Below are 57,526 nucleotides of genomic sequence, written 5' to 3'. Positions count from 1 at the left end.
GAGTGAAGAGGAAGGACGTGAAGGCCGTGGGAAGAGGGGAGAGCGGGGCTGGAAGGGAGAAGGCGGTTGGCAGCAGTAGCTGAACTGCACCCCTATCTCTGCCCTCCAGACCTCACGCCAACCGAACCCCCTGCGCCCCGCCCGCCGCCACCCGCGGCTCCTGATGGCGCTCCGATACAGGGCCGTGTGCACGCGTCTCCCCGCACACCGGGCGCAGTCAGGCCTGGGCCCGCGGGTGGATCCGGCCGCCGTGGCACCTGTTGGACCCCCTCCCAGGATTTGGCGAGTTGGCGAAGGGTAAGGTCAGGGCCTGGGAGGCAGAGGGGCCGGACTCGCGGGATGGGGGCGGGGAGGAGGGTGAGTCTGGTCGCTCCAGAACCCTTCACCTGCCCCTCGGGAGCGCGGAGAGGCTCTGTCTGGGCCGGGCCGGGCCGGACCGGGCCAGGAATGACTAGGATGAGCGGTATTCCCGGTCCCTCACCGGCAGGGGGCAGGGGGAGGGCGGGGCAGGATGGGGAAGGAAGGGAGAAGCCTGGCTGCTTTCCCCGCTGCAGCCGGGGCGCCTCGGAGACCCGAGTTCTGGGCTGGACTCGACCTTCCCGCCGCGTTTCTCCCCGAGGCGGCTCGGGTCCCTGCGCCCTTCCTGCCCTTTGATGCTGGGCTCGGAGGGACCCGCTGTGCGTCCGTCCGGGCAGACCGGACGGGATGCCGGAGGGCGGCCGGGGACACACCTCTACGTGAAGGTTTTCGTTTGAAAGAAAAAAGGCTTCCGCACGCCCAGGCTGCAGCTCGGCAGCGCTGCCCTCCGTGCCCCCCTCTCCCCGCCCGTGGAGCCCTCTCCCCACCGCCCTCGCAGCTGGGGTCCGCCTCCCGACCCCTGCTCCTCCCGATGCCCCGGCCGCCGGAGCGCGCGACCTGGCCGGGAGTCACCGGGAGGTCCCCGCGGCCGCAGCTGTTCGCAGCCGGAGGGGGCCGGGGACGCGGGCGGCGGCAGCCGGGGAGCGGGGCGTGGAGGCGGCACCGCCGGTCCGGTCCGGGCGCCCGGGCTCGCGCCGCCGGGGCGGGGAGGGAGGGGGAGGGAGGGGCGGCCGCACGGAGCCCCGCCCCGGGCGCCTATAAGGTCGGGCCGGGCCGGGCGGCGGCGGTGGCGCGCGGGGCAGCGATCGATCGGCTCGCGCGGTGGGGCAGCAGCTCCGGCGCGTCCATAAGGCTTTGCCTTCCGACTTCAGCTACAGTGATAGCTAAGTTAGGAAGGGACCCCGGACCCCCAGACCCGTCTCTGCCCCGCAGCTGCCGTCGCTCCGGGCTGGGCTGCTGCGTTCCCGGAGGCGCTCCCGCCGTTCCTCGCACTCCCGTCCCGAGCACCTGAGCCAGGGCGCCGGCCATGACCCGGCCACGCGAGCAGGACCGCCCGGGAGGATGCTGCGGTGAGTGGCGGGGCAGGTGCCGGGCTCGCGGGCCCCGGGGACTGTGGCTGAAGGGCGAGCAGAGCGCCTGGTAGCTCCTCTGACTCCTGTTTTGGAGGGGCCTGAGGGAGCCATGGGTGTCCAGGGGGGAAGAGGGGCTTGCGGGCCGACGGGACGAGTGGGCTGGGCAGCCGGGCTCCCTCGGTGGAGACCTGGAGCCCAGGAAGGCTGGCCCGCGCTCTCCCGCTGCCGGGGAAGGCGCGCAGCCCACTGGCCGTGGTCCTGCTGAATGCGAGCGCGCGGGCCTGCTAACATGACCGTGGCTAACCCCACCACCTCGTTCCTGATCGTCCTGCTTCACGGTCCTTCAAAATGGACACACATTCCAACCTCCTCTAACTCCAGGGACAAAACATGCTTTTGATCTCCTGCCCTGTGTGTGTCTTTGCAGGATCCTTAACAAACTACCTGACCTCGGCCAAGTTCCTTCTCTACGTGGGCCATTTCTTATCCACTTGGGTAAGTGAGCCTGTGCAGTCACTCTTACGGCACGCTTGCACAATCCGGGTTTCCTCTGACTGGGGCCAGCTGTTTTAAGCCACCCTCCTGTTGGTCGTGCAGCGAGAGACATAACATTATCCAAACACATGCTTTTGTGAAAAAGTGTTTTTCCCCCCCAGGGTATTTTCCCATAGGGTTAGTAAATACTATTTAATTATCAGGTTATTACACTTTATGTAGGTTGAACAAGTAGCGAAGGACAGCTTTAACCACAGCAGTAGTATTTGCATTGTTTGTCAATGGTTTGTTTTTTTCATTATCAGGCTTAGTAAGTGGTCATATCTGCTGCTAAGAATGAACGGCTGTCTCAGATACCTTCTATTCTTTCCTTCGTGTTCTGTTTTGAAATTTTCTTTCGTTAAATTTTTGTTTCGGCATACTGCACTATGAAATCACGGGAGAATTGCAGAGTGACGGACTTAGGCTAAACACAGCATCCTGAGGTTAATGTAAATAAAATGGACCCCCACCACGAATGTCTGAGTGACGAAAAGCCTGGTCTTTAAAAATGTTACCTGTAGGCAGGTATGGGTGGGGCCCCTCAGGCTATGTTGAAACCATCATGCACTGAAAGTCATCACCTGACCCAGTCTTGCCTCTGACTTCCTCTGTGGTGTTGTAAGGGGCCCTGTGTTTCTGTGGGCCTGGGTTCTGTCCTCACCGCCCCAAGAAAGACTAATCCCAGAAGGGTGTTGGATGTGTATTTAACTCATCATTAGACTCTTTAAAATTAAGCAATTGTTCTTCTGGTTTAGAAGCAGTGAGTCTGAGTATATTCTCTTCACACCTTGTGTATGTTTAAGAAGAACCGTAGGTAAGGAGAAAGAGTTTTGAGAGGACCTTTGGTGACGGCTGCTTTCCTTTTAAGTTGGAAACGTCTCATAAATGGTCCTGAAGACGTGCATGCCCACTATCGTAGGAGGAAATCTGCGCCCCGGGCCCTGGGGGAATGCTCAGCCGGGTTATCAGCTCCTGAAGAAACAGCAGCAGAGCCCGCCTCGCGGGAGGCAGGCGCCTCTCTTCCGAGGCCTAGACAGGGGCCCCGCAGGCACATGTGAGCACGGAGGAATCCCGCAGATTTCACTTCCAGTAGCTGCCGGTTCTGGGTGGAAGCCTAGTGAGAGTACTCTCCATTAATCTGACTCAGTGGTTTGGTGTTCCAGTTTAACTCAGTAAGTATGAAGTATTGAAAAAACACACAAAACAATCACAAGAGATGGAGAGGATCTGAAATTCTCACCTGTGGTCTGGGCCTGTCCATGAGGGCAGCGATGTGCCTCACTTCCAAGGCCGGTACGTTTAGGGTTTGTGTGACCTTCTGTCCATGGGTGGGGAGGGCAGATTTGCCAAAAGAGCGGGACTGTGGTTCCAGGAGAGTTGTTTGGTCACAGTGTACATTCCACAGCAAAGTGACAAGCTTATGGCAATTTTACAAGTAAGTTGAGCAAAGGGAGTTCTTGTGGGAAAGTTGTATTTAAAGCAAGCCCCCCGCAAAACAAACAAACAAAAAACCAGCAACTACAATCATAGCTGATGCATCTACATCTATCTATCTATTCCCTGCCAACTCTGCCAAACCATGGCTTCCTGTACACTGAATATGGAGGTGTTACCATAGAAGGTTATACGAGCTTAAATTTGTGTAGGGTTGAAAGCTTTTATTTCTGACTTCATTTCTACCTGCCAGTGGATCCATACATTTTCCTCTAGAGCAGTGGTTCTCAACCTTCTGGCCCTTTAAATACCGTTCCTCATGTTGTGACCCAACCATAAAATTATTTTCGTTGCTACTTCCTAACTGTAATGTTGCTACTGTGATGAATCGTCATGTAAATATCTGATATACAAGATGGTCTTAGGCGACCCCTGTGAAAGGGTCGTTCGACTGCCAAAGGGGTCGCGACCCACAGGTTGAGAACCACTGCTCTAGACACTATATCAAGTACAAAGTAGTGTAAGATGTGGATTCTATCAGAGAGCTTTTTAATATAGGTTAGTATGGGCTTTAACAACTATATCTAATCACAGAAAGAGAACCGGTAGTGAAAGGCATTGAAAGGGGTGCCAGTTGCTTCCATCTTATGTCACCATCCTATGACCTGTCTCCCTTTATACCCCAGATGTCTGCATGGCCCAGCCCTCCCTTCCTTCTGGTCCCTGCTCATAGAGGTCTCTGTCACGGCCTCATGTGAAATGCCAACTTCCAACCCCATCCTACCTTTATTTTTTGTCATGCATTTACACTGCTTGACCTATTCTAGATGTATTTTTGGTCTTTGTTCACTGGGATGCAAGCTGCATGGGACCATGGACCTTGATTTTCATGCACTTGTATCTCTGGTGCCTCCATAGTCCCTCTCAACAAGAGAGGAACTTACTGAGGAATAACTGTGAGTGTTCACATACTGATATTCAGTGGGTCTTCAGCTCTTAGTCCACTAGGTGTAGATGGACATGTAAGCAAGTACGGCCGGAGCTTATGGGAAGGCAGGGAGTGGACGTAAGGAAGGGATGGGTGGGCTTGCAGTTGCACTTGGTCAACATTTACTTAGAGTTTACCCGATTTGGGGGTTTTGTGAGCATAGAAGCTGTTGCTTCTTAAAATGAAGAGGCTTTGGAAATTGGGGTAACTGGAGCAATTTTATTCCCCTCTATCAAGGAAGGGCCATGCCATACGGGGATAAGCAAGACAGAAATTGCCTCTGAATAGCACCCGTTTTGATGCTCTGGAGGAATCTAAAACAAATTCCGTTGGAAAAAAGATAGGAATAGAAAAACAAAAGAAAAAAAGGAGAAAGAAGCAATAGTAGTGGAATAATATTTCTTACTCTTTAGGTTAAAAAAGAGAAAATTCACTTGTTGAGGCAACCTCTCATTTGGCGCATTTATGTGTTTTAGTCTTTTCCTTGGGAGCTGTTCAGAGGAATGGAGGTCAGAATCAAGTACCTCCTCTCTCCCATCCCATAAGAATCTAGCCTGGAAATGTGTCCTGTAGTGATTTCCAGGGGTAGGTTATGATAGAACAGTGTTGTCCTGTTTTATGTTAACCTGTTAGGAATGGAGCCTAAAACATAACAAGGTCCATTATAGATTTCTTATACATTAATTTAACTGATTCATTGAAAAGTCTGTCATGCCACATTTTGCAGTGGTGAATCCCCAAATTCCCTGTATACTCTGGAATCCTATATAATAAAAGGCTAATATGCAAATAGACCTAACAGTGGAACGACTGGTTGCTATGACGTGCTCTGACCACCAGGGGGCAGACGCTCAATGCAGGAGCTGCCCCCTGGTGGTCAGTGTATTCCCACAGGGGGAGCGCTGCTCAGCTAGAAGCCGGGCTCATAGCTGGTGAGCATAGCGGTGGTGGCGGGAGCCTCTCCTGCCTCCGCAGCAGCACTAAGGATGTCTGACTGATGGGAGGCGGACCTAAGCCATCAGTCGGACATCCCCTAAGGGCTCCTGGACTGTGAGAGGGCGCAGACTGGGCTGAGGGACCCCCCCCTACCCTCAGTGCACGAATTTTGTGCACCGGGCCTCTAGTGAAGAAATAAGTAGTTTCTTTCCGCTTTCAAAACCCACCTTTGTTCAAGTGTAAAAATGGCTGCTTGCTATGCATTTATTTCTGATGTCTTCTTTTATGTGGTGCCAGAATTGGCCCATCCTAATTTTATCTTTCTGATTGCCCCGCTGTTTCATGACTGAAATTTATTTTTGAAGTGGAGCATAGATTTTAGAACATTGGAGGTACAAAAGGCTTTAGAGATAGTTCATTCTTATCATTTTACAAATTAGGAAACTGGTGGGGTTTTTTTTTTTTTTTTTTGGCATTCAAGGCACCCTACTGTTCGTGAGCTCTGCTCTAGGTTCATGCTGATTCAGAGGTAAACTACCTCAGGACAGGCCCTTCCAGGCTCGGAACCTGACACACTAGGCATTGGCTTTTGTCTTAAAACACCTTCTTAGGTCCGGAAACGTGTTCTTTCTGGAATGGAAAGGATTATGTGTGTTTCATTAATAGCATGTTCTTTCCGGTTTGCTTAGCCCTTGAGCCAGAGCAGCCTCCACGTGGCAGGATGGACAGTCTTGCCTGTGGCCAGTGTTCCATCCATAGAGGAGCCGACCTTGAAAACCTCCTGAGGGGCCGGAAAGTGCCCTCAGAGAAGCAAGCCGCTTCCTGAGAATAACTGACCAGAAACGCAAACGGTTCGGCCACCATTGTCTCCCTCTGGTTGCAGGGGGACCGGATGTGGCACTTCGCGGTGTCCGTGTTCCTGGTGGAGCTCTACGGGAACAGCCTGCTGCTGACGGCCGTCTACGGGCTGGTGGTGGCAGGATCCGTGCTGGTCCTCGGGGCCATCATTGGTGACTGGGTGGACAAGAACGCCAGGCTTAAAGGTGAGTGCTGCCCGGCCGCGTGGCTCAGTGGCTGAGCGTGGACCCATGAACCAGGAGGCCACGGTTCGATTCCCCGTCAGGGCACATGGCCAGTAGGGGGTGTGCAGGAGGCAGCCGATCAGTGATTCTCTCTCATCACCAGTGTTTCTCCTTCTCTCTCTCCCTCTCCCTTTCTCTCTCTGAAATCAATAAGAACACATTTAAAAAAATAATAATAAAGGTGAGTGTTGTTACAGCCATGCCTTTGTATTCATGGGCCAGCGCCTGAGCTGCAGGGAAACCCCTGTGGTGGCCCACTGTGCGCCCCACTGAGAGCTGGGGGCTGGGCAGCACCTCCCCACGGAGGCTCTGAGCCCCTGCGCAAAGCTAGGGCGACAGGATACTGAGCTCATAGGTTGGGGGTGTACCTCTGGCTGTCCAGACATCCCACATGTCAATGATTAACCCCGTAGGCTTTTCTGAGAACCGTGTTAAACATTGAAAGTTTGCTAGTCTCTGGGTTCTTCCTAACCAGGACTCAGACTGGAGTCTCTTTAGTGTGAGGCTCCTGGGGCAGTGCTCGCTCCCGCACCCTGGGCGACTATTTCACGCAGAGGTGTGTGCAGGGGATTGAAAAGTACAGATTCAAGAGAGAATGTCTGAGTCTGCCGCACGGAGGACCGAGTTATACATGTTTTAGGGCAAAGAAGAAAGAAATACATTCACATTTACTCCAGGGCATGAATGCTGACATCGTCAGGTTGCTATAGGAAAGGGAGAACGTGGGTGAGCAGTTCAGGTATTCGGACGAATAGGGCAGCGTTTCCCTCAGTTGCTCCGTTGATCGTGCGAAGGCCCGACCGTGTTTGTCTCGGATGCTGGGGGAGGGCTGGGCTATCATTTGTTTCCGTCAGTGTAAGGAGAGCCCTGATGATCAAATCCTGGGGCCTGATGCTTTTAGTAAAATGGTCAAGATGCACATCTTTCTGTTGTGAGGATTAATAGACCCAAACGCGGATAGAATAATGTTTTCTATCCCCGAAAAGATTTCCTGGCTTTTTACATCATCATTCACAGGAACAGAGAAGTGGTATCCATGGGGGTGTTTAACCTATGATTGTGGCACACTGACGCTGTAGGGCAGAGGGGACGCCGAGTTGGAGGAAAGCTGGTGGGCCAGCAGGCTCCCGCTTGGGTCCCGTGGAATCAGCTCGCTGGCACCTCCATGAGAGTCTCCTCTGGTCTCCAGGCAGAGCTAACCCTTCTCCCTCTGTGCCCATCAGCCTCAGTTCATGCCTCTGCTGTGCTGTGTACACCCTGGTGGTTACCTGTTCACCTGTCCATCCTCCCTGGAGCCGGTGGGGTCCCGAGAGCTAAGAACCTTGTTCCGTTGCCATTCGATCCTCGTGCAATCCGTGACTGCACCCATGGATGAGTTGTACATCTGGGTTTTACTTCAAGCCAATTTCAAAAGCCGGTTTGTTGTTTCTTGAGGCTGTGATGTGGCCTCCCAAGCCAGGCTGCGCGTGGCTGTCCTTGAAGACGAGCTGTCATGACACACACACACACACACACACACGCACACACACGCGCGCACACACACACACGGGCGCACACACACGCACATGCACGCACGCACACACGCACGCACACGCACACACACGCGCGCACGCACACACGCACACACATGCACACACACGCGCACACGCGCGCGCGCACACACACACGCACACACGGCGCTCTGTTTAAGGAGCGCTCGGTGAGCGTTTTATGGGAGCATCAGACTCTGTGCAGGAGGGAGGCAGGTGTGCGCTGGCCTCGCCGTCCAGATGCAGCGTGCGGGACCTCAGCGTCCTGCCCTGGGTCCTCTCCCTGGCAGGTGGGAGAGGAGGCACCAAGGGGTCCTCACCGGGCGTCACCTGTCCTGACACCCGCGCTTCACTACAGGGATGGCTGCCTCCTCTCCGAGAAAGCCGCGTTTTCTGTGCGGGGAGGGGTAGCGTAGAGCGTCACAGCAGTGACAGACCTTGATGCCAAAGGAAACACGTGCTGCCTCCCCCGACAGACTTTCACACGTCTCTTCTGTGTGCCCGCACTTCCTCTCTGATCAGGGTTGTCCTGTGCGGGGAGGTTACGGATCCGGGACCCCTCCTTCCCCTCTCTCACCACTTCCTACCTGTTCTGGCGTGAGCATCCATGGGTGAGAGAGCTGGGAGCTGGATCGTGCCTGTATAATCTGTGTATCTGCCTGTCATAGTGAGCCTTCATAAGAATCAATGGAATGGAAATGTGTCATTATGAAGGGCTCCAACTAAGGAAAAGGGATGGGCACTCCATCCTTCTGTCTGCGATGTCAGTGCAGGGTGACCTGGCCGGCTGTCCTGGGAGTGGGGAGGCGGGATCCACCGCAGTCACGCTGGTTTTACTTCCTGCCGTAGTTGGCATGGCACTGGGCAGTGGTCCAGTGATGGGTGGGTAGACGCAGCCCGCTGGGACGTCCTGGTGTGGCCGGTAGTGAGCGTGGTCTCTCCCTGCAGTGGCCCAGACATCGCTGGTGATACAGAACGTGTCGGTCATCCTGTGTGGCATCATCCTGATGATGGTCTTCTTGCACAAGGACGAGCTGCTGACCATGTACCACGGATGGGTCCTCGTAAGTCCTCCCCGCCATCATGGCGGGAGCTGAGCGTGGGGAGTGGTGCGTGCGAGAAAGCCCTCGGAGGCCAGGGAGTGTCTGTTTTTCAAATGGGACCTTTTAACGCTGATCCCTGTGTTTACAATATTCCCCCAATTTTTTATTTTATTTAGTTGTTGGTTGGTTTTTTTGGTGTGTGTGTGTGTGTGTGTGTGTGTGTGTACATTTTGCCCATAACAGGTACTCATTAAGAGTTGTTTGAATTTAAATTTTGTCCTATGGGTTTTTTCCCTATTTGTTTTCAAAAGCATTTCTAAGAGTTCATAATATAATTCAGTTGTTAGTTTTCAGCCCATTAGTATTAACCTGTAATTCGTTCATACTACATAAGAAATATTATCTATATATGTTAGTCAGTCATGATTGTGTTCTTCCAATAAAAGTGGTATTTTTGGAGGCGGGGCATGGGCTAGATAGCTTCTCACACTATGATTTTATGAGAGCTTCATGGGAAAGAGAGGTGGGTGTGGTGGAAAGGGATGGATTTGATGTCACCATTGAATCTTCTCATGTATATTTGGGCCGATGTTGGGGAGTGTCCAAGCCAGGAATGACCGTAGAAATCTTCAGGTCCATTCCCTTTTTGTTGATGAAAAGACTAAGACAACACTTTCCCCTTAACACTTTCTCCAAAGGAGACATCTGTGGGGGAAACAGTAAAACAGCCCCTATGTTAACACTTTACGGTAACCGTCACGTGACTATTCATGTGACTAGTATGATTTTTATATGTGCTACGGGGGATACAGATTAGGAAGATACTGTGCTCTTTAACTGGACCCTGGGGATCTATGGTTTCATGTGTATAAGATAAAATGATTGGTTAGAATGAAATTAAAATCACAGTGTGATTGTTATGCCACCAACGGCCATGTTGAAGGACGTTGCACGCTGAGGTGTAGGACCCTGACACTGAGCCTTTCCCTGTGACTCTGTAGACTTCCTGCTACATCCTGATCATCACCATCGCCAACATCGCCAACCTGGCCAGCACCGCCACTGCCATCACCATCCAGCGGGACTGGATCGTCGTGGTCGCAGGCGAAGACAGGAGCAGACTAGCAGGTGCTTCGCTTTTCTCTTTCCCCTAATCAGCGGTTCTCAACCTGTGGGTCGCGACCCCTGAAAATACATCCTGCATATCAGATATTTACATTATGATTCATAACAGTAGCAACATTACAGTTATGAAGTAGCAACGAAAATAATTTTATGGTTGGGTCACAACATGAGGAACTGTATTAAAGGGTCGTGGCATCAGGAAGGTTGAGAACCACTGCTAGATGGACCATGTTAGGGTTCACTGTTCATCATTGGTGAATAGGACTGCGAGCCTTCGTTTCTGGGTATTTCTTAAGGACAAATGGAAAGGATCGTCTTTTTCTTACCACATTATCGGTCTCAGTGCAAAGATTTATCTCCATGCTACGAAGTTAATTTATAGGATAATGAACAACTTTTTTATTCTGTGCAGACCTAGCAAAAGGAAGAACATTTATTTTGAGCAGTTACTTTTTTTAAAGTTCTGTTAATGGTTTCTAAATGTTCACTTGATACTTAGAACATTGAAAATGTCACATGGGGTTTTATTGGCCATACTATGGAGATGGTCACCAGTACTTACAGTCATACTGTGGATATTATTTTTCTCCAAACCAAATAGAAACAGCTTAATTCTAGGAGAGATTCTATACGTTAATTCCTTCTCCTTTAAAGTTATAACTTACAACTTCTATTACATTATATCTGATGGGATATAATCGCTGTTACAAATACTAAGGAAATAGAGGAGCGAATACAGTTTTAGGAAGCTTATAGTCTTAGTCCTTCATTAGAAAACATACACTAGAGGCCACAGAAAGACTGAAGAATGCTTGCAAAGCTTCATGCCCTGTTACGTCAGCATTCCCGGGGCTCAGCATAACCTACCTCACTCAACATCCCCCACCTGCCCCTCACACAGCACAGAGACACCGACTGGATTGATAATGACAGATGAAGGAGGAAGGCCACACCTATCTGCTGATCAGATCAGCTGAATCAACACTGAGACAATGCGAATCACAAACAGGTTGCCCAACCATCCTGACAGACAAGAAAGGCGTTCCTCACGCCTTAACTAGCTTTTCTAGGGCACAGAAGGCAAGATTAGTGCTGAGGTTAGCAAACAACTTTGGACCATGCGGTTAAAAAAAAAAGATAGAAAGGAAGGGGAGAGAGAAGGAGCAGAACCTGTGGAAGGGCTAGAAGGGAGAGGATTTGCTGGAATCATCACTTAGGGGTGCAAAGCGATGCTGGGTAGGATGCTGCGCACAGGATGCCCTTAGCACAGGCGAATCTGCTGCAGGAAGTGCTCCCTGGAGCTGAAGTGGCCATTCTCATCGAGTTTTCTTCCTGTGGCCATTTACCGAGAGGAAGTAATCCCATATCTCTTTTTGTCACATTGAACTGTAAGATAAGTCTTTTCTACCATACGAGTTTAGGTATGTAAGACATGTCCATGTTTTTAAATTCAGAGGGCATAAAAGGACATATTTTGAAAATAATATATCTGATGGAATATATTTGGGGGCGGGGGTTGGTTTTCAAATGATTTTCTTTCCCTTATCTGAATTTCTTAATTCATTTAGACTCTGAAGTCTGAATAATCTGTAAAAAAAAAAAAAAAGTATTGCATAAAGACAAAGTTACTCAGAATCTTTAATTTTTTTCTAAATATATAAACAAAACAAAGAAAAGGAAAGAAATAATACATAACTTTGTGGGGTCTTTTTGGCTGGGCAGTGATGCAGAATAACAGGAAATACATGACTGGCTGTTTCTCAGCAAGCTTTTTTTTTTTTTTAAATTTTTTAAAATTGAAATCAGAGAGAGAAAGGGAGAGGGAGAGAGATAGAAACACCAATTGCACACCACTCTCTGGGGATTAAGCCCACAACCCGGGCATGTGCCTGACCTGGAACCCAACTGTGACCTCCTGGTTCATAGGTCGATGCTCAAACATGGGCCACACGGGCGGGGCTCGGCTGTCTGTCTTCATGTTAGGAATGATTGCAGAGTGGGGAAGCTAGGCCAACCAAGCTGCTTTCCAGTCTCTGTAGTGTCTCGGGTTGAAGGAAGGAAGGAAGCTGCCCGCGTTAGCTTTTGACCAGTGGTGCTCACTCGGCCAGCAGTCCGGCTAGTGGCCCCAGAGCAGGCAAAACCTACGCCTTGTCTTCTCTCAGGGTCTCACCCCGGGACTTGTGTTATAAGAACCATGTTTCAACGCAGGATACAAAACCTTTCAGTCCTGAGGGCCAGCAGGGGTCTAACCATGGGTTTTGGGTGCTGTTTCTGCTTTAAGGCAGCATTAAAGGACAACAAAAAGGGGTTAAAGAGCAACAAAAAAAAGGTAGAATAAAGGAAAAGGAGAAGAGAGAAGGAGGGGATTCCCGGCAGCTCTGAGCTTGTGTCTCTACACAGTGCGACCTCCTCCAGGCAGCATTCATGCATGTGGTTCAGGCAAAGATTTAGGAGCCCAGCAGGCAGGGTTGTGGGTGCTCTGTGCATGTGCTGTGTGTGTGCGAGCGGGTGGAGGGGAAGGGATGTGTATAAAGAGGACAGGTGAGCTGTGTGCTAACTGCTCCCATTCCCTTTTCCCGTTGTTTCTTTCTTTTTTTTTTTTTATTGCTGACTGTATTAAGATGTCCCCCCGCCCCTCACCATGCTTGCTCCCCTCCACCCAGCCCCCGCCCCACCCCAGGCCTTCACCGCACTATTGTCTGTGTCTGTGGGCTGTGCCTATATGCACACAAGGCTTTGGTTCATCCTTTCTGGTCCCCCCCCCCCCCCCCCCGCCCCCCCGCCTCCCTTGAGATCAGTCAGTCTTGATTTCTGAGGAGTTTTGAAGTTGGGAGTTTACACTGTGGGTAAAGACAGGAGAACATGTCTGTGGGGGGTTGAAAACTTTAGAATTTCGGGGCATCAGGCTAGAGTAGCGCTGTTGCCACCTGGCTCAGACAGCTGCAGAAAAAGCAGTTTTTCACATAAATACTGTCCACTGATCTGCTAACTGATTTGTCCAGGCATGTGATTCAGGGTTTTTATTGAAACATCCTCTTGTGCCCCTCAAACCTGTTTAAAACTCACGTCCTTCTCACAGGCTTTTCGCTCCGTCTGTTGCTTAACATCCTTTCCTTGTCCCTTTGTTAATCTCTCCTTACGAACAGCTTTGGGGGTTTTCCTCGCCCACCATCCTGAAGAAACACCTGCTGGCTAGCTTGGTCGAGAATGGCAGATAAGTTTCCTGTTTGAACTCTGTTGACGAAAAATTGATTTCGTGTTCAATGTGTACAAACCCATCGGCTGCTATTTGCTCAGCAAATCTGCTGTTTTAAACGATTAGTCTATGAGATGTAATATGCCCTGCATAACAGCCAGGGGCTGTTTAATGTCGCGTTCTGTGTCACAGCTGCTGAAAACAGTTAAATGGGTTTCGAATGAGCACACACTTGTCTGTTTGCGTAGAATCTGTAAAGTGGACATGTTTGCACATTGGGGTGACTGATTCTTCTCGTGCCTGGGGCCAGGGAGACGATTAGGTCTTTAAAAAAGCTGTTATCTAGTTCATTCTGCTTCAGAAAAACAAAAGCTTCTGACACTAGGTCACACCCAGGCGTTCCTGCGTTCCTAATAGAATGTGAGAGACAGAGGTGGTGTCATAGAAGTTTCCTGCTGAAAAGAGCAACAAGTTATGGTAACGAACTGGTTCTGGGGCTTTCAGAGCCAAGGGTCTCTCCTCACTGGAGCCTGGATTCAAATGGCCGAGTGTTGTGGATGGAGGCCGGGCGTTTCTGTCGGCGCAGGAGTTGGGAATGTGTTCGTGGGGACGGGCGGGAGCAGCGAACCTCAGCGGACACGGTCGTGGCTGAGACGGGAGAGCCACTTTCGCCTCTCGGGGGAAGGGGCCGTGTCAAAGTTCTCCTGTTATCACAGCAGCGTCACCGTCACACACTCCGGGGACTGATTGGAAGGCAGTTGAGGAGCAGGAAGCACGGGGAAGGAGGGAAGGCAACGTCCCGGACTGCGCTGTCGGTCACGTATGGCTTTTCCTCCCTCCGGGCGCCCTGCAGGCTGATAGGCCGACCTCATTAATTTCCACTCCATGAGATAGAGAAGGAGACAGTAGGGCATTTTCTTGACTTCTCTCCTTCGCTTCTCTTGTCCTCCACTCTGACTCAGCTGTATATTTCCATGGTCACAGCCTCGGCCTTGCCATCAGCACTAACTCCTCCCTTCCTTGATCTCGGCCGTAGGCGTCCACATCTTGGACGGCCACCTCCTGTTTTCCGGCTCACTCCTCCGGGAACCCAGCCCCAGCAATCCTCCCGCCTGGTCGTTACCTACCAGTCATCAATTCCACTACCTTTCCCGGGTCTGACCCCTCTCGGCTCCCTGCTTTCCCAGCTCACATTCCAGGGTCACATGGTCATCACTCAACTGGCCTTCTCCCCTCTGTCACTGTCCTTTTATAAGACCCTGGGGAAGTCCACCTCTCACAGCAGAACATGGAGAAACGCACCCAACCTCGCTCACTGTTCTGAAAATTCATGACCACCGGGTGCAAGTTGGCCCTTTCATACCGTTTTCTCCGCTCCCTGCCTCCTCCCGCTTCCTGAGGGATGATGCCATGCCTTCTCCCTTGTCCGTGTCCAGTCAGGAGCTCCTCTCCCGTTCTCGCTTTCACCCACGATCTTGCTTGTATTTTCCTGGGAAAATGAAAGAAGTGAGAGAACTTCCATGTGCTCCCAGCAGCTCAGCGCTCTTTCCGCCCAGACTTGAAGCCGTATGCATGGCCCTCGCCCCTGTGTGTGCTCCTGTCTAAGAACAACTCTGCCCCTGGGCCGCAGATGTACACCCCGCATCTTCTCGTCTACCGTGTCATTCCCCTTACAGCATAGAAACAGGCTATAGTCTTTCTCTTCTCAATATCCCTCCCTGTCTCACCCTAGCCGGTGTGGCTCAGTGAGTAGAGTGTTGGCCCATGGACTAAAGGGTCCTGGGTTAGGTTCTGGTCAAGGGCAAATACCTCAGTTGCAGGCTCCATCCTGGCCCTGTTGGGGCTCATGCGGGAGGCAACCAATCAATGTGTTTCTCTCACATCGATGTTTCTGTTTCTCTGTCTCTCCCTCTCCCTTCCACTCTCTCTAAAAATCAATGGAAAAATATTCTCGGATGAGGATTAATAACAAAAAAATATCCCTCTCTTCACCCACCTACCACCCCATTTCTTTGTGTTTTTTTGTTTGTTTGTTTTTTCAGGGCAACTTAAGAAAAAGAGCTGTCTGCTCACCAGCTCCTTTCCTTGGTCAGGGCCTTGTTCCATAGGCCAGGGAGCAACATTGACATTGTACATGCAGGCCACACCACTCACTCAATATAGACGGTGTCCCCTGGAGTGGGCAGCAGTCCCTTAAATCAACTTCAGCCAAGCATGTGTCCTCCCTGCTCCCCCAGATGGCCCTGTGTGACGTCCCCAGTACCTGCCCTGTGACCAGCCTAGAGCTTCTGCTAGGGCGCATTTTCTTGCCGTAGCAGCAGCACCTCCTTGCTGGTTACTCCCTGATCTTTGAAGCACTGTTACCTCTGAGCTGCTGGGGCACCATCTCTCCTCACCTTCCTGACCTCCAGACAGCGGCGTGCCCACAACCCAGTTTTCAGACCTTTCCTCTTCTTTTTTATTTTTTAAAAATATATTTTATTGATTTTTTACAGAGAGGAAGAGAGAGGGATAGAGAGTTAGAAACATCAATGGGAGAGAAACATCAATCAGCTGCCTCCTGCACACCCCCTACTGGGGATGTGCCCGCAACCAAGGTACATGCCCTTGACCGGAATCAAACCTGGGATCCTTCAGTCCGCAGGCCGATGCTCTATCTACTGAGCCAAACCGGTTAGGGCCCTTTTCTCTTCTTGATCTACACTCACTCTCTAGGTGACTTCATCTAGTCTCATTACATTTAAAACCAACTAGCTGATGGATTCCGAATCTGGTACCTACTTCTTCCCTAAACCCACATGCATGTGCTTGACTGTCTGCCTGATGTGTCCTCCTGAATGCCAGTGGTCCTATCAGAACCAAAGTCTCTAGAACCAAACGTTTCTTCTTTTGCCCCAAACTTAATTCTTCTGAAGAGGCGATTCTTCATTCTCTTTATCGTGCCGAAGGTGCCCAGCTCATCATAGGCATTTAACTATGTTTATGGGGGGAAAAATGAATGGAGACTCACAATTGTATTCATTTTGAAAGCTGATATTAGATGATTTTCTACAATCCCAAGGGAATCATGATTTTTGAAGAACATTTATTATGACTTGATCCAAACAACAAATACTTTCCTAAGAAAATGGTTATGGTTTGCTGATAGAGCTTTTACAGATTTACACGTCAGGAGCCTGCGCGCATGGCCTCCAAATTGGTACGTGTTGGCAGGCAGTCTCCATGGTTGCTGACTTATCTGCGTCTTTCGCCTGCCCCTGTAGATATGAATGCCACGGTTCGCAGGATCGACCAGTTAACCAACATCTTGGCGCCCATGGCTGTTGGCCAGATTATGACCTTTGGCTCCGCGGTCATCGGCTGTGGCTTCATTTCCGGGTGGAATCTGGTGTCCATGTGCGTGGAGTACTTTCTGCTCTGGAAGGTTTACCAGAAGACCCCTGCGTTAGCCGTGAAAGCCACTCTCAAAGTGGAGGAAGCTGAGCTGAAACAGCTGAATTTACACAAAGGTAAATCCAACACAACGATCAATCCTTTTACTCTGCTGTCCAGACCTTAAGTGTTGGGGAAGCCCAGACTGTTTTTAATTTGTATCAGAGTTTGTTCCCCCCAAAGGCCTGCATGAGGCTACACATGCCACTTTGGTGGGCGAGTCACCACCCAGGCTTTTGAGGGTCTGAGGAAGGACCCTCTGGGGGTTGGAATGGGACCCCTGGCCCTCTTCCTTCCTGAGCAGTAGACACAGAGAGGCAGCTCATTGAGGGGTGGCTGAGCAAAGTAGAGCCATAGGAATGGGAAGAAAGCTGAGAAGAGCAGAATTCCTAGGAGCTACGCGCCATGGAGGTGCTTTGTCGGACGGTGGAAGGGAGTGAGGACCTGAGGGTGGCTGTTCCCCGAGAAGAGGAAGATGGGCTTCCAGACAGTGGAGCCTGAACAGGTCCCCAAATCCGAAGCTTTGTTCGCCCCGACAACCACTGTGCTTGTCTCTGATGTGGCCTCCTAATGTCAGTGATCCTATCGGAACCCAAGTCTCTAGAACCAAATGTTTCTTCTTTTGCCCCAAACTGAGTTCTTCTGAAGAGGCGGTTCCCGTTCTCTTTATGGTGCCAAAGGGGCCCAGCCCACCACAGGCATTCAATTAATGTTCAAATCTGTTGAGTTTTACTTCGGTGGGAGTTGAGTTTCAAAGAGAGCAGGTGCGATCGAAATCAACAGCGTTTTGTTTATGTAACGCAGTTGCCACTGGGAGCTGGTTCCTCGGCTGTGATGCCCAGAGGAGTAGAAGAAATGCCTCTTACATTGTAGTAGCCCAGGGCCCCCATGGGGCGGGAAAGAGGAGAAGAAAGAATACTGAGTGAAATAACTGCCCCCCCCCACCACCCATGTCCTCTCCCCTCAGTAAACGATGTATTTTATTCGCAGAAACTGAGCCCAAACCCCTGGAGTCCACTCACCTGATGGGGGACAAAGACCCCGCGGTGCGTGCGCTGGAGCCGGAGCCCGAGCCCAGCTGCGGGGAGCAGCTGGCCGAGCCCTTCCGCACCTTCCGCGACGGCTGGGTCTCCTACTACCGCCAGCCCGTGTTCCTGGCGGGCCTGGGCCTCGCCTTCCTCTACATGACGGTGCTGGGCTTCGACTGCATCACCACGGGCTACGCCTACACGCAGGGCCTGAGCGGCTCGGTGCTCAGCCTCCTGATGGGCGCCTCGGCCGTCACCGGCATCGGGGGCACCGTGGCCTTCACGTGGCTGCGGCGCCGGTGCGGCCTGGTGCGCACCGGGCTCATCTCGGGGTGCGCGCAGCTCTCCTGCCTGGTGCTGTGCGTGGTGTCCGTGTTCATGCCGGGCAGCCCGCTGGACCTGTCCGTGTCCCCCTTCCAAGACATCCGCTCCAGGTTCATCCAGGCCGAGCCCCTGCCCGCGATGCCCACGGGCGCCCCCGGCCCCCTCTTCTCCACGGGCGGGCCCGCGGCCAACGGCTCCGTGACCACCCTCGCCGCCCCGGAGTGGGAGCTGGGGCTGAGTGCCGAGTCCGTTCTCTCCGTCAGCCTGCTGTTCGCGGGCGTCATTGCTGCTAGGATCGGTGAGTCCGCCTTGGGGTGGGGGGTGCAGGGGGGCTCTGGCCGGCGGGGTTCAGGGGTTGAGCGTCGCCCATGAACCGGGAGGTCACAGTTCCATTCCCGGTCAGGGCGCATGTCCGGGGTGTGGGCTCCATCCCCAGTGGGGGGTGCGTGCAGGAGGCAGGCGATCCATGATTCTCTCTCATCATGGATGTCACTCTCTCTCCCTCTCCTTTCTCCTCTGAAATCAGTAAAAAGACATATGAACACAAAATAAAGTGCCTGCAATAAGGGTTCAGAGAATTCACCAGTATTCCCTGAGTGTTAATATAAGCAGAATTCACTGTTCACCCTTATGTATAATAGTCTCTCATAATGGCATTTTTATAGTTCAAAAAAGTATATTTGTGCTTTTATAAAACGTGGTTAGAGCTTGAAAGTTTTTCCTAAATGGATATTTTAAGTATTGCTGTTGTAATGTTATTAATTAACTCCTAAAAAGAGATTAGCGATGATAATTATATTGCCTTTGGTAATTTAGAGTCTTTATGTGGCTATAACTCTCCCCATAGGACTATAATTTGGAGAATGTTTCTATGGTACAAGGCAAAAAGATAAGTATATAAGTTGGTGGGTGTTTTTGGTTTAAATTTTTTAAAAAGACATGGCAGTTAGGAAAAAGAACCTTCCAAAAGTTCCTGTATTTATTATATACTTTGCCAAACAAATGGATTTTACAGCTCTGGAAGGCAACCTAGTGTAAAGACTTCTTTTACAAAGCAAAATGTAAGTAATCATTAATAGAGTACTGAGGGATTATTCTGGAAATGAAACCGTATTTTTATCTTCTGGTACAAAGCAGTTTATTAATTTATCAGAGACATTAATATTCCGAGTGAGACAGCTTTATTGCAGGGGCTTTGGAACCCAAGCAGTAAAGGTAATAATGGTTTAACGTTTCCTTACACTCTAATCATGACAATATATAGGTCAGTTCATTTAAATTTGAAAAATACCAGCACAGTCATGTGCTGCTTAACGAGGCGGAAACGTGCTGAGAAGTGTGTCGGGAGGCGGTTTGGTTGTGAGAACACGAAGGAGCGCCTTACGCAAACCTCATGGCATGGCCTCCTGTCCACCAGGCCGATGGCACAGCCTGTGAGTCTTGGCCTCCAAGCCTGCCCAGCTCGCTCCTGTGCAAAACACCAGATTAAATCAAGCACCAGAGAAATGATGCAGCCAGGATACCCGGTAACTTGAGACGGATGAAGCTGCTGCCAGCATAACATGACACACTATCTCACAGCAAACTTTTATTTTTTATCTTTTTTATTGATTTCAGAGAGGAAGGGAGTGGGAGGGAGGGAGAGAGAGAGAGAAACATCAATGATGACAGAGAATAATTGGTTGGCTGCCTCCTGCACGCCCCCTACTGGGGATCCAGGAGGGAACCCAACCGTGACTTCCTGGTCCATAGGTCTAGCAATGCTCAAGCCACTGAACCACACCGTCCGGGCAAACTTTTTTTTATTAAGAAGTAGAAAGAGAACATTTTAAAATAAGGAGAAAAGGTTGGTATAGTAAATACATAAACCAATAACATAGTCAGGCATTATCATTATCAAGTATTATGTACTGGGTGTAACTGAACATGCTATATTTTCTACATCCGTTGGTGCAGTGGGTGTGTTTACACCAGCATCATCCAACTGTGTAACACATCTCACTAGCATGTCACCATGGCTATGATGTCACCAGGCAATAGGAATTTTTCAGCTCTAGTAGAACCTTGCGGGGCCACCATTGAATATGTGGTTTGTCATTGACCATAACATCATTGTTTGGCACATGACTGTACTTACGATGGAATTATGTCTGTGATTTCAGAGCTTTGCTTTCATAGTATGAATAATCACAGAGAAACAGAATTAAGAAGTTTATAGGTCAGGTGGCTGTAAATATCATTTCTTAGAGCCACTGGTAACCCAGTACTATTTCTTCATGAAAACTAACTCTCTAAGGCAAGGCTATGATCAATATACATATGGTGGCTTTAAAGTAATGGGGCTCACGTGACTTTTTCACGTGTCGACAGATTTTCAACCTATAAACCTGAAATATATGGCTATAAATTCTAGAGATTGGCCGTTTCTAAAAAAGATATTCTTCATTACAGGCCTTTGGTCCTTCGATTTAACTGTGACACAGTTGCTGCAAGAAAATGTAATAGAGTCAGAAAGAGGCATTATAAACGGTGTCCAGAACTCCATGAACTACCTTCTCGACCTCCTGCACTTCATCATGGTGATCCTGGCCCCCAACCCGGAGGCCTTCGGCCTGCTCGTGCTCATCTCCGTCTCCTTCGTGGCCGCGGGCCACGTCCTGTATCTCCGGTTCGCCCACAAGACCCTGGGCAACAAGCTTTTCGCCTGTGGTCCTGTCGAAAAGGGCGTCGCGAGCGACGACCAAGCTCCCACGTCTGCTGTGTGAGCCCGTCTCGCCCGCTGGTCCCTGTCACTGGTTACACAGAGCGCGTGCTTGTCTTGTGCTTCACATCCCTACGCGGCTGGGTGTCCCTCTGGTTTTACCACAACGGCGTCCTGAAGGCTAGACGCTGTTTCCGAAACCTCAGTCAGCTGAGTGGGCTGGTTGGCTTCCCTTCCATTCCAGGATGGGAAAAGTAGGAAAGGAAAAAGCCTAAAGATAGACACTAAAATGGCACATACACTGATTTTCCCGTTTCTACCGAGTAGAGAAAATTTCCCATAAAAGAGTGGTGAGTCGGGTGAATTAAGTTAATTTTTGGCAGATATTTATTCTCTGTAGTAGAATTCAGATGTCAGTTTGCCCTAAGACTCACTCTCGTTCAATCCGGCTAGTTTACTTTCCCTTGTGTTTTACTCCATTATAAAAAACCAGCTCTCCTCCGAGCAGGAAGACTGAAGTTCCATAACCAGTATTATCCTCACCGATCCTGACAATCTTAAGGGATTTATATAAATGTGGAAAACAACATATTTCAGTAGAATTCTCTAACAGGGTTATGGTTGAACTCGAGAGAGCACCTTGGTATTTGTATTATCAGAGAGGGCAACATACCGTATTAACCTACACAGCACTCTGTAAAATGCTAATACGCTGCAGGTAGAAGCAACGCTGCGCAGTAGATTTAAACACTGAATGCATACTGACTTCCAACGCCAGCAGTCTGGCCACAGAAACTCGCACCGAAGGGCCAAGCTCTGGAGGTAACTCCCGCCTCCCTCACTGATGGTCTCTCTCAGCCGCGAGGGAGTCTGCTTGCTGCCCGCAGGTTGAATGGGAAAGCAGGCCCACACGGGAAAGGGTTTGTGTTGTCTATCACGTGACTTGTTAGGAGCACGCTGGGGTGGAGCATTTTCCACTTGATGGTTTGTACCCAGGAGCTATTTTTACCCAGTCGCAGAGCAAGACTGTCCCTAAATGAATTCCTTTCAAATGTCTCTGAGAAGCATGGGGGAGGGGGGGCGGGAGACGTTTGTATATATTTTTAAGAACTGTTTGGCGAGTCCTTTTGCAACATGCCGAACCAGCAGGCCCTCTGCCTTAACGTTTATGCACTTTCGTGGAGACGGCAATACGTCACGATGAGCACTTTCCTAATCCTTGAGGTCGAGTCTTTTTCTTCTTTCTATGGTATGTCATGATTTGCTACGTTGTATAATCTTTGTAAAATATTTCTATATAAAACTATTTTTAAAATCTTGATGGCTTTGGCCTCAGTTGTGTTCTTTAATTTTTAAAAACAATTTATTTTGTCACCGGTCCTCTGTTTTGGTCGTGTGTTTGGTTCTCCGGGAAGGGCCACAGCCTCATGGTGACCATCATGGCAGTGTCGCTCCAGTGGCGGGTGGCCAGGGAAGACTAGTGAGCATGAGGCCCAGTCCCCTTGCTTGGACCCGGAGGAACCGCATGAAGCTCCGAGTTCTCTGTTCTCCGTGAACTGGGGGTGGAAGCATAAAGCCAGCTCTGCCCACCTCCCCGCCGTCCTGGTGGAGTCAAATCCTATGGAAGCCCTTTGGGGACTGGAAGACGCGGTAGTCTCCTATTACTAGAAGTGGAGCCTGACTCATGACACCTGAAATAGATTCCACCCAGCCGACGTGGCTCAGGGGTTGAGCATGGGCCTATGAACCAGGAGGTCACGGTTTGATTCCCGGCCAGGGTACATGCCTGGGTTTCAGGCTCGATCCTCAGTAGGGGGCGTGCAGGAGGCAGCCGATCCATGATTCTCTGTCATCATGGATGTTTCTCTCTCTCTCTCTCTCCCTTCCTCTCTGAAATCATTAAAAATATATTTAAAAAAATAGATCCCTACTGATCGTCCCGAGAGTAGAGCCACAGTCTATATTCAACACATGTTTACTGATGGGCGCCCCCATGTACTGGTCCTGGGGTGCAGTTGTGACTCACACAGGATCAGAGGCGCCTTTTCTTCCCCCTAAATTGGGAGCTTGGGAACCTGTGGCCTCACCCCACAGCTACTGATCTGCGTGTGACTTCTGAACAGACTGCAGAGGCCTCCGTTGGGCTGGCTGCTGCCTGGAACCCGTCCCTGACTCTCCCAGGGGCCAGAGCCGGGTCTGGAGATCTGCCCTGAGTGTTTGCAGCTGTGACTGAGGGCCTGTGACCTTGTGAAATGAATAGGAACATGTGAGCCAAGGAAAGGCTCAGCTCCTCACTCCGGCCTCTTGCCAGGCTGTGGGCTTGGGGAGAGAGGGCCTGTGTGGGAGGAAGGAGCGTGACGTTGCAGAGTTAAGAGGAGTGTTTACAGCTGCTCCCTTCTCTTCGCGGGGGGAGTGCGTTCAGGGCAGGAAGAGGAGGGGCGGGGAAGAGGAGCTGCTGGGCTGGGCGGCTTTTGCTGCTGATCCTCAAGGGCACAGAGGGGATGGGGTAGGGGATGCGGTGGGCATCTCTCTGGTGTGTTTCTAAATGGCAGAATGAACTCATACATGGAAGGCCAATCAGCCAATGCAAACGAGCGGAGTAGGTTAGAGGCAGGAGGACAGTCTGCATTTCACAAAAGTATCACATTTAAGTGTTCCCACTTAAAAGCAAATTCCTCACTTTAAAAAAATATATTTTTACTGATCTCAGAGAGGAAGGGAGAAGAGAGGAAACATCAATGGTGAGAGAGAATCATGGATCGGCTGCCTCCTGCAGGACCCCCATTGGGGATCCAGCTCACACCCTGGGCCTGTGCCCTGACCGGGAATCAAACCATGACCTTCTGGTTCATAGGTCCAGGCTCAACCACTGAGCCATGCCGGCCGGGCCCTCACTTTTTTTTCATGCTTTTTACTATTCCATGCTGACTTCTTACTGTGGTTATTCAGCTATTTCAACATGGACATCCTTTGTTTGCCTACCAAACACAGGAACGCTAGCTATATTCACTTCCATAAGGAAATATGCATTATCCCCCCCCTTTTTTCTTGAAACCTTTGGCTTCCTTGATATTCCTTTTGTTACTGAGCCCCCTTTATTAAAAAAGGGAATATAAGGGTGTAAGTAAGAAATTACTTTCCTACTCACCAAAGCAATGCCCAAGGGGCTGCTGGGGAGGCAGAGTGTGGGCAGAGCTGTGGTAAGCAGGAGGGCAGGCACCAGGCTAAGAGACCGCCCGCAACAATCCCAGCTGCCAGGCAGGAATGTGGGCCCTGTGTCCGCAGATCTTTTGATCTTTCAAGAGAGTGATTGAACGTAGACCCATGAACCAGGAGGTCACGGTTCAATTCCCGGTCAGGGCACTTGCCTGGGTTGCTGACTTGATCCCCAGTACTGGGCGTGCAGGAGGCAGCCGATCAATGATTCTCTCTCATCACTGATGTTTCTATCTCTCTCTCCCTCCCTCTCTAAAATCAATAAAAAAAATATTTAAAAAACAACAACAAGAGAAGCTGAGAATCTTGAGTTTGGTGTTAAATCTCAAAATTTTAAATACTGGCAACTAATTTGAAAATGCTTTTCTAGTCAAATAAAAATACATCTGTGGACTACCCGCGAGTCACCCTTGGGCTGCCATTTTTATTTATTTTTTATTTTTTTTTAGCTTTTCTCTAAGAGATTGGTTTGTGAACAAGAGAATGGTATTTGAATAAACTGTAGGAAAAGAGGAAATATATATATGCAAAAATTGTGGAGTATAGCAAACAAGAAAAAACGAGGCAAACACATGTTTGTAGTAAAAAATGTTAAACTATCGGGCATTTAAAAATAAAAAATCGATGGCATATTGATGTCAGTGAGAATTCTGCCCCATACTAGCTTTTTGTTCTGTGTGTTGTTTGCACTGATGGGTTAAAGGATAATGATTATTTATTAAAAAGGTTAATGATTCTTTAATTTAAAACACACACCAATGTTTAAAGCTGTCTGAATTATAAGTATAGTGTGCTCCTGTTTTAACAAAGAACGCACAGAATTTTAAATTGTCCGGATCCGGGCTTCCCGCCCACTCCCTCAATTCTCAGAAGTCCTCACTGTGAGCCGTGGAATGTATCTTTATGGATAATCTCTCCTAAATGAACACTACGGTGTCGGGTGAATTTCCCGCCAAAATATAAGATGGCGCGGGCAGTTATTTAGGTTTCCCGCGCAAAATCAGGGATTTTTATGATACCTATTACCCCAATGGGTATGAAACGGTTCGCATACGCAGGTAGGTATCTTTGTGAACGGCAAACAAACAAATATTTGGTAATACGCAGTTACAATCGGCCCGAGTTTACACGTTTCCCGCACTCCACCGCAAATCTATATGAACCGAGTTAAGACGGCTCCCGCGGAGTACGCGCAATTCACGCGAGCCGACTTAACTCGTTTCCCGCACTCCAAGTGTGAAGTTACAAGAAATAACTTTACAGTCTCACTTGGTTTGTTTACCAAGATTATTTTGATACCTATCTGTACCTGTCGACTAACCAATCAATATATATTTTCCCCCCAGAATTCTGAGGGTTAAAGTTATGTTTGCATTAAGACTCTTGTTTTAGTAATTAAAATAAAAAAAATATATAGAACAGGGTAATTAAAAACTTTGAAAACATAGAAGTAGGCATACACATTACCTAGTCTAAGGTGTTGATTCTGACAGAAATAAATTTAGTCTGAGATTCCTTTCGACCAAGACTAAAGACTCTTGAGTTTTGCCTTTTTCCTCCCAAATGACACTTACTGAAAACCCGTTTCCAGTTAAATATTGCTTCTTTTCGAATAGTGTCTCTTTTTCTCTTTTGATCTGCCTTTCAGAAAAATCTCTGCTATCAGAACACTTTTTTTGTTTTGTTTTACAAAACAGCAATTCAAAGAAGAGAGTCCAGACGTTAGAAGAACCTCGTGACGCTTATCACGAACCAGCCTGGCCTGGCGACATGAAACCATAACTGGAAGGTTAAGTGACTTTTTGCCTTGTATGGGGATGTGTTTACATTTTCCAAGTCCAAAAGGGAGCAAATATTTTATCTAAAGAGCGAATGGAGAAGAGTTCAAAGTACAGGTAAGCGCTTCCCTCCATGGTCTTCACCGGCCTCTGGCTGAGCGTGTGCACGGTTTCGTATTTGACAGGTTCCTTACTGCATGGACCGGAGGGACGGGCCCCTGGGGGCCCTGGGCGAGCGGCCGTCCTGCTCCGTGTGAGCAGAGCAGCCAGGACAGCCCAGGCGCTAGCGGAATGCAATTCCCTGAAGGTGGAGGCGGGTAACTGTTTTATAGGAACCAAAACACCTCGGGAGAGACAGATGTTTTGCAGAATTCAGTTTCAGAGATCTTACAGTAAATAACTCCTAATAAGTAGGACTTGGTCACATGGTAAATTATACCGAAAGGAACATTTGAACTTGGTGTATGTATATTCCGAAAAGGATGGTGGTTCACTCATAGACTGATGTAACTTCTATTGAGGGCAATGTATTGACCAAATAGATACAGATCTTCTTATCTATTTGTTCTAAAGTATTTAAGTAAAAGACATGACATGGAATGGAACTAACATTTAAACATCTTTTACTTCACTTAATCCTCACCAAAACAGAAATACATTATGTGCGCTTCATAGGTGAGGATTCTTAGAACAAGTGCCCTGAGCTTACACAGCTGGAAGTGGCAGATTCCAAACCCATTCCTGCCTCTCCTCAAAGGCTGTCTTCTCTCCTCCAGACCCCACAACCCCAGCAGGACCTCTTTCTAACGGGCAGGTTCAGAAAGTCCGTAATATCCTTCAGGGATCCACTTGTTCATGGCAAGCACTTCACCTTACACCATGAAATGAGGATAACTCATTAACGGATTCATTGAGCACGAGGATTGCTAAATGCGTTTCCAGGGAGCTGAAGTTTTCCCCCAATATTGGTAGATGGCACAAGTTTTAAATATCTCGGTAGGTCCCTGTGCAGAGCTTACAATACCATGGGGCTCTTCTAGTTCCTTATGAGGCTGAATAGGGAAATGGTTAGGGGCGGCAGAGAGACCTGGGTCTGGGTGTTGGTCTTGCCAATTACTAGCTTCTGTGTTCTTGGGAAAATTGTTTAGTTTCCCTAAACTTCTTTGTTTGTGCAATGGGAGTGGGCATACCTGTCTCATAGGAGATTGGCACTCTTAGCTCCGTACCTGGTATGCATCGTTCTCTTAAATTCATATGAGGAAAAACTGAGGATATGATTTCTTTCAGTATAAGTTGTTACCAATTAATTTTACCTGTTGATTGTTTTTCAAATGTGACATATTCACTTTGATAGTGGAAGTCAACACAGAGTGTCTAGAGCAGTGGTTCTCAACCTTGGCTGCACATTAGAATCACCTGGGAATCTTGTTAAAATCCTGATTTCTGGGCCTCATCCTCCGGAAATTCTGTTTCTTTGTTACTCATGTTGTGGCCCCACCCCATAACAAAGAAACAGAATTTCCGGAGGATGAGGCCCAGAAATCAGGATTTTAACAAGATTCCCAGGTGATTCTAATGTGCAGCCAAGGTTGAGAACCACTGGTCTAGAAAGAAGGAGAGAGGAACAGAAAGGGGAAGGTGGCGGAGGAGGGAGAGAGGCCCGGAGGGAGCGTATTGGGGGAAGAGAGAGGAAATGCGCAGGTCCTTAGCCACAGGCAGTCAATGGAGCACAGGTATCTATCCACCCTTCCTCTTCCAAGGCCACTGAAACGACAGGAAGAGAGCACCAGCCCTCAGGTGCTCCTTTAAGAACAGGCGAACCCTTTCCAGATCAGAGATAAATGCCTGGCATAAGGAAGCCAAGGGGAACATGTTTACCGACAGGCCCCAGCCCAGAGGGCTGAGCACAGTGTGAGGTCTGAGCGGCCTTTCCTGGAAAAGCCTGGGTTGGCAGGCACCTGAGAGCCGGTGAGAGAGGTGGGCAGAGGGTGACATGGAAAACAGCTGCTCCTTCCCACAGGCCCCGGGGGCAGAGCGCATCAGCCCGCAGAGGGCCCGGCTTCAGGAGGGCGCGGCTCCAGAAAAAGCCGGGTCTCCATATCGGGGTGAACCCCTGCCTACCTCGTGTTACCTGCCCAGGTACTTCATGATGTTAGTGGCTCCTGACTTGACTCAATAGGTGGCAGGTTGCCTTCATTTGAGAGTGAAAAGTATATTCGTGTGAAGTGGAAGGAAAGGACTATGTGATCTTGGGACTCTACGTTAATTGCAGTGTTGATCATGTAAATATATGTCCCGTTGTGTTCTGAATTATGTCATATTGTTTTCATCAGATGCCACTGTGCTGACAGTAGCTAGTAGGTTACTTGCGTCTGGTACCTGTTTTTTGCTCTTCCCATTCCTAATCATCCTTCTTTAATGTTCCCTCTGTCTTCCTGGCGGTATTTTCTCTATGGTCTCAGTGTGCTGCATTCCTGAGAGCTTGGGGCAGTGGTTCTCAACCTTGGCTGCACATTAGAATCACCTGGGAATTTTTTTAAAATCCTGATTTCTGGGCCTCATCCTCCGGAAATTCTGTTTCTTTGTTACTAATGTTGTGGCCTCACCCCATAACAAAGAAACAGAATTTCCGGAGGATGAGGCCCAGAAATCAGGATTTTAACAAGATTCCCAGGTGATTCTAATGTGCAGCCAAGGTTGAGAACCACTGGCTTGGGGCCTGTTGGTTTTAAGAAAATACCCACAGGTGTGAGAAACAGCTTTCAAAACGATGACACGTGCTCAATGCAACACGTTGTAGAAACTCCAACCTTAGTTTCCAAAAGATGAAGCAAACACTCGGAAAGACCGCCTGACCTCTCACAGTCAATATTTAGAGAACAGGAGTCGCCGCCTTCACGTGATTGCGCAAAGCTGGCGCTTCCGCTGGCAGAGGGAGTGTGGGGGGAGGTCCCCAGGCAGAGGGAGGAGCCGCAGAGTGAGCGCCACCCAGAGAGCCAGGCTCATGTGCAGGGGTGACCGCCAGCTGGTGCAACAAAGGCTAGACCGGCGACTTTGCACTTGCTGCCATTTTATGTTTGAAATTCTATGAGCAGCAATAGCACCACCAACGCCACACAACCGCCACTGTCCACGAGCCAACTGGGCATGGAGTTTCGGCCTTTCGGTGTTTCCAGTAGGACTCCTTTGTACTTTCGGGGTATCTGATATGTTTTCCCCGTTTCCTGTATTTTATATTCCATGTGAATATCTAATAATAGCTACTAATTAGGGACCACTTTCCACCTGAAATTACTACGGTGCAAAAGCACTAACCCCCAGAATACAACTGGTAACCTGGCTAAGCGGGAAACTCACGCGGTGAACTCAGCAAACTGCTCAGGAGCCCGCCGTGACACTTTTGTGGCACGCAGCGCCAAAACATTGTTTTTCGATGTCGAAGTAGAGACCGAGCTCCCAGGAGATGGTGGAACTGGGCACACACTGCTAGCTAGTCCTCCTCACCGGTCACTGGCGGCAGGGGCTGGCTGCCTGGTGAATTAGTCTCATTTCCAGGTTGCAGGTGCAGAAGGTGAGAGTTCCAGGAGAGTAGACACGCTTTCAGTAACAAATCAGGCCAGTCATCGCCAAGTCCTACCCAGCGGTCCTCACCAGAGGGTTCCGAGTGGGTGTTAGTGAATTTATTGAGTCCCTGTGTCTTGCTTGAAGGTAGATAGATCCATTAAAAATGGGAGGCCATCCTTTGCATTTTTCCACAATTTATCCCATTCAAACCATTGAAAATAACTGTTTTTGCCCGACCAGCATGGCTCAGTGGTTGAGCATTGACCCATGAACCAGGGGGTCACGGTTCGATTACTGGTCAGGGCACATGCCCGGGTTGTGAGCTTGATCCCAGTGTGGGGCGTGCAGGAGGCAGCTGATCCATGATTCTCATCATTGATGTTTCTCTCTCTCCCTCTCCCTTCCTTTCTGAAATCAATAAAAAATATATATATTTTTAAAAGAGAGATTAACTCCCCCAAATTAGAAACATCCATAATGGGAAGGATGGTCCACGAGTAGATTTAGGACTTGCACTTAAAAAAAAAAAAGAAAGAAAGAAAAAGAAATGAACTGTCTTCATCTCATAAAGCTTATACAATACATCCCTTCGCAGGACGTTCGGTTGACTTCCCAAATAGGTTGAGTCACTGGGTGCTCGCTACGTGCTGGTCTCTGAGTCTGGTGAATGGAAGAAAAAAATGGATCTTGGGGATATTCAGGAGCGGGTGGTCAATGTCTGCGCGTTGTCATGTGGATGTGCTGTGGATGAGGTGCACACTGGGTGCTATGGGAGGTCAGAGGGCCACACGTAACCAATCTGGAGGAGGGAAGGCTCCTGGAGAAGGCGATGTTCCCGTTGTGACCCTTCTGTGTCCTTGATGAGCGGTATTTACGGTATGGGTGTAGCCAGGGGTGGGCAAACTTTTCGACTCGAGGGCCACCATGGGTTCTTAAACTGGACCGGAGGGCCGGAACAAAAGCATGGATGGAGTGTTTGTGTGAACTAATATAAATTCAATGTAAACATCATTACATAAAAGGGTACGGTCTTTTTTTTTTTTTAGTTTTATTCATTTCAAACGGGCCGGATCCGGCCCGGGGGCCGTAGTTTGCCCACGGCTGGTGTAGACATAACTTTCCTATATAAATGTGGCCATATCCCATGTGTTAGTCTCTTCATTTGTTTTTCATCCAGTGATAGATCCTGGCCATCTTTCCAGATCAGTGAATTTAGAATTGCATCACTGCTTCCCGGCTACTAGTACCTGGTATTCCACTCCGTTCTGTGGCCCAGTTTGCTCGGCTCGCCCTTTATGACAGAACAGTTGAGTTGTTTCCTTTTGTTGTTGTTGCTGAATGACACCGCACTCAATGCCATTGCCCGTGATCTATATCTCCGCAAACCTGGGCAATTATTTCCACAGATGATTCTCTGGGAGAATTGCTAGATCACCTTATACACATTTGAAATTTTGATTCACAAACACCAAACTGCTCGCCAGAAAGGCTTACCAATACAAATTCCATGTTTCCCTTCGCCTTTGTCAACATCAAATCTTATCTCGTATGTCTTTGCCAATCTGATAAATGAAACGTGGTCTTTTATTCTAATGTGCGTTTCATTAATTATTAGTAAGTTTAAACATTGTATGTTTTTTAACCTATTTTACTTGTTTGGTTTTTTTTTAAGATAACATCTTTTTTTTTTATCGGCATGTTTATCACCATCTGGTTGATTTGTGAAAGGTCTTTGTAAAGCCAGGGATGTTTGTGTCTGCCTGTCACACATTCCATAGTTATTACTTCACTCGGTGTGACTTTAATTGTGGTTTGGAAATATTTGAGTCAGGTTTACCAGTCTTTTTGATTTTGACTTTTGTCAAAAGGCCTGTCCCCATTTAAAACAACAACAACACACACACATATTTTCCTCTATTACTTTTAGAGTTTTGTTTTCATAGCTACATGTTTATAAGCCGTCTGGAATCAGCTGTGATAGGAGATGTGAGGTAGAGTTTCTGTTCGTCACCCGTGCTGCATGACCTCTCCCCCTGAATGGTAAGTGGGAATACAGTGTGTAAGGGAACGGGTCTTGGCGTTAGGCTGCCCGGGTCCACATTCTGGCTCCATTGTTTGCTTCCTGCTGCTCGTGGTTCCTCCTACATCAGTGATGGTGAACCTTTTGAGCTCGGCGTGTCAGCATTTTGAAAAACCCTAACTTAACTCTGGGGCCGTGTCACATATAGAAATTTTTTGATATTTGCAACCATAGTAAAACAAAGACTTATATTTTTGATATTTATTTTATATATTTAAATGCCATTTAACAAAGAAAAATCAACCAAAAAAATGAGTTCACGTGTCACCTCTGACACGCATGTCATAGGTTCATCATCACTGTCCTACATGAATGGGGACCGTACCAGCGCCCGTCTGTCGGGGCTGCCAGGGCTGCATGCGTTAGAATTTGTAAAGGCCTTAGTAGAGAACATGGCACCTAGTAAGCACTCACTAAATAGTAGCTGTGATTGGGCCTCAGAGTCACATGTCATGTGAGATTATTTCTAGACGATTCTGTTAGGCTCAGTAAGTCTGGACATTTATAAGTCAGTGCCCATTCTAGCTGTGTGACCTTCGTGGACAAGTTCCTCATTCTTTCCCAGGTTTCTCCTGATGCTTCGAGCACTTTCATTTTCCTAGATGAGCTTTAGGGCCACTTTTCCAACGTCTAACAAGCCTGTCCAGATGTCGGTTGTCCTTGCAGAGAGTGGTTCCTCCTGGGAGGTGGATCTTAGTAATTTCTAGTTTTCCTTTCCTTGTGCCCAGTGTTTCCTGGTGTCAGTGCCGGTGTAGGTGTCGGGCTTGAGGGATACAGGTCCTGCTCATTTTTGACACAGAATATTCCGAGCTCCGCAGGCGTGAGCCAGACAGGCATGGAGACCGAGTCTCTGGTAAGTGCCTGGTCAGGTGCCAGAAGTCCTAGCTCTGCGGGGAACATTCCTAGAAATAGCGTTGCTCAGTCAACGTCCAGGAGACCCGAGCAGTGAGCTGAGTTGGGAAATGCTCTTCCCTGCAGGAAGCCTGCCGCCGGCAGCCACAGCGAGAAGCCGGAGCAGCTGCTGCCGGGCCCGGTCCAGGGGCTCCTGGGCTGGCACAGCAGCCGGTTCCGCTTCCCTGAACCGTCGGCGGCTTTCAACGCACCCAGTGCAACGTGCTTCTAACCCGCACGTGGGAATCCAGGGTCTCGCTGTGGACCGATGTGCGCTGTGGGTGCTTTGAACAGAGCGGAGCAGGATGTAGGCAGGTTTGGGGGGCGGTTCTATGTTCCCTCCTTTGCCATTTGATCTCACTTTCAGCCCATCCCACCTCAGCCTCAGCACCGTGACCTTGGACCATGCCGCCTCGAGGGTGAGTTTCCTGCCCAGGGACTGCGTTCTGGGCCCTGGTCAGGCCGACACGAAACAGGCCCCTCAAGTCATCGCTGTGCTGGTCTCAGTCACCCGCTCAGCCAGGGGAGGGACGCAGGACACGCTGCAGTTTCCTGCTGCAGAATGTGCCCAGAGCCCTCTGTCCTGAGCGTCCGTCGGATCTCAGCACCGTACACGGATTTATTCCTCTGTCCTAGTGGGGTCTCAGCGTCCATTGGATCTCAGCACTGTACACGGATTCATGAGGGCCCCTCCTGGCCTCTATACCACCCGGGAGGTGGGGCTGTGCTCGCCCCTTGACCAGCCCTTGGAAACACGGTGCCTGTTTGGATTAGGGCACAAGTCCAGGTCATGAGTCTAAAGGCATGAGTCCAACCGACAACACAACTGCTGCAAAGAGCACTAATTAGGCCACGGCTGCTTCCTGTCTATCAGCTTAGTCCACCTTAACCCCCCGTGAGACAGTCAGGAAGACGGAGCTCATCCAGTGTTGTCTGCACATTAATGAAAATTTCACCCTGGCCAGTTGCTCAGTGGTTAGACCGTTGGCTGCGGACTGAAGGGTCACCGGTTCGATTCCCATTCAAGGGCATGTGCCTCAGTTGTAGGTTCAATCCCCGGCCTGGGTCAGGGCATGTGCAGGAGGCAACCAATCGATGTGTCTCATCGATGTCTCTCTCTCTCTCTCTCTCTCTCTCTCTCTCCCGCCCCCCCACCTCTCTCCTTCCTCCCTCCCTTCCACTCTCTCTAAAAATCAATGAAAAAATATCCTCGGGTGAGGATTAAAAAAATTTTTTTTTTAAATTTCTACACCTTCCCAACTTAAAAAACACTGGCAGTTTTGTTAATCAAGTGGTTCCCTCTATTATCCAACATAGCCTACAGGGACTGTAGGAAGAATGGTAAAGAGCAAATAGAGGACAATAACTTTAAAAAAAAATTAGCTAATTTTCTATGGAAAAAGCCTAGATCAGGAATGTTCTAAAGTTAAATTGTAATGATGGTTGCGCAGTTCTGTAGCTATACTAACAGCCATTTCATTGTACACTTTCCCCACCCTGAGGACAGCCGGGCCAGCACACAGAGCCTGGCCTGCAGGGCCGGGCCACACGAGGAGATGGCTCCAGCAGAGTGGTGCTGTCTTTGTGATTCACTGTCGCTGGAAACATGAAACGCCGTCCGCCCTTTCACCAAGTCGCCTTTTGTGTAACTTTGGGCTTTGACAGCTCGTCGTGGCTGCACCTGGTCTGGCTGAAGATTCGCACGGTGCAGTGGAAACACCGTCTGGCCGAGTTGCTGAGTGGGCGGCGGTCCTGCCGTTCCTGTGGGCGCCTTGTGTGCGCACTCAGCTGCATGCGTGTCTGTTTACACGACCTTTAGAAGTGGTCCCCGGGCCAAAGCTCTTCTTCCCGCAGGGAAGCAAACAACCCGATTCTGGCTGACACTCACTGGCTTAAAACATGATTTCAGAAAACACGGTGTCAATCCATCCCTGGCCAAATATTGCTGAAATCTGAGTTAGGCTTCTCTTCTCTCAAACTAAGGAAAGCCAGGGCTTTCAAATGATCATACTGTGTGTGTGTGTGTGTGTGTGTGTGTGTCTGAAAGAGAGAGAGAGAGAGAGAGAGGGAGAGAGAGAGAGAGGGAGAGGGATAACTACAAATCACCCATGAAATAAACTGTCGAAATAAACCTGTCTGAATCCAAGACCAAGAGGCCGTGGTGCCTCGTGGTGACACCATGAGATCCTGTCTGCCTGGGGACACACTTACCTCCTTTCTTTGGTTCTTCCGGTTCTCTGTCCAGTGCTTTTCAGAGATGAAGGTAAAAGTACTAGCCTTTCACCAGCAGATTTTTTAAAAAACTCTGCCTGGCTGTCTAATGAGGCAGTTGTTCACGTCGGGACAAAGGAAGGGGAGAAGGGGTGACCGCCTGTGAGGACTGACACCTGTGAGGGAGGCCAGCGGGGTCAGCACAGCCGAGTGTTGATAATGAGCTACTCCTGCTCAGCCCCTGCGTTTGGGAACGGAGGGAAGGGGCCGTGAAGGAGGGTGGGGTCCCAGTTCTCCACCATCCGGCCCGTTCCTGGGTTCCCCGATGGCGGAGACCTGGAGACGCCGCTGTCCTACAAGACGCGGCTGCCACTCAGCTGCTTCCTGCCATGCAGAGGGCCAGCCTCAGGCAGACTTCCTCCTTTTCCAAGAGGACGGGCCGATTTGTTAAATGTCAGGCCTGCTGTTTTTTAAATGTTGGGAACTGTATTGGTTTCCTGTCGCTGCTGTAACACATCTGGTGGCTTAACCAGTACAAACGTGTGATCTTACATTTCTGGAGGTCACATGTTTGAGGTGGTTCCACGGGGCCCAAACCAGGGTGTGGCCGGCTATGGTCCCTCTAGCACAGTGGTTCTCAACCTTGGCTGCACATGAGAATCACCTGGGAATCTTCTTAAAATCCTGATTCCGGAGGATGAGGCCCAGAAATCAGGATTTTAACAAGATTCCCAGGTGATTCTCATATGCAGCCAAGGTTGAGAACCACTGTTCTAGCAGCTTTAGAGGAGAAGCGATTTCTTCACCTTTTCTGGTTTCTGGGGGCTGCCTGCATTCGTTGGTTTGTAGCCTCTTCCTCCATCTTCAAAGCCAACGGCAGCCTCTTCCAATCGCTCTCTGTTCCACCTTCTCCTTTCTTCATCACACGTCCTTTCTGACTCTAACTTCCCCCTCTTCTTTCCTTGTAAGAAACATTGGGATTATGTCAGGCCCCCCTGAGTAACCCAAGAAGCCCCCATCCTAAGATCCTTAATCACACCTGCAAAGGCCCGTTTGCCTTGGGAGGTCACAGAGTCACAGGTTCTGGGGATCAGGACTCGCACATCTGGGGCGGGCATTGCTCAGTCTGCCCCAAACTGGTTCTTTTTCTTGTAAGCGAGGGCCCAGCTAAAACGTTGCTGTGGCCACTGCTTTGTGACTAGTGGTTGAACTCTGGCTATGCCCCCTCTGAGAGCGAATGCAGGCCCTTCAGCGATGTGTGGGTCTGAGCCAGCAGTAAGCTCTGGATTCCTCAAGCAAGAGGATGCCTGCAGCTCCCAGGGGTGGGGCGTTCTCTGAAGGGACCTGGACATGATGGTTCACACCCACCGGGACCGCTTTGCATGATGGGCAATTCCACACGACCCCGCGGGCCGTCCAGCTGGAGTCCCTGGGCATTAGTCTGCCTGGAATGACTTGGGGTAAGGAGCAGTGCCGGAAGGGCAACCACAGGGGCCGGGGGGGGGGGGGGGGGGGGTGGTGGTGGCCAGAGTGGGTTTCCCAGTGATGGAGGGCGGCATGGCACGGATTCTGTGTAAGGGGCCGAGACGACACAGGAAACACAGGCAGGGCAGCAGGGGGAGGGGGAGGGTCACGCAGGGACTGCTGCAGGGCCTTACGCTTGTTGGGTGCTTCGCCCCTAGACTCTGCTCTTGACCTGAGTGACTCCTCCTTGTCCTGTCCTGGTGTTACCGTGGCAATTTAGTAAAGGCGGGTGCATCGCCAGCTGCACAGGGTGATGCTGGGAAAACAAATGGGTCGAGCAGAACGAGGAATGGCCTGTCGTCTGCCCGTCTCCGCGAGGGAGCGGAAACCTTCTCAAAAGGGCCGGCGATGGCCAGGTCTAGATGCTTCTCTGATGCAAAAGGAGCCCTGCCGACGCCAGAGCGCAGAGGAGTGGGGAGGAGCCGCCCTGACGGTGTAGCCCGGGAAAGATGTGGGGACGAGGCCCGTTCCAGAATCTACCAGAGGAGGCGTCTCAGGGGAGAAGTGGGCAGGCGAGGGAGGTGGCGGGGAGCTGGACAGAGCTTGCGTCCTTCGCTCTGTTTCACAGACTGGGATCGCTCACGCATCACACCTTCCCCTTGGCCTGTGGCCAGCGATGTGGAGGTTTGACATATTGGGGTTCTGACGACATTTCAGTGGAATTTAGGGGACAAGAGGGTGAACACTAATTCATGTCACCTGATCCCACTTGCGAGATCCGCAGAGCGAGTTTTTATGTACATCTGAGCTATGGTCACCTGTGACCCCTTTCAGGGCCTGGCTTTCTCTTAGCTAACGTGGCTTCCTCTGGGTTTTTCCGAGGGAGGAGCAGGGCAGAGACGCAGCCTGGCACGATGCATGTCGCATGAACTGCCTCGTCCCCACAGCTGCTTATTCTGGTTGCTTCTCAGCGTGGTGGCCCCCTGTGTGGTCTGGCAGAGCAGCGGGGTGTGGTGACTCAGCGGCCTTGCTGTCGTGGCTTGTGATCTGCCCGGGTCCAGGGAAGCCCGGGGGAGGGGGGGGGGGCGCTGAACTGGAGCCATCCCGGCTGCAGGCGTCCTGTCTGCCGGCAGAAATACTGCTCACCAGCTCATCTCCGCGCGTGACAGACACTTGACGGAGACGGTGCACACACAGGGCACACACAGGTCACACACGGGTGAGAAAGGACCCCGCCTTGCTCAGTGTTACAACCCGAACCCCTCCCAGTGTGGGCCCCGTGTGGTCCGCGGTGAAGGAATAACGCCTGAGGGGAGTTGACTGTGGTCATGTAGCGCCTGTGTCAGATCAGCACGTTCTCACCGTGTGAAATAAGAGCGAGTTGTCTCTCTGAAAGCGTGTGAGGACTGGGAGGCGTGGCTAAGGCGCTCTGTCCCTCTGAAGTCACGCACACGTGTGGGTTGTTACTGGTGCACCTGGGTTAGGGTCGGCCTTCCTGTGCTCTGCGTCCGTGAGGAGAACACACGAAGAGTCTCACTGATTATCGGCCCAGGTCCCTGCCACATATCACCGTCCTATTCGAGGCCATCCCAGCTACCTACGCTCTGAGCGTCCAGGTGCTGTTAGTCTGAGCAAATTGTTTTTGAACGTTTTTCCTTGAAAGAAAAAACAACAACAAAAAAGCCAGAACTAAGTCCCGGTCCCGATCAAATAGAGCCTGCCACACGGAACTGACGAGCGCTCACATACTGGAAGGGTGGGGACTTCTACACGAGGAAGGAGTGATCAGTTTCTCGTTAAAGAAATTGTGAGCAAACTTCTTACTGCAACAGAGGTGATTGGTTTGAAGAAAACAAGTTGATGAGATCTGTTAGAAGGAGAAGCAGGTTCATCATTAGCAACACATTCCCCATGCACAAGGGCACCAGGTTACTGCTTGCTAGAAACAACTGGTTTACTGGTTGCTGAAAACTACGCATTTCCCCTTATTCTGACTAAAACAGTGGTGCCGTAAAAACTCCCCCAACTGATGCAAAGCTGGGCCACGGCAAGGAGAGCCGAAGCCGGACTCAGAGGGTCCGCATGAGGCCTGACGAGCCGCTGCCATCCGCGGTACCTCGGCTCCTCTCCCCCAGGCCGCCGTGGGGGCAGATGGCATCGACACCCGGCCCAACCCCAGAGGGCTCCTCTCTAAAGACACGGAACAATGTTTGGGGAAAGCAGAGATGTCGGCCTCGAGTCTCCTGGGGACGAAACAGAGCAGGCTCTGCTGCGCTTGCAGGACAACGTGTAAATCCTAAGAACCGCTCAAGGTGGAGAGTAAAAGTGTGGCTGACGGCGGGAGAAGACGTCAGCAGAGGGAAAGGTGAGACGGCTAACACACTGCGTTCATGCTGTCGCTCATTCACTCACTGCTGGCCTAGCCGCAGGTCCAGAGAAGGGAAAGAATCAGGCGCATCTCCTTATCCTCCTGGTCTTACACGACATTATGCCAGTGAGGCTGCAAGAGACACTGCGCACGCTGATGGAATAAGAAACAGAGATTTATAGATAGTGTTATTTATTTATTTAGTTTTAAAATATATCTTTATTGATTTCAGAGTGGAGGGGAGAGGGAGAGAGAGAGAGAAACATCAGTGATGAGAGAGAATTGTTAAGCAGCTGCCTCCCGCACGCCCCCTACTGGGGATCAAGCCCACAATCCGGGCCTGTGCCCTGACTGGGAATCGAACTGTGACCTCCTGGTTCATAGGTTGACACTCAACCATTGAGCCACGCTGGTTGGGCTATAGTATTATTTAAAGATATAAAGATAGCTAATAGAAAAACTGTAAATACACTGAGAAAAGTAGAAAGAATTTAAGCTCTCATAAATGACATGCATTCAGTGTTGACTAAAGTAGAGAAATCAAAGCAGAGATACAGTCATGACGTCAAAATTAGGGCGACCACCCAAACCACCACCAGGAGCAACTGACGGAGTTTGCTCTGGCTGTGGCCCTGAGGGCAGGGGGAGGAGACCGTCCATGTTGCTTTCCTCACAGTCCTATTTGCTTGGCTACCACTCGCATGTGTTATGTTGACAAATGGACACATTTTAAATTAAGTGACTTCTAAGAACAGTTATCAAAGAATGAGACTCATTTTTCTTCTATTAACTGTCACCAGGTTAGGCATGAAATCGTTAGACATGGCTTTTCCCTTCTGAGCTTTGTAGTAAGTGTTTAAAAAAGGTTCTGTCATTGTCTTCTCTCGGCTCTAATGAGTAAACGAGTCTAGAGGACAGGTTTGCGAAGGGAAGTGCTGGAAATCAGAGACGCCGAGCAGCCTGGAGAGTGTGGGGTGGCGGGGCCTGGGAGCCTGGCGCTCCCCTTGTCTCCTGCCAATGGCGGTGGCGGGGAGGGAAGGCCGCTGCGGGGGTGTCAGTGCTTCTGGGCCCCCTGCTCTCCAGGGTCATTATCTGCTCAGGGTCTGTCTCCCCCAGGGTGCACTTGTGGTTTCCTTCTCAGCTTTAGGGTTCATGTTGACGTCGTTCAGTTATTTCTCCACTTCAGCGGGGGCTGGAGGAAGGCGCTGCGCCCAGGCGGGGCCTGCGGCTCTCTTGGCAGCCCCAGGGCCGGGAACATGCTTAGCGCCTCCCAGGAGCTCCTGAGTGAGTGAGGAAGGAAAGCATGAGGGTGCTCACTGACAGGAGGGCCACGTGTGCAGGGCGAGGAGGCCGCCTTCAAAGAGGTTGGCGTTCAAGGCCGAGGGTGCGATCTCGCTCTGCTCCTCTCTGGGCAGCATGGCCCGTAGGGTTCATTCGCTCGGGCTGCTGCACACGGGACAGTGCGGTTCACGTCTCAGCATGTGGGACGGGTGTGCGAGGCAACGCCAGCTGCAGGGCCACAGGCAGAGCGCCCTCCCAGACCACCCCGAGGACGCGGGCTCATGAGGAACATGTGTGTGGACACGGGCGATGGGGGTTGGTGGAAACACAGGAGTAGCCCTCCAGGTGGGCCGCGTGGGGGGCAAATATTTGTGAGAGTTAAGATGAGAAGGACGCGGAGAGCTTAGCCCACCTGTGCTTCTGCCTGGCTGCTTCCACGGGAAGTGTGTGTGTTACTGAGCGCCCACGATGGAGAAGTTGGCACATTTTGGGGAAGGAAAGAGGCAGCAGTGAGACACAGTTCACACTTCTCACGTGCACCCTGTTTACGGTTTGTCCTGCCAGGACCTCTGCTTTCTTCCCCAGCAGTTGGAGTCACGTGGGGGTTTACAGAGCCGGGCCCAGGGTGACTTCAGGCAAATCTTTATGGTTTTCTTCCTTTAAAGACCAGGCAGTTGGAGAAAAGTGCTTACTCCTCCTGTCTTGCTATTCACTTTGGAATGCACTGAAAAGACTTTTCCGGCGACAGCTGTTAATAATTACAGAGAAAGCCTACGGCTTTCCGGGCAGAGCATCTGTGTGTGTGTGGGACAATAACGCATTGGTTGAGGGCGCCTTTCTCTACTGCACCTGTTTGTATGATCTTACCTTCAGGTGCCTTTATTTCTAAGACAGACGCCACAGCTGCCCCGCTAACCGACTCTATGTCCTTTCTTGCTGGCTAAGGATGCCACCAAGTCAAACCAGACTCTGATCTTTGGTCTCTGAGCTGTCGACTAGTCTGCCTTCAGCTTTCCAGGAACTAGCGAGTCAGTCTAAAATCTAGAAGATAGAGAACGAGTCTATAAAATAGACTCTTGTCCCCTCCTAGATCCTCTGGAATGACTTGAGAATAAGTTGTCTGGGTACATATATCATTGCATCTACTCAGCTTGTGTCTGTGGTGATCTATCCTATATGATTGTTAAGAGGAATAGAGAAAGCAAGCGTGTAGGCGCCCCTGTGTGCCAGGCAATGTTAATGGTGCCCACGAAGGCTAACTTCCTCGAGCTTCATACGTTGGTAAGGCATTATTGTGAGATTTACAGACACACAGAAGGGTTTGGACTCCAGTCACACAGCTAGTCAATGGCAGAACAGGGACATGAACCTGGCCTGGCTTCTGTCAAGATGCATGCCTTGCCCTGCCGGGTGGCTCACTTGGTTGGAGCTTTGTCCCGTACACCAAAAGGTTGTGAGTTCAATTTTCGGTCAGGGCACATACCTAGCTTGTGGGTTCAATTCCTGGCCCAGGCGAGTACAGGAGGTGACAGATGGATGTTTTCGATCTCTCTCTCTCTCTCTCTCTCTCTCTTTCAACCTCCCCCCCGTCCCCCCACACACACCTCCTTTCCTCCCTTCCTCTCTCTCTCTCTCTCTCTCTCTCTCTCTCTCATCAATGAACATATCCTCCGGTGAGGATTAAAAAAATGCATGCCTCTTGCAATATACCAAATGTGCCAAGCCGTGAGCTCCTGGTGATTTTCATCAAAAGGGAAGAGATACCTGGCAATGTAGCAACCACAACCCACCGCTTGACCCTGCCTTAATTCTCAGCCTTCGGTTTGTGTCCCACCATAAAGAAATGGCATCGCTAATGGCACCGTGGCATTTGACGACGGTCTTCAGTCTGCCTTTCACTCATTGGCTTCAGCCTTTTGTTTAACTTCCGGAAGAAGGAAATACTCAGGAGCGTCAGAGGCTGGGACTCAGGTTTGCTCTCGTCTCTGCTGCTCTGTCAGAGCGTGAACTTGGACAAGCTATTGCTCTCCTCGGGACTCCGTTCCCTGACATGGCAAGTGCGTAGGTTGGATAAGACTGTCTAGGCCTTTTTCTGCTCTGATGGTCATTTTTAACCTTGAGAGTTATGGGTTCTTTATAGTAGGATATCATATTACTTAAGTTCTCATTTTGGGACATTGAAAATAAAGCCTTTCACGGAGGAAATGGAGGCTCTGGGAGTTTAAGTAACTCGCTCAAAGTCACAGAACTAGTAGATGGTTGGTCTTCAAGTTGAACCCAGACAGTTAGATTATCAAGTGGAATCTTACTAACCTGGGACACAAACTCCTCATGCGCTGGCCTGTCTGTGTCTCCAGGCTGAACTCTCACATTCCAACTGTATGTTCTAGTAGCTAATGGATCTGAGCAAGTCCTGGAGGAGGCACTCCGAGTTCAACTGTGTTCACATCTCTGGGTCTTTGCTTATGTTCATGTTCCCTCTGCGGTGACCTTTACTCCCTCTCACCACCTGCTAAGTCCTGTTTGTTCCTTCATAGCTCACGTGTCTTCGTTTCCAGAAAGTTCCTCCAAGTCCCTAGTTGGGATAAATGCTCCTCTTCCTTGCCCCCATGGCACATCATGCATACGTTTATCTTCACATTTACTGGATTTCTTGAGCTTATGTGTTTTTTTATGTCTCCCCCATTAAATCATAAGCTCTTAGTAAGAATGCATTTTGTCCTGTCCATCTTTGTGTGCCAGGCTCTACCATGCGCTCACTAAGTATTATTTGAACTTAACTGAATGGAATGATGCCCAAAACAGGGCTTTACCCTTCCGTTTCTCAAGTTATTTCCTCAGTATGGTTACAGTTACATCCTGGTTTCATAAACGGAGAAATGCAGGCTGTATAAGCAAGGATAGAACCTTAAAATTTTGCCCACGATCCTATTTCTAGAAAGAGTTAGCTAGGCACATTTCCCTCATGTCTTCACTTCCCTTTCACAGTTTTAAGCTCTCCAATCCACCATTCCACTCAAGCTGGCCAAGATCTCACTGGTGGCCATGTTGTGCTCCAACATACATCTTCAGTCCTCCCCTTAGTTTATTTTCCTGAGTAATTACTCTCGCCATTTGAAATTCTCTCTTTCCTTGGTTTCTATTACACACAACCTCGTGTCACACACCCTGTAGGGTCCTTTCTAACCCTTCAGTAGAGCCTCTTCCTCTACTTAGCCATTGGAGTTCTTCAAAGATCAGTCTCAAACCCTCATTTCTTTCTTACCCTCTGTTCTTCTCCTAGGAAGTCTCACCCACTCTCACAGCTTCCATAACAATGTATATGCTGATGACTCAGAGATTGGTCTCTCACACAGATCTCCCTTCTGAGCTGCAAGCTCATGATGCAACACGTACTTGGTTGCTTCTCATGCATCTCAATTTAAACATAGCTGCCTCTAAACTCATTTTCTTATCCCACAAGCCTACTCTTCATCTAATATTCTCAATCTCCCCCTCCCCCATTCTGCCAATCGTTCATGCTACAGATGTTGATGTCACCCTTGACTGTTGTCTCTTTTTTGAGCCGCTGTCAACGCCACCTTATAGGTAAATCTTGAACCTGTTCTTGCCTCCATTCATTCACTGCCCCTCTTCTGGCTCCACTGCCACCATCTCTTGGTTGAACTATAGCAGTAGCCTCCCCACTCAACATTTACTCTCACCCTCCCTTGCCATCATCTTGGTTTGCTCATCTCCCATAATCCTTTCTACTGATAGATTTCTAGGATGTTCTTTCAAAATGAAAAAAAAATTGTGTTATAATCCTGCCTTAAACCTGAACCTGTTTCCCATCTCTCTCAGGATAAAACGGAAAGTCCTAACCTGGCTTCTAAGGCCCTGCATTATCTTTCCACTGCTCCAAGCTCTTCCCGTTTGGGCCCTAATTACAATCATAGCCCTGTCATCATTTGTGTGCTTCTTTTTCATTTTTCTTTTTAAAATGCCTTCCCCCTAGAATGTGAATTCTATGAGATCTGTGTCCAACTGTGTTTTGTCGATCACTGAGTCACAGAAACCTAGCACAATGCCTGGTATGCAAAAGAGTCAATAAATATTTGTTGAATAGATGAATAATTCAATTCATTAATGACAATTGTTGTTTTTTTGGTACGTAAAAATAAGCCACCCTATAGGGCCCCTCTTTGGGCAATTCTCCCAATTCAAGCATCTTAGGAATTATTATTTTTAAGAACTAGACCCAGTCTTATTATATGCCAAATTATTCACCTTTATTTCTATCTTTTGCTTATTTATGTATAAAATTCAACTATGTGCCAAACATGAAGGTAATAAAAGTTAAAGGAAAGCAAGATAGCCCCGTCAGTATTGCTCAGTGGTTGAGCGTCAACCTATGAACCAGGAGGTCACAGTTCCACTCCTGGTCAGGGCACATGCCTGGGTTGCAGGCTCGATCCTCAGTGTGGGGCATGCAGGAGGTAGCTGGTTGATGATTCTCTCTCATCATTGATGTTTCTATCATTCTCTCTCCCTCCTTCTTCTCTGAAATAAATGAAAAAATATATAAATATATTTTTAAAAAACATATTTTATTGATTTTTTACAGAGAGGAGGGGAGAGGGATAGAGAGTTAGAAACATTGATGAGAGAGAAACATCCATCAGCTGCCTCCTACACACCTCCTACTGGGGATGTGCCTGCAACCAAGGTACATGCCCTTGACCAGAATCAAACCTGGGATCCTTCAGTCCTCAGGCCAATGCTCTATCCACTGAGCCAAACCAGTTAGGGCATGAAAATATATTTTAAAGAAAAGAGAACAGAAAGATACAGTGAGCAAAACAAACAAAGAAAGCCATAAGGATATATAAAACTGTTTTTTAAAATGCTTTTGAACAAATATTACTAATTTGAGTATCAATGTACTGGGAGAGCTCTCTGAGATTTGAAGGTGATTTTTGTGGCTACCGCTACGAAGAAGGTGGGTCTGCCCAGCTTTTTCTGCTGCGTGTTCCAAAATATTTTGGCTACGATGCTTTTTTGGTCTCCTTAAGCCTTAAGTGGCATTGATGACTATGCTGAATGTTAGTCCCTTTTTATTATGATGACTCTGAGAAACTAGTCCAACCCTTTCAGGAAAGTGTTGCCATGCTGGCTACTGACTGCAAATGTTTTGTAAAGCTGTAAGGCCTGGTCTAATATTGTAGGAAATCTATATTTTTGTGAGGCCAATTGTTTCTTTATGTAGTCTTTATATATATATTTCAAAGAGGAAGGGAGAGAGAAGGAAACCTCAATGATGAGAGAGAATCATTGAGCAGCTGCCTCCTGCAGGCCCCCTACTGGGGATCGAGTCTGAAACCCAGGCATGTGCCCTGACCAGGAATTCAACCATGACCTCCCAGTTCATAGGTCAATGCTCAACCACTGGGCAACGCTGGCCAGGTTCCTCATGTAGTCGTATAGAACTCAGCTCAAGTGAAAGGTAGCCATTTGGTCGTGGACTAACTTCCACCACTGAGCTTTCTTCATTAGGTAATTCCAAGCGGGCGCTTGCTTAATACCTCATATCACTGTGACTCAGCAGTTTCAGCCGGCGTGTACCAGGGCACTAGAGAGGGAGGACTGGCCAGGGTGATGATCATGAGGAGAAAATGAAGACACAGATCATTAACTGAGCATGTTTACATGCCATAGGTGTTACAACTACCAGGCATTCACAGGATTTGGTTATTATTTGTTTGTTTTTTTCTCTCCAGAGAAGAACCCTAACACACTGGTACTCAAATTAGAACAGGGAAGCCAGCAACGGATGGTGTGAAAAAATACGTAGGGCCACACGTTTCCCCATAACTTCACGTATTTGAGTGAGTAAATTCTTTGCACAGGAAATCAGCGCCGTTTTCTCCTGAGTATCTGCGAACGTGTCCTGTTAGCAGGGCACTCCTGTTTTGTTGCACTGAGAACGTTTAGTGAGAAGAAGTGGACTCCCTCAGGCTTCCATAAACATTGTGGGTTTCCAGAGTTTGGAACAAACATGTGGCATTAGAGTCCCACAAAGTCCTGGACTGAAATCTAGAGCAAAGTTCAAGTCCTTTCCTCTTTTTTTCTTGGCAGACTCTGTGTGTTTCTACTTAACCGAACTTTTATGTAGATCAGATTTAAACTGTTAGAGAGTTTTGGGGGGAGGAACATGAAGAGACTGTAGCATTATAACATAATTAAAATTCTATCCCAGAATCACCATTTAGTATTAATGAATTCAGAAAAAAAACATGAAAACGAAAATATTTTTGACTGAGACACTCTACTTTATTACATCTTCTGGATACACTTCTAGGGGCTGCAGCTCCTTGAGCTCAAGCCCGCATTTACCGGGAGCTTTGTGACACGAAACCTTCCCCTTGCCTGTGTTGGGTGGGTAGAGTGGACGCAATCGGATGGTTATTTCACGGCTGAACTCCTAGCATCAGTCTTGATGACCACTCTGGCCCGGGTTGCTTCTATGGCCGTTTGCATGTGGATAAATGGAGACCTCAGATGACAGGCACCCCTGACTCCCTCCTGCCTAGCTCAGCCTGCCTGCAAGCCCCTAGGCGCACGGGACCGCGGTTTGAGGAAGGAAACTGGTGCTTGTGTTTTTGCTGTTTCCCAGTGTCTATTCGGACAACATCTCCTGTGGGGGACGGACAGGACTGCTCCCAGGTTTGGCCCAGGCACAACTGCCACAAATCCTCCTCCCTCCCTTCTCTCTGGGTCGCACATGCCAAACGGCTCAGGATCAAAGGCATTTCCAGCCCTTGGTGTGTTTTCCTTGTGGCGAAGGGAACTTAGAAGAAAGCGACCACGAATGAGATCATAACTGCTGAAAAGTGCTGAGCCACTCTGAGGCAGCGTGAGGTCTGGGAGCCAGGGAGGGCGGCGGAGATGCAGGGGCAGAGCTGGGGGGGCAGGGAGGGGGGCTGGGAGCGTTCCAACGTGGAAGTGAGTTCTCCAAGGTTGACACTGCTCCAAGGCTGAGCGCTGACCATGAATAGAGGTCACAGGATCTATTCCTGGTTAAGGGCACATGCCCAAGTTATGGGCTTGATCCCCAGTAGGGGTGTGCAGGAGGCAGCCAGTCAATGATTCTCTCTCATCATGGATGTTTCTCTCTCTCTCCCTCTCCCTTCCTCTCTCTGAAATCAATAAAAACATTTAAAAAAAAAAAAGGTGCAAGGAAAATCATTTAGAAGGAAAGGGGATAACTGGGACCTTACTGACACCCTTTGGAAGACATTCTCTGTGAGAAGACGGTCTTCAGGAATGAAAGAGGTGCCGAGGGAGAGAGAGAGAGAGAGAGAGAGAGAGCCAGGAAAGCTGATGCTCAAAGGTGAGTGCTGGTGGAGAGGACTGTGCGAGACAAAGAGGAGGGAGAGTGAAGGCCTGCAGTGGTTCCCAGGACACCGGGACGTAGTAATGATGGGATGGAAGCAGAGGCATTCGTATTCTGTATTTCAGAAAAAGAGTAAAATGACCAGGACAGAGCATGTACAGAAGTAAATACTTGGAGTAAAAAAGGAATCACAACAAATTACAACTTACATTTGCTATTTGACCAAAACAGACGACCCTGGGGCCTGTGGCCAGGGCGCCTCTTGAGGCTCGGAGTGAACTTCTGCAGGGACGTGGTCAGCGCTCGGAGCTCCCTCCCTGCGGGGCCAGCCCTCTCTGGTCCTGAGGGTGCGGAGGCCCCGGTGAGCTGCGCAGTGTTCCCTGCAGACAGTCTCCGAGGGCCGCTGCGGAAGGTGGGCGCCTTCGCGTGCTGGCCTCGCGATGTCCAGCCTGTACTCAGAACAGCCTGGATTCTGATCCTTCACAAAACTTCAATAACACGCACATGAAGGTGCTTTTAAAACTCTTTTCTTCTAAACTTGCTTCAAATATAAAAAAAAAAAATTAGATTTTTTCCGTACTTTCTGAAAAACCCATTATATCCCCATCACTTTTCAAATTTATTTTACTTCAAAGAACTTATCTATTTTTACCCTATATAAGCTCCATAGGGTTTTGTTGTATAATTGCCATGTAGAATTCCCTTTTATTTTTCCTAGGACATTGTGTTGTTCAGCTGTGTTTTCCACATCTGAGAAAACAATATTATTTTAGTCATCATTTAAACAATTAACCTTAGCTCCCCTTTTTCTACACTAAAATTGTAATCTTTGCTTTCATTTTCTGTTGATAGATCTCTAACTCCCTCAATAATGCACCGTTCTCATCTTCGTGCTTTTTTCTAGATTGATCCTTGTCTTTCTTACGGTGCCTGACCAGAGCTACAGCCAATGTTGAGTGAAAGAAAGTGTCATAGTTTTATAAACCATTCGTTTGTGTGTGTGTGATTTCCAATCCCCTTGTTTTATATGCCGGGTATTTGGTTAGTTGTTGGCAACAATGGGCAGTTCTTTTCCCAGCGTGGTATCTCGCTTAGATTCCCTTTAATGGAAGTTAGGTGGGATCCTAGGAAATTTTGATCAGGATAAACCAGGATGAGAGGCAGCTTGGAGTAGTGGGCAGGGGCATTCCAAGGCCCAGGGAGGACTGATGAGCAAAGCAGACAGACGGTGATAAAAGAAGTGGGGTTACAAGCTGGCACCACGGGGTGGGAAGGGAGGCCCCAGAACACGGAGCCTCGGTTAATGGAGAAGATAAGAAGTTATGGCTGTGGAGAAACAAGCAGGAAGTGGGGCCCAGGTTAACATACATAATGGGGTGGAGCTGCACCCTGTAATGAGGTCCAAGGTTGTGTTTGATGAGTGACCAGTGTGGATGGAATAATCAGGTCGAGACGATCACCTAGAAAGACGTTGTGAGGTAGAGATGAGAGGAGCTCCCAGCCCTGCCTGTGCATTAGAAACACGGGGTGTGTGTGTGTGTGTGTGTGTGTGTGTGTTAAAACATGCCAATGCCTGGTCTCACAGGCCAAGGAATCCGAATCTGGAGGGGGAGTTAGGCATCGGCAGGTTTTGGAAATGACCAGGTAGTTCTTGCATTCAGAATTGAGAACCAGGAGTCAGCCATGGCTCTAAACTGGAGAAGTTCGTATGATCCCGCTGGTCCTGTGGCCTCATTCCTCACCAACTAAATCTATTTGGGGGCAAGTCCTCAGCGCCATCAGTTCTTAAAATCCCTGAGGTGTTTCCAATGTGCGACCAAGTTCAGGAACCATCGGGCTCCAGGGGGTGTGGCCTGGGAGCCACTGTGCTTCACTCCTGCAGGGGAATCGCGTTGTGTGCGAGCCGTGGACTGAAATCATACTTTCAGCCGAGAAGGTTCAGGCGCCGGAAGGAACCCGGATGGCACAGTTTGTCTTTGCTCCGAGGCTGCAGGGCCTGCTTCTACTTACCAACATCAGAAAGACGAAAGCGTGAAAACGGGAGGAGACGTCAGACCCGGCGCCTTCGGACACCTGAGGAATGAGAGGTCCGAGAGGGCAGGGGACTTACCCGTGATCGCCGGGGAGCTCAGGGCAGAGTGGGGTTCCCTCACTCAAACCCGTTTCAGTCGTTTGCCACAATGCCAGCCACCTTAAAACGCTTCGTTCCGAAATGACAAACACCAGCAGGGATATGACTTCATTGATGACATCGACCCCTTCCAGGGCCAGGGTTAGGGTGAACTTGTCCACAGAGTTCTAGAATGCTGGAAGTAAACGTCATCCTTGAAGCTTAAAAAATTTTATTTTAGCCCTGACTGGTTTGGCTCAGTGGATAGAGCGTCGGCCTGTGGACTGAAGGGTCCCAGGTTCAATTCCGGTCAAGGGCATGTACCTTGGTTGCGGGCACATCCTCAGTGGGAGGTGTGCAGGAGGCAGCTGATCGATTTTCTCTCTCATCGATGTTTCTAACTCTCTATTCCTCTCCTTTCCTCTCTGTAAAAATCAATAAAAACAATAAAAATATATTTTAAAAAAATTTTATTTTAGCCCGGCTGGCATGGCTCAGTGGTTGAGTGTTGACCTATGAACCAGGAGGTCAGGGTTCGATTCCCGGTCAGAGCACATGCCCACGTTTCGGGCTCGATCCTCAGTGTGGGGCATGCAGGAGGCAGCCAATCAATGATTCTCTCTCACCATTGATGTTTCTATCTCTCTCTCCCTCTCCCTTCCTCTCTGAAATGAATAAAAATATATGTAAAAATTTTTATTTAAAAGCAAATAATTAAACCATTAAAAAAAAAAAGTAATAGCCAGTATGCATTTGTAAGGTTACTGGCTGTGAGAACATTTTAAACCAAAGAGATGGCTCCTGGGTAACCATTCTGCTTTATTTAGAAGTGGGGGCACGGGGTCAGACCTGAGAAGAGATTGGGTTTTCTAAGGTCACAGTTACACTATACAAGGAAGTTTTGCAACCAGTACCTAGACCCCCAGTCATGTGGCTCTCATGTGTTTTCACATCCTCTTAGTTGGCGGGTCCAGTTTCTGACCTGACCCAGCACTGAAGATGAGATCGCAGAGTTGGACCCAGAAAGGTCTCCCTGGGCTGAAACGAACGACCAGAATCCAAGCAGATGCAGAGCAGTGAGGGGAGGAGAACCAATGGCTGCCCCTGGGCGCGGGCCAGGACCAGGGCAGGCACCCTCCCTCTGGCATTCGGATGGTGGCTACTGAGCAGGGTTCCACGGTTAAGGCCATAGACCACTCATAGGCCCTGGGGCCCTGTAGAGCCCTGAGGCTGCTTGTACGTCTTTCATGCGTGTCTACATCTACTTTTCTTGATCCTAGTGATGGGCCTGTGATGTTTATTAAATTCTCAAAATATGAACAGCCAGATTCAAGCGAAAGGTTGTAACTGGGGAACGTAGAGGGAGCCACAGACAGATCTTACCCCGACATGAGCCAGGAGCTGCTCAGTTAGAGCGGTCCAAGGCTGGGACGAACCCACCGGGACGCTTCAAGGTCCCAGACCATTTGGCAGGAGTATCACAGAGAGGATTTCAGCAGCAGATGGCGGTTGGCATGTTTCTATGTTTCTACAGAACAAACACCTGTGTGCGTGGAGAGGCTGAATACGGCGGATGTGAGTCCTGCCCGGTGAGGAGGGCTCGGCCGTGAGGGCTCGGGGCGGCGCGGCTGTGGCAGGACTGTAGGTGCCGGCTGCCTACGCCAGCAGCTCCTGGTCGCGATGGTTAGGCCGAAAGGCACCCTCGTGGGTTGTTTTGCCTTTGAGCGAAGAGGAAGGACTTACTCTTCCCCAAGCAGACGTGTGGCGCCGGATAGACAAATTGCTGCACAGTGTTTCCATAGGAAGAAAGTGGAGAAATGAAGGGTGAACGTACAGAGGTTAGAGCATGGACCGCGAGACAGAACTGAGTTTCACTCCTGATTTACCAGTTGTATGTGACTCGTCCACATTCACCAGCTGCGTGTGACTAGTCCATACTTACTAGTTCTATGCGACTGGTCCACATTCACCAGCTGCGTGTGACTAGTCCATACTTACTAGTTCTATGTCACTGGTCCACATTCACCAGCTGTGTGTGACTAGTCTGTCCTTACTAGTTCTATGCGACTGGTCCACATTCACCAGCTGTGTGTGACTAGTCTGTACTTACTAGTTCTATGTGACTGGTCCACATTCACTAGCTGCATGTGACTAGTCTGTCCTTACTAGTTCTATGCGACTGGTCCACATTCACCAGCTGTGTGTGACTAGTCTGCACTTACTAGTTCTATGTGACTTGTCCACATTCACCAGCTGTGTGTGACTAGTACTTACTAGTTCTATGCGACTGGTCCACATTCACCAGCTGTTTGGAGAAGTTAAACAGCCACACTGAGCTTCGTCTCCTCAGAGATGAAATGAAAGTGACCGTCGTACCTACATTATAGGTTAGAGAATCAAATAGACATGAAAAGTCATGTGAAGAATGAAACCCTGTGGTTTTTAAAAGTTCGCTAGTTGATGGTTATTTCTAGCTACTGGTTGCAACTCTTGGAATTCTATTAAAAACTTGTTTATTTGCTGTGTGATGTAGGGAACAGCCCTTAACCTCTCTGGCCTCATGCTTCCTAACTATAGAATGGCGACCACATTGACTGCAGAGTCAGTGCCCTGAAAGGCCTTGCTGAGGAGGCAGAGTTCAACGGTAATTTACACGGTGAAGTTTGCTTTCACACGTGAGTTCTTCCCCTGGGAGCAGCTCTTCCCTGGGGGCAGCTCTTCCCTGGGAGCAGCTCCTCCCCTGGGGGCAGCTCTTCCCTGGGAGTAGCTCTTCCCCTGGGAGCAGCTCTTCCCTGGGGGCAGCTCTTCCCTGGGAGCAGCTCTTCCCCTGGGAGCAGCTCTTCCCCTGGGAGCAGCTCTTCCCTGGGAGTAGCTCTTCCCCTGGGAGCAGCTCTTCCCTGGGAGCAGCTCTTCCCTGGGAGTAGCTCTTCCCCTGGGAGCAGCTCTTCCCTGGGAGCAGCTCTTCCCTGGGAGTAGCTCCTCCCCTGGGGGCAGCTCTTCCCTGGGGGCAGCTCCTCCCCTGGGGGAAGCTCTTCCCTAGGAGCAGCGCTCTGCATCAGGTTCTGGAATCAGCAGCTGTGCCAAGCGGCTGCGCCATCAGCTTTGCGAGGGCCTCACCCACGTTGGGAGCCTGCTGTCCCCGGAACTCGCCCCCACGGTTTATTCAGAGCATCCGAGAGGCAGTGTCTTTGTACCTGTAGGTGCCAAGGGCTTCATTACAGCTCCCGACTCAGCCCCAGGCGGGGCCGGGGTTCTCAGCCTGGACAGGAGGCTGCTCTCAGGGGATGCGGGGATGCCAGTGGCTGGGGAGGTGTGTCCTGTGTGACAGTCTGTTTATGAAGTTTTCCTTTTGTCTTGAAAGGAGGCCTTGTGTCTGGTGTTTGGTGTGTAAGCGTGTATTCTCTTTAATTAACAACCGGAGACGCCTCATCTGAAGGCTCACAGGTTCTTGCTTTGACACTGAGCTTCCCAGGCTGAGTGAGGGTGTGGCCGACGCGCAGCTGTGGGGCCCTGGTTAGACTCTGCTGCCCTCGGGGCATTGGCTGCCATGTGTCCCGGTGCAGACGGACTCACCTTCTTCCCAGCACAAGGTCACGGCACCCCCGCCCCCCCCCCCCCCCCCCCCCCCGCCCCACCTCCGGGGCTCGCCTGCTTTAGGTGTTTATAAACAATCCTGAAGGGCTGGTTGTAACTAGTTCTCTGATCTCCTTACATCTTTCCTGAGGGGAACCGAGACTTGGGAAGTGGACACGGGGACAGCCGGTACACCGAGCCCTCGGCCCTCGGAAGGGGACTTGTCAGGCGCTTCCCGCAGCCCAGGCATGGGGGGTGTGGGGGGGTAGTTATTGGGGTAATTGTTGGTTTTGCTTCCTGCCACCTGTCTTGCCCATGTGGGCGCTGCTTTCACGTATTCTTGTGGAGCATGGCGACCTGGCCTGTGCAGATTTGCGTGCGGCTTTCCTCTGGCAGTGCAACTTCTGGGTGTCTGGGAAGGCTGCGTTCTGCTTGTGTGTTGGGTTGAAAGTGAAATAATTAGGTGCCCGGCCAGGGTGGCTCAGTGGTTGAGTGTCCACCCATGAACCAGGAGGTTACGGTTCGGTTCCCTCCAGGTCAGGCACACGCACAGGTTGCGGGCTCCATCCTCAGTAGGGACCATGCAGGAGGCAGCTGATCAGTGATTCTCCCTCATCATTGATGTTTCTCTCTCTCCCTCTCCCTTCCTCTCTGAAATCAATAAAAATATATATTTGAAAAGAAAGAAAGTGGGACAATTAGGAAGAAGTTAGGCCCTCATGCCCTTCCTTCATTATAGGGGTCGCCTCTGGGGAGCTCTCCCCCCCCCTCCCCGCCCCCATCAATTTCACCCTCAGAGCTGCTCCTCAAAGACTCTGAGTGCGGCCCATCTCCTCCATCCAGAGCCCTGAGCCTGGCCTCCTCCCTGGACAGAGCCCCTCCCAGGGGAGCTCCACGCCTACATGGCTGCTCCTTGGACGCGTCCTTCCCAAAGTGAAGGGAGATGGAAAGACCGTTTCCAGAGCGTCTTCAGCTCAGGAGCAGAGGAGCTGTGACTCCAGTGAACTCAGAGATGCCAGCTTCTCTCAGGTGGAAACCACTGGGTTCGGGACCGAAGTCCAGTCTTCAGACAACGGCCAACAGGGACCAGAGCCCCTTCTCCCTGCACCTGGGCACCCAGCAACTCCGCCCGTGGTGTCCCCATCGCTGCGGCCAGATCACAGCCCCTCTGCGCTCCCTGCCAGGCACCCTCACGGACCCAGCTCCACACGGAGGGTCTTCGGGGCCATTTCATTCAGGACCCTGTGGGGCTGCCCCCACACGGGAAGCAGTCCTGGGTGCTGCCCCCACGCGGGTGGTCCCCTCATCCCCGGCCGTCCTCCCATAGACCCTCTCCGCAGCCGCATCTACTCCCTGACTGGATCCTTGGACCCCCTCACCGCCTGTCACTCATACTCCTCCTATAGACCCTCTCCGCAGCCGCATCTATTCCCTGGTTGCACCCTCCCCCTGGACCCCCTCACCTCCTGTCACTCATCCCCTCTTACAGAGTCATATCTACATGCCGCATCTATTCCCTGATTGCACCTCCCCCGATGTATACTCCTTTAAGGCAAAGTGCGTTTCTGGATCATCACATCCAGCACGACCCTGGCTAGAAAGGACATGCCGCAGTCTACGTTGTGGCATGAATATGGTTGCAGCATGAATATGGCTGTAGCATGAGTATGGTTGTAGCATGAATACGGTTGCAGCATGAATATGGTTGTAGCATGAATATGGCTGTAGCATGAATATGGTTGCAGCATGAATATGGTTGCAGCATGAATACGGCTGTAGCATGAATACGGCTGTAGCATGAATATGGCTGTAGCATGAATATGGCTGTAGCATGAATACGGTTGCAGCATGAATACGGTTGTAGCATGAATATGGCTGCAGCATGAATATGGTTGCAGCATGAATACGGCTGTAGCATGAATACGGCTGTAGCATGAATATGGCTGTAGCATGAATATGGCTGTAGCATGAGTACAACTGTAGCATGAATATGGTTGCAGCATGAATACGGCTGTAGCATGAATACGGCTGTAGCATGAATATGGCTGTAGCATGAGTACAACTGTAGCATGAATACGGCTGTAGCATGAATACGGCTGTAGCATGAATATGGCTGTAGCATGAGTACAACTGTAGCATGAATATGGTTGTAGCATGAATACAGTTGTAGCATGAATACGGCTGTAGCATGAATACAGCTGTAGCGTGAATACGGCTGTAGCATGAATATGGCTGTAGCATGAGTACAACTGTAGCATGAATATGGTTGTAGCATGAACACGGTTGTAGCATGAATACAGCTGTAGCATGAATACAGCTGTAGCATGAATACGGCTGTAGCATGAATATGGCTGTAGCATGAGTACAACTGTAGCATGAATATGGTTGTAGCATGAACACGGTTGTAGCATGAACATCGCTGTAGCATGAGTACGACTGTAGCATGGATATGGCTATAGCATGAATATGGCTGTAGCATGAATACGGTTGTAGCATGAATACGGCTGCAGCATGAATACGGCTGTAGCATGAATACGGCTGTAGCATGAATACGGCTGTAGCATGAACACGGTTGTAGCGTGACTAAGGGGATTATAAGCAGTAGCCCATTTTACAAAAGATGAACAGGCTGAGCTCAGAGTCCAGAAGGACCCTTTGGGAGGTCAGTGTCAGGCAAGTGCTCTGAAGGGAGAGAAGGGAAAGTGAAGATTATTTCAGAAAGGGTCACCGTACAGTAAATTCCCACAACAGCTATGCATGTCAGTGAGCAACTTAGCAGACCCCGACTCAGAGTTAATGCCACATGTACACGGTCCAGTGTTCATGCTGTTTGAAAGCAGATGTGGTTCCGTGCCTTTAGGTAGACAGCCTGTCTGTATGCGGCGTTAAAGGCTGCCTCACGGAGATTCTTCTTATTTTAACTCAACGTTTGGCAGGATCTGTCATGGGCTGTTCCTTTTAAAACGCCGCCTCTCATCTGAAGCACAAGAAAAATCATATCCTGACACTGACATGTTTCTTCTCAGGAATTTCATGGGAATAAAATTAAGTTACACTCTAAGAGCTAAAAGTAAAATGAACAAGATTCTAATAAAACACTCGGCAGTTATAACCATGACTGACTAGAATTTGTGAACTACCCGCAGTCATGCCATATTGGAGTAGGAATGCGATTTCACTGCTTTCGCACGGGCTACCGTGGTCAGCGGGTCCGTGAGGGGCGCGAGTGGCTGAGCCACCTCCCTGGGCTGTCCCCACAGCTCATGCTCACTCCACTCTTGAACGCAGTGTATACATCCAGGCAACACCCACCCTGACACTGTGTTTCCTCTATTGCTTTTCTTATTAAAAAATATATTTTTATTGATTTCAGAGAGGAAGGGAGAGGGAGAGAGAGAGAGAAACATCAGTGATGAGAGAGAACCATTGATCGGCTGTCTCGGCCTGGGCATGTGCCTTTCACTAGAATCGAACCCGGGACCCTTCAGTCCTCAGGCCGACGCTCTATCCACTGAGCCAACACTGCTAGGGCTACTGGTTTTCTTCTTTAAAGATGTGTGCAAAAGGAACATTTTAAATTAACCCATTTCTAAATTTCGTCCAATTTTCAATTAGAGAAAAGATTGAATTAACGAGAAATTGGTCACTTTAAAGGTCAAATGTGTGGGGGGTGGGACAGGGGAGAGGCACTTGGAAACAATTGTTCCTTTCACTCAGGAATGAAAGTTCATTCGAAATGATTTTTAATCTGTTGCCATTAAGAGGTCAGTGCTAAGATACAGAATTTTAATTCCAATTTTTTTTTTTCCAAAATTGCAAGTTGTGCTTAGTAACTGGGTCAAATCCCCGAGCTCTGCCCGCTGCCAGCGCTTGCACAGCAGGGCTCGCTGCCCGCAGTTCTGAGAACTGGCTGCAGACCTGTGCCCGGAGCAAAGCTGGCGCATCGGCCGGGACAGCGCGCTGGAAAAGAAACATTCTGCAGCCACCTGCTGTGGCGATTAGAAAAGGCCGTTTTTCAACTGCGATTTTTAAAAAATATTATGTTTATTGATGTCAGAGAGGAAGGGAGAGGGAGAGAGAGATAGAAGCATCAATGATGAGAGTGAATCATGGATCGGCTGCCTCCCACACGCCCCGCACTGGGGATGGAGCCCGCAACCCTGGCCTGTGCCCTGACCGGGGATCGAACTGGGACCTCCGGGTGCATAGTTCGAGGCTCAGCCACTGAGCCACACTGGCCGGGCTCAAGTGTGATTTTTCTAAATGGCACAGCTTGAGTCGGGCTTGTGAGGACGAGATGATGAGAAAGAAGGGGGGGGGGGTGTGCATCCTCTGGAGGGAGGAGTGGGACTGGCAGGTGGAGAGGATGGAGGCAGGGAGGCCTGGTTTTGAAGCCTGTGTTTCTCAATGCAGCTGATTTCACAATGGCAGCCTCCCCCCGGGGCAGGGAACTCGCTGGCCTGGGCTCTGCTGGGAAAATTGAGGCTTTTGGGGTGATTCGCACCCTTCTTCTCTCCACTGGAAAGACCCCCAATACTTTCCATGTCCCTGCACATCCTAGTCTACTCACCTTCTCACACTAAGCGCATGACTTTCTCTCTTGTCCTAAAAGAACTCCCTTTTCTTTCCCTCCTCCCGTCTTCCAGCATGAGTAACTTCCCCCACCACTCCCCCTTCTCAGCCCCTCTCCCCACCTCTCCTTCCCCCACCCCCCATAGGACTTTGTTTTAAACCGTTACTGGTGGCCTCACATTCTATGCTTTATCTCTTCCCTCCTAAAAAAACAGGCCACAGAGATGAAAAGAATTCTCTCTCCACCTCCAGCTACTG

General features: G+C 49.7%; 1 protein-coding gene across 2 annotated transcripts; it reads left to right on the top strand.

The window, feature by feature from the left end:
• The first annotated feature begins 237 nt into the window (after positions 1-237).
• On the top strand, positions 238-22,104 carry SLC40A1 (solute carrier family 40 member 1). 2 transcript variants are annotated; one of them, XM_070421671.1, is made up of 9 exons: positions 238-297; positions 1,291-1,427; positions 1,858-1,925; positions 6,209-6,368; positions 8,885-9,000; positions 9,981-10,107; positions 16,564-16,809; positions 17,723-18,382; positions 20,536-22,104. In XM_070421671.1, exons 2-9 carry the CDS (start codon positions 1,385-1,387, stop codon positions 20,847-20,849), a joined length of 1,734 nt encoding a protein of 577 aa, XP_070277772.1. In that variant the 5' UTR covers positions 238-297; positions 1,291-1,384; the 3' UTR covers positions 20,850-22,104. The 2 variants fall into 2 exon arrangements, with proteins under 2 accessions (XP_070277772.1, XP_070277771.1); XM_070421670.1 differs by lacking the exon at positions 238-297 and having other exon boundaries at positions 1,162-1,427.
• Positions 22,105-57,526: the final 35,422 nt, after the last annotated feature.

The sequence above is a fragment of the Myotis yumanensis genome, unplaced genomic scaffold, assembly GCF_028538775.1.
Source record: "Myotis yumanensis isolate MYYU_CA2020_CCGP unplaced genomic scaffold, mMyoYum1.0.hap1 SCAF_8, whole genome shotgun sequence".
Classification (NCBI taxonomy): domain Eukaryota; kingdom Metazoa; phylum Chordata; class Mammalia; order Chiroptera; family Vespertilionidae; genus Myotis; species Myotis yumanensis.
This window is presented reverse-complemented; position numbering and strand designations above follow the sequence as displayed.

Bases quoted from the DNA above. Each gene is read 5' to 3' on its own strand.
- SLC40A1 (XM_070421671.1), top strand. From the start codon at position 1,385: ATGACCCGGCCACGCGAGCAGGACCGCCCGGGAGGATGCTGCG. The intron at 1,926-6,208 runs GTAAGTGAGCCT...CTCTGGTTGCAG, and splicing joins GCCATTTCTTATCCACTTGG to GGGGACCGGATGTGGCACTT. The intron at 6,369-8,884 runs GTGAGTGCTGCC...CTCTCCCTGCAG, and splicing joins CAAGAACGCCAGGCTTAAAG to TGGCCCAGACATCGCTGGTG.